The 72,089-nt window shown below is 34.1% G+C and overlaps 2 protein-coding genes and 1 long non-coding RNA gene across 3 annotated transcripts; 1 reads left to right on the top strand and 2 right to left on the bottom strand.

Moving 5' to 3' along the window:
* Positions 1 to 16,045: 16,045 nt before the first annotated feature.
* Positions 16,046 to 40,253, bottom strand: LOC112049815 (zinc finger protein ZFP2). The gene is made up of 15 exons (XM_024087856.2): positions 39,901 to 40,253; positions 37,777 to 37,944; positions 36,255 to 36,366; positions 36,030 to 36,110; positions 35,541 to 35,686; positions 34,851 to 34,983; positions 34,278 to 34,384; positions 34,077 to 34,169; positions 32,649 to 32,765; positions 29,771 to 30,000; positions 24,508 to 24,609; positions 23,595 to 23,752; positions 22,852 to 22,935; positions 20,913 to 21,091; positions 16,046 to 18,710 (listed from the first exon to the last, which is right to left on the bottom strand). The coding sequence occupies exons 1-15, from the start codon at positions 40,051 to 40,053 to the stop codon at positions 18,615 to 18,617; spliced, it is 1,959 nt and encodes a 652-aa protein (XP_023943624.2). The 5' UTR covers positions 40,054 to 40,253; the 3' UTR covers positions 16,046 to 18,614.
* Positions 40,254 to 41,856: 1,603 nt separating this feature from the next.
* On the top strand, positions 41,857 to 44,394 carry LOC112049823 (uncharacterized). The gene is made up of 3 exons (XR_002887111.2): positions 41,857 to 42,012; positions 42,656 to 42,781; positions 43,889 to 44,394. It is a non-coding gene; the product is annotated as an uncharacterized LOC112049823 (long non-coding RNA).
* A 17,140-nt stretch (positions 44,395 to 61,534) lies between these two features.
* LOC128199758 (uncharacterized) lies at positions 61,535 to 63,856 on the bottom strand. The gene is made up of 2 exons (XM_052890915.1): positions 63,337 to 63,856; positions 61,535 to 62,272 (listed from the first exon to the last, which is right to left on the bottom strand). The coding sequence occupies exons 1-2, from the start codon at positions 63,509 to 63,511 to the stop codon at positions 61,629 to 61,631; spliced, it is 819 nt and encodes a 272-aa protein (XP_052746875.1). The 5' UTR covers positions 63,512 to 63,856; the 3' UTR covers positions 61,535 to 61,628.
* Positions 63,857 to 72,089: the final 8,233 nt, after the last annotated feature.

Below are 72,089 nucleotides of genomic sequence, written 5' to 3'. Positions count from 1 at the left end.
AAGCCACTATGGCATAAAAAGTGTTGCACTTGATCTCATCGCCTCTTATCTTAGTGATAGAACACAAAAGGTATGCATAAATGATTCAAAGTCTCGCGGTTTTTCTAACACAATGGGCGTCCCACAGGGTTCAATTCTGGGTCCTTTTCTATTCCTAGTGTACATAAACGATTTACCACACCATGTTAGCGGCATCTGTGAGATAGTACTGTTTGCTGACGACACATCCCTAATTTTTAAGAGTGACAGAATTAAAGATAATTCCGACGATGTAAACCGTGCCATATCGCATGTGTCGCATTGGTTCACTGTTAACAATTTACTTTTAAATGCAAAGAAAACTAAATGTATTGAGTTTTCATTACCAAATGTTATAAAATTAGATAAGTCTATAATGATCAATGGTGAAACACTAGAAATAGAGAATTCCACAGTTTTCCTGGGAGTGACCTTGGATTCTAAACTTCAGTGGGGTGCTCATATAGAAAAACTGTCAGGTAAACTCAGCTCAGCTGCTTTTGCAGTGAGAAAAATAAGACAGTTTACTGATGTTGATACAGCTAGACTTGTTTATTTTGCGTACTTTCACAGCGTAATGTCTTACGGTATTTTGTTGTGGGGCAAGGCTGCTGATATACATTCTATATTTGTACTTCAAAAAAGAGCAATTCGAGCAATATATCAACTAAAATCACGCGAGTCCCTTCGTCAAAAGTTTAAAGAAATAGGCATTTTAACAGTAGCCTGTCAGTATATATATAACAGTATAGTTTATGTGAGACAAAATATTAATTTGTACAAACGAAAAGGAGATCTAAACCCACGTCTTACTAGACACGGGCATAAGTTAGTTATTTCTGCATATCGTCTCCAAAGAGTTAAAAAATCTTTTGTGGGTTTGGGTGTACTCTTCTATAACAAGATCCCCAAGACTGTGATGGACTTGCCAATGCACAACTTTAAGCAATGTGTTAAAAAACATTTACTTAGTCGAGGTTACTACACTATTGATGAGTTCCTTAACGACAAAGGTGCTTGGAGGCCATTGGATCAGCTTCCACCTTCACACAGGAAATAAAACTATAAGAAATTGTAATTTAATTGTTATCAAATGTAAATTGTAATACTGTATGACTTTTTCAAAAGAGCAACTGTTGAGTTTCTTGCCGGTATCTTCTCAGCAGAACCTGCCTTCCGAACCGGTGGTAGAATCTTTACAAATAGTCAACTGACGTGTCAAAAGTGCTTGTAAACTGAGCCTACTTGAAATAAATGAATTTTGAATTTTGAATTTTGAATTTGAATTTGGAGGCAACAGGCGACCCTCGGGCGGGCAGCTTTCTCGCGCAAAGAATTTCAATCGCAATTCAACGCGGGAATGCTGCCTGCGTGATGGGCATCCAACCAAGGGCGGCAAGTTTTGATAAGTATTTTTAAGTATTAGTTTTAATTTTATAGTTTTAGTCAATTTATGCTTATTTTAATAGTTACATATTAATAAAATGTAACTTCTAATATACTACGCTGTTCAAAAAGTAAGGTGAATTTATATTTTTATGAAAAAATATTTTATTTATTAATCAAAATTTATATTGTCCCCTTCAAAGTAATCCCCCAAAAGATATAATGCACTTCTGCCAACGTTTTTTACAATCTTCAAAGCACTTCTGAAATGCACTTTTTGGCCTTGCCTTGAAGTCCTCTGGCGATGCAGTTTTTTTTGGATCTTGGCTCCCCTGGTTGCGTCGATTGGGATGATTGGGCTGTTTTTTGCCGTCATAGTCTAAAGTAATTATGACCCTTTTGAACAAAGGAAGATCATCACCGATGTCATTTAAGAGCTCCTGAGCGATGTTCATGCGACGGTTCTTCAGATCAAAATTCAGAAGTTTCGGAACAAATTTGGTGACTCACGTCTCATGCCCAAAACATCCGAAAAAATTGCATGATACGAACGCATTGACATGTCAAAATCCTCAGCAACTTCCATTAAGATAATTCGACGATTTTAAAAAAAAATTCTTAAACACTTCGACAATATCTTTTATTGTTGATGTGCTAGGTGCGTCCAGAGAGAGGTTCGTCTTTGGCATCTTCTCGGCCATCTTGGATACAATATTTAACATTTGTTTTACTCAAAGCAGACTTACCATACGCCATTGTCAACATTTTGAGTTTTAGAGTACTTGATTCCATTTTTCACACAAAATTTTATTGAAATTCTTTGCTCCACTTTTTTATAATAATAAAAAATCGCCGAGCACTACAGAATACCACTCTTACTTTACCTCTTACTTTTTTATCTGTCAAAAACAACTAAGAATGCTATAAATTCGAAACTCTGAACATAAGTTCGGGAGATGTGTAGCAACACAACAACAACAAAAAATCGAATGTATGTTGCTCATGAAAATTGAAAAGTCACCTTACTTTATGTATTATGTTGTAATAAATAAATAAAATAAATAATATATTCAATCTAAACAAAGTAAAATATGAAAATTCTCCATAATTTTCTCCTTTTTTTCAGTGTTCCGGAGTCGCATGCGAATCTACGGTAGTAAAAAATAAATAGGGTATTCGAATATTTTTTTCTAGTATAAGTAGAAAAAAAAATTATCAGTACTCTAGGGTTAAAACAACATTTTCTATTGGAGTACCAATCTAATGCAACTTTGTTTATTTCAGTGTACTGGTCATCGATGTCACAAAGACAACATGTTTATGAATCACACATAAAAACATATATATATTTAATAAAATTATTATGAGTTATTAATTTCTATTTGTTACCTCTACAACATCATAATGAGATGAGACCGAGATGAGCTACATCAATTCAGCTACATAATTAAGATATTTATTTGCCGTTATGGTAGCGTTTTGTCAAGTAACTGATTATGTTAGTCTATGGAATAGATTTCCGTCAAATCCTACCAGTTATGAATCGAGGAACACGTGCTGACGAAATAAATGCTTCCCTAAAAAAAATTCCAACCTTTGGCCACATGTCAATAAATTAGAGCTTAAAACTAATATGAGGGTTTCATCATCTTCACGTGAGAACAGACATCCAGAGATGCTACTAAAGTTAGCAATGGAGAATTAACGCAAAATGACGGAAGGACTAACCTAGAAAACCTTTGTATTTTGTTAGACAACATCCAAGAGTTAGTCAACAATGCCTATCCTGACATTTATAACATATTATAATATATATATTAAAGAAAGAGTAATTCTGTCACCAACTAACGAACAAATAGATAAGGTAAATAACTTGACTGAACTCCCTCCTCAAAAAATGGCGTTGAAAGTAGGTTGTCCTGTTATTGTATTAAGAAACCTGAATCCGCCTAAACTTTGCAATGGCATGCATTTGCTGGTAAATTCACTGAAAACTTTCATAATAGAGTGCACAATACTCACTGGATGTGGTACCGGAGAAGATGTATTGATTCCCCGAATCCCACTGATACCATCGGATTTACACTTCCAATTTAAAACTTTATAGTTTCCGGTAAAGACATCTTTTGAATTGAGATTTTAAACATTTCATATTTTCTTGTGAATGAGGTATTCAATTGAAATTCATAATAAAAATACTCAGGTCTATAATATATTTACGCTGTAATAAACTTCTATGTCAACGCAATTATTCGACACGGAAAATAAAAGATTACAAAATATCGGAGACTCTTTTGCTAGGAGAGACTCTATTAAAAGAATTCCATCTGTAAAACAGCAGATACTTCCAGAGCATGAGAAAAATCAAGCCAAAGACGATGACAAAGACCAAGGTATACATACTGTTGAAAAACCATTCTTATGTACTGTATGTGAATGTACTAATTGTGAGACTCCGCCTTGAGATGATCGTCCAATGAAAAGGAAAAAACTGTCAAAACCCATAGCTCAGCAAGTGGGAGTAATCAAACCTTCAATAGAACTAGTTTATCTAAACTCAAGAACTTAATAACTTTACAAGAAGCAACAAAAATGTTCGTAAGAAGTTAAAAAGTTTTCAATGGAGATAACTAGCTTAGTTAAGCGAGCACTTACGAGACAAAAATATGATACCCATAAAAAGTCCAGAACTACAAATACAGGAATACCAAGAGACGCAAGATACTAGATAATGCAAAACTGTAAAATCAACTAAAAGAACTTAGAACAATGTATTTATTTAGAGCGTAATTGGTTAATTGTTAGGTCCAATCACACTAAATTACACGAAATATCAGAACCAGATGTTTTATCTAGTACAATGTATGTCCAAAATGTAATTTATGAATCGACAGAAGACATTTATTTACTATATTAATCATTAATAAGTAAATTCTTAAATCAAAATTCTAAAGCACAATCTAGTACAGAAAAAAGTATTGTATTAGATCAACGGCAAGTTTCGTGGGTAAAACTACCAAAAATTACAATTCCCACATTTTCTGGGAAATATTCTTAATGGATCACATTAAGGGATTTATTTTTGTCCCTGGTACACAAAAACGAGAATTTAGATAGTGTAGAAAAGCTACACTATTTAAAGCCTCACATAACGGACGAGGCGGAACAACTGATTTGGCACACACCGAACAAAGATATATAATAATATAAAGACACGCTACGGCTTAGTTCATAGCAGAGTATACAGTGTGTACCAAAAACCCTGTTGTTCCTTGCAGGTGTGTATTTATAATCGTATAGCCCTACCAATTACAAAATCTTATTAAGAAAACATCAATAGGTAAGCAGTTTTTGTTTATTCTCAATACGCCTAATAAAATGGACTCATCAAAAAATGTTTTTAGCTTCTGAATAGATTTACTGCGGAATTACACAAATAATATCGCCGCCTTTGTCGGCGTCCGCGCACGACGTTTTGCATTCGCCGCCTACCGTCTTTCGACGCCACGGAGCGCCCCGCCGCCCGCCCCGCTGATCAGACGATCTAGGATCTAGTCGCTCGCGCACTTTTCTGCTAAAAGGACGTACGTATTGGATCGCGAAATACCTATGTAATATGTCTTACTCGAATTCAGAATATTTTAATATGTTGATGTGTCTCGGGAAATGTATCTGCAATTATGCAGAGGTGCGCCGGCTTTATGAGGAGCTCTATGAGAGACCGGGAAACTCAGCATTGTCGTCGACAATGGCATTCCAACGCTCGCACATCCGTATGTACAATACTGGAAGTGTACACGGCCGGAACCAACATCGTGTTGATGCAAGAAGACCCAGAATTCACGATGGAAATTGAGGAGCAAATCCTGGACATATTTGGGGAAGATCCAACGCGAAGCACACGCTCAGTAGGAAGAGATCTAGGCATAAACCATATGCGTGTTTGGAGAGTCCTCAAGGATGAAGGCCAACATCCATTTCATTATCAGCGAGTTCAATCTCTTCTCATCGCGGACTACGAGCCTAAAGCAGCGTTCTCGATAAGGTCGCAGAGGATACTGAGTTTTTTGGATCACGTACTGTTCACTGATGAATGATCATTTGCTAGTGAGCTGTGGGAATATTTAAACATGGTGGAACACGGGGAACGGTGGATTGGTAGAAGTGGGCCAGTCAATTGGCCTGCCCATCAGTGGCCTCACACCATTGGACTTTTTTCTCTAGGGTGCTGTAAAACAATCCGTTTATTAAAAACGTGCGATACCGAGACTGAAATGCGTTTGAGAATAGACGATCGGGATGTGCATGTGTTAATAAATAAGTGGCTAAGTACCTACTTATAGACCATCTTCTTAACTATGAAAGTGTAAACACAACATTATTAAAATAACAAACAGCTGAATGATTCTGACACGTGTTAAGTAAGTTGACCTTTGAGTAGTTATCTATTTTTCGGACTATTATAATTTTTTTTAATTGATAATTTTTCCATATAGGATGTTTTCCTATGTTTGAATGTCGATTCTGAAAACGCTCCTCAAAGGAACAACAGGGTTTTTGGTACACACTGTATAAGGCAAACCATTGTGTTGCCGAATTATTGGTGTTCTCCATTGTTGGTGTCCCTACATTATTAGCGTTGTAAAATAGACACTTTCTATAAATAAACCCAACCCAACTAGATCAAGCCTCGGAGTTTCATTTGTTGTGACCCACGGTCCCAGTTCTTTAGTGCATGGTGGGTTTGGGTGTTCTGGCTTCTTACATTTTTACCTCGTTGTTAGTGAACGTATGGAACTTTTCAACATTTTTCAAGCAGCGACGCATAAAAATAAATAAAAAGAACTTTTAACAATAGTAATTTTACAATTCAATTTCATTGTTCTATTCTACGATTTAAGATTGCAAAACTTTTAATAAGCAAAAAAATCTGAATAATGCTTAATAAGAAAAAAGAAAAACAACAAGTGTAACATCGAAGTCATATAAGCCCGCCAAACACAGAGTGCCTACGTCACAGCAGCCAGCCTATAACAGAAAGCTAACGTCACATTAACTAGCCTGTAACAGCAAGCCGACGTCACATTAACTAGCCTGTAACAGCAAGCCCACGTCACATTAGCTAGCCTGTTACAGAAAGTAAAAAGTTCGTCGCCTGTAAAAGAGCAAGTCGAATCAGCTAGCCCCAATCAAAGCGTCCCGCCACTGAATGCCTTGCAGTGGTGGAGTGTTAGAGGATGAGGTTAATCTTGTACTGGCTGGAGAATAGCGAGTAGCTTCCAAATCGGAATGTGTTTCGAATTTATAATTATTCTCTTGTGTTTCAAGTTGACTTGCTTTTCTTTTATAAAAAATGTAACAGAATGTTTTAATAATAAAATATATCCCCTGCCATTGTTGCTGGACATGACAAAGGCTTTTGATTTCCGTGTCCCACAGTTTATTATTGGAAAAGTTATACAGGTACGGCATACGAGGAAAACCTCTTGACTGGGTTGAAAGTTATCTAAAAAACCGGGAACAATGTGTAGAGATTACTAAGACAGTTGGGAACAAAAGATGACAATTTTCATCTAAATATAGATATAATGCTTATGGAGTTTTCTAAGGCAGTATTTTGGGACCTTTATTATTTACAATTTATATTAATGACTTGCCAGATGCAATATCTCATGACTGTATTCAATTTGCTGACGATACTACATTGATCATTAAATGTAAAAACAAGCATGACATTGAAAAATACACTAACATTTCATTGCCTAAAGTAATAGACTGGCTAAATGACAGCAACTTCCAAATCAACTTAAATAAAACTAATTACATACATTTTCAAACATATAACAATACTGCTACTGACCTTAATATCAAATATAATGACATTATTATTAATAATATAGAATCAACAAAATTTCTAGGTATCAATATTGACAAATTCTGTAACTGGAAAGCTCACATCCATGGGGTATGTTGTAAACTAGAGAAGTTTGTTTATGTTCTGAAATGTGTCGAACAAACAACTACCCACGAAGCTGCATTGATGGCCTACCATGGATATGTGTCTTCACTGCTAAGATATGTCTGATACTTTGGGGAAACTCGGTAGACTGTGGTAGAGCATTTAGAGTACAAAAGAAATGTATCAGGGCACTCCTTGGTGTGGATATGCTCCACAGCTACAGACCCCTGTTCACATCTTTAAAAGTATTGCCACTTCCTACCTTATATATTTGGGTGTCCGAGCTACGCTTGACCCACTTTTTGAGATTACCCCTTGGATTTCAACGTGACAACACTGTATCCCTCCCCATACATCCCCTCTCTCCCTACTCCGAGCGCCCCACCTAAGCGCGCGGTGTTGTATGCTGCGCCGGGCGATAGTGTCGCTCTTCAGTACGTCTTGGATTTTAGTCAAGTGAACACTGCGAAAAAAAAAAAAAAAAAAGAAGAATCTACTTAAATTAATTTAGATGAAAAGTAAGTATTTTATTATTTTACTTAATTGCCCGCTCCTCGGACGGCAAAGGAAACAACAATGTTTAATATTAATATCTAGGAAAGCCCTAGATTATGGAAACTACGCAGCCGACAGTCGCCTGTATGCCCAGACGACTTGTCGGCTGCACAGGCTACATGTCGGCTGTACAGCCGGTACGTCGGCTGCGCAGGCGACAACCATCGTGGTCAGTCGACCACAGCAACTTTGTCTTTTAATCCATTAGCTCTCGTGCTGCGTGCCTTACACCAGCAGTAATTACATTGCTTTGCATTGTAATCAATCAAAACTAAGCCGTCGTAATAACGTCTTTCAGATGGCGCAATCTACTATGGGTTCACTGACAGATTGGATTCCGCCAGAAGAAGATGAAAAATTCTTCCGAAATGTCATCCTAGCACTGGATGAAGTTGTACCCAGAGGATTGGAGAGCTTGGGTAATTAACACCACCACCTATGAAGACCTATTTGGGGCTGCAATAAGTGCCGAATTAGAGGCCAGGTTGCGATTTGCCATTTCAACTGTGAAACTGGCAAAAGCTCACTCCGACACTCTTAGTGAACGTCGTTTTAAGCAAATCAAACGGACACTAATTAAATGGCCACTCGGTCGTGCATTGATATATGCGCCATTACATGTAATGGCTAAAATTCACCCTGTTCGAGCATTTAATAAATTTTCTGACCTCGTACTGTCCATTAAAAAAGAACTAATTTCACGGGACGAAGCCTCGAAGCTCTTAAAGTTGGAAACGGCAGACGTTGAAAAGGTTTCCGTCTCTGGTAGCATGGCCACTTCTAAAAGTAGTACCGCTTCCAAGAGATGCCATAGCCCCGATAATGATAATACTTCTGCGAAAGAACCAAGGATGTCTGATGTTATAGCACAACAAAACAGAATGTTTGAGCAATTATGCCAAATGATGCAGATGACTAATAACAATGTAAACCTATTGGTTAACAATCAAAGAAATCAAGGTTCCTCATCACATCATTCCTGTGATTCCCTATCTATGATATCAGACTCCAACGGAAAAAAAGACACACGGGTTCCTCCACCTCTTATAGACGCGTCACCAGTGGAACAAATACAAATTGTAGACGTTGAGGACCAAATGGAGGAACAATATGAAGACTTTGCTCCAGGGACTAAAGAAACGGAAGCAAAGGTTACAAAAGCTGATGATATTTTTGTCAAACAAGGTGTCAGTTGCCAGAAATTCAATTCAGATGGCTGGCAAAATATACGATATGCTGAAGTACAAAAAATATTTCAGGCAAGTCCAGCCTTCACGTCACTCAAAATAAATAGTAATTTAGCCACAATTACACCACCCTGGCAGCTGGTTACTATTCTTGAAAAAATGGACCTTTGTCTCGGAGCTATCACACACGGACTGTTACAACAACGTAAGACGTTCCAATGCATCTATGAAAGTGCGACTCCTCAGGTGAAATCATACATAAGTAAAAACTTTTTGAATGCAGATTCATCATTTAGAAAAATATCCGATTCACTATTACAGTACAGTTGTGATAAACGCGCAGAAGTCATCCAACAGCGGAGAGGATTGTATAAACCTCATAACAAAACTTTATATGAACTCCTTCACGCGATACCACCGTCTGAACATCACTTGTTTGCAGAACCCCAATTATCAGATTTTATAAAAGAACAAGGAGGTGCAGCAAAGTTATTTCCAGGAAAATTTTGCAAGCTCCACCACCACTCGCTTGGCTCCACAGCAAATACCACCAGAGCAACCACGACGCGCGTTCCAATGCGACGCGCGCCCATTACAAACAACTCTGAAAGACCTCGTTACGGCAACAGCTACAGCCACAAAAATTCAGCCAATCAGAGACCAGAAAAAACACGATTTACAACGAAACGTGGGCCCGCCAAACAAAATGAAAATAATAAAAGATACTGAATTTCGAGCAGGACAGGTGAGTTCAAAACTCCACCTCTGGAAAACACTAGGGGCACCTAAAAACATACTTTCTACTATATCAGGGTATAGAATACCCTTTACCACTCGTCCCCCATCTTATAGATTCGATAAGAATATATGTTTACGTTATCAGACAATGCCATCGAAAGAAATGTCTCTGGAAATTAAAAATCTTTTAAAGTCGGGTGCTGCTCAAAAATGCAAAAGTATGACAGGCTTTTTATCGCCAATGTTTTTACGTCCAAAAGCAGACGGGACTTTCAGACCAATTTTTGACTTAAGGAACTTAAATATTTATCTGAAATCACCTAGGTTTCGCTTACCTAGTCATTTTAAAATACCTCTCTGCTTAAACGAATTGGATTACATGTCTAAAATCGACTTGTCGCAAGCATACTTTCATATTCCTGTAACAACAGCACATCGACGATTTCTTGCTTTTTACTATAAAAATATTGTTTATCAGATGACCTGTCTACCTTTTGGGTTATCTACCGCCCCATGCACATTTACAAATATATCTAACTGGTTGGCTAATCGTTTCAGGGAGGAGGGCATACGAATAATTGTGTACCTAGACGACTTCTTGATAATGAATACCAATCCTCAGATTCTCGAAAAACATACACAGTATGTAGTAGAAACAAGGTTGGGATGGTGTATCAATATGGAAAAATCGATTCTAAAACCAACACAAATGATAGAATATCTTGGCGTAATTCGGAATACAAAATCAAATCTCAAATACCTTCCAATTCTGAAAATCAGATAATAATAAAAAATAATAAAAAATATATTGAAACGCAACTGGTGGACATGGCAGACGGCCAAAGTTGTTCTAGGACACACCAACTTCGCCGCATTTGTTGTTCCTCTGGGAAGACTAAATTCAAGGTCAATACAAATAGAAGCAAATTTACTTCCCGAAAACAACAAAAACAAAAGATACCCCCTTCCACATGTCGTAGCACGGGATCTACAAAGCCAACGTTTGAAAGAGGGAACAAAAAATCTAGACCAGATAAAACAATAATAAACGAAAATCTGGTAGGCAAAATCAAAGATTGGAGAGTCTTAGAGGATGAAACCATGAGCGGCCATAAATACATTGTCTTTAGTGTAGGGGATCAAATTGTAAAGACTGAACCACAATCATTTGGTTGGAATCTAAATCGAATAGATAAGGATAAGTTTGTAGAGGCATTAAAGAAGGAAACCCAGATAGAAACACCACTTGAGCTAGTTAATTGTACTACTAAAGTTTGCAACAATTCAATGCCCAAAAGAAAAGCTAGCCGCAGAAAACCGGCGTACTGGTGGAACAGCGATATTGCCAAAGCAAGACAAATATGTTTAAAAATCAGAAGAGCTTACACTAGAGAAAATTCCAAGATAAAGAAAAAGAAAACAGCAGAGGACAGGTTGAATCAGGAAAAAAAATGCGAAGATGCAAGAAACAACTACAAGACAGCAAAACTCTAACTGCAATATCTTATATCTGAGTCAAAAGGTCAACATTGGCAGAAGGTAAGGGATGACGTTGATAAAGATATCTGGGGACTAGGCTATAAAATAGTGACGAATAAGATCCGAAGACCATCCCCTGCTCCTTTAAGTTTGAATAAAATACGTGACATCGCGACATCTCTATTTCCTGCACATAGTGACTTTGTTAGAGCTATTAGCAATTCGGATCAGGTACCAAGTATTACGGACGAAGAACTGAAGGGGGCGTGTGACCGGATTAAATTGCGCAAAGCACCGGGACCAGATCTCATACCACCTGAGATCGTCAAACTAGTCGCCACTGTTATTCCAGATAAAATTAAAACCATTATGAGCAATATTCTCCAGAACTAAATAATAATAACTTTTGTAATTTGAAAGCACATTATGGAATTGTCATTCCTACCAGCATCTATACACCTCCGACTATTGCCTTAACTTTGTCACTATAGAGAAAACATAAAAAGTGTTTGTGGTAGACCCTCCAGTATGTGTACCAATGATATAAAACATTTTGCAGGGTGCCACTGGAATCTGGCGGTTCGGTGTTTGAAAATCTATATTAACCAAGTCTAGTGGACGTAAATCGGCTGATTGATGATGTCCACTGAAATCTTTCACATTAAAAAATATAGACAAATAAACAGCAACGCAGTGATTAGTAAACAGTTTCATTTTATAATTCATCATTTTTATTATTTTTAAAGCTTCCAATATATTTGTTTTTCTTCAAATTAGTACGATGTTCAAAAACTTTGATTTCCCAGTTTGATGTTTTGGACTATTCTCTTTCCCCTCTAGCAGAAGTGGAGACCCTGATTTGAGTGCAGCTATTGAGCGATTACTGTGGAGCTATTGAGGGTTTTTTCATTAGTCAAGATCGATTAATCTTCTCCCAATTTCCATTTAGAGCTGAGGTGACTGAGTTTCAGTGACGCGGTCAACTCTAGCCAGGTGAGACTCAGTTGGGAAGCCCAGCGTGAGCGACCAGCGAGAATCTCTGATATTGTGCTTCATTCTTTGTTTTTTTTTTGTTACTGTCAATGGACTAGGTGGTTAGGTAACTTGTAAGTAGAGCATAAAGAGTAGTCTCAATCTTATTTTTTAAGAGTTAAAGCTAGACAACCAGCACAATCAAAATAACAAAGCTTGAATAGTGTACTACCTTCGCTAGAAATTGTGACATACGAGTAACAATTAAGAGTAAAATTAAAATCATTTATTTCATTGTAACCTTTGTCTAAACAAAAATGTTTTTTTTTTCATTTCAAGAATCAACAGCACAACTTTAGTTGAATAATAACAATCCTAAACCTCTAGTGTAATAGATTTTTTAAAAGAGAAGTTGTGGGAAAAATCAAGTAAACAAGGACTGAGCAGAATCAAAACTGCTAAAAAGTTCTTGAGTTTTTTAAACTTTTAAAGACCAATAAGGTTTGATGAAAAACCTATTATTTAATAATACATAAGCCGTTCTTGCAAATTGATACAGTATGTATGGTACATCGATGAGGTCAGTAGAAAACAAAGGTACTAACACTTTAGTGAGCCAGACCAGAGTTGTTTATTGCAAAAAAAAAATAACGTTCACTGTTCTTCAACTTATTGTAAGTCGTACTTATCATGGGTACGACTTTTAATTTAGTGTAACTGGATAAACAAATAAATAAATAACTTTTGTAATTTTGAAGAGACCACACACTATGGAATTGTCATTCCTACCAGGATCTACACACCTTCGACTCTTGCCTAAACTTTTTCTAGCCAATGCCCGAAGTATTAGTATGAAGGGAAATTTAGATGTAGGTACTCGTACAAATGTGTGTTGCTATCATTTAAATGCGTAGTTCACGTTATTACATTAATCTCTAAACATATCTGAAAAGCCCAAAAAAATCTTAATCATATCAAATTTCAAATTTTCATAATATAAGGCAGATCCCCGTGGCGTTGTGTGTCCATGATGGTTTAACCTTTAAAAACAACTACAACAAGAATCAATATATAGAATTCAAGACTTTTTGTTTTGAATTCTATTTATTCACAATTACATATTTTAACCTGATTTTGTATTGAACTCTTTCAACACACTTGTATAGAAATCTATACTAAACAGCATATTGTCTAAGCTGGGTCTAGATAGATCTAATATAGACCTAATAATAATAAGTAATCTCCACAATGTTTACATTTCTGCGTATTTGATTTAATATAATTTAATTCATCTCAGTTTTCTAATTTGAAATCTCAGTTATCTAGAGATCATTAGTCGGAGTTTGTTTACTCATTTTAGAAATTTTACTAGAGCACTTTAATGTTTGCCCTCGAAGGTTTATTAAAATTTATTATCTAATCAAGGTAAAAAACCTTGATTAAATTCAATTTCAAACCAGTATTGGTTTGAATATTGTTCGAGCCTAAATACGCGGCAACCTAACGATACGAGCCGACCCGAGCGCGAGATTTCACGAACCATACCGAAGGAAGACGAAGGCGAATACGAAGCGTCGGCGGCCATTACACACAAAAACTTCGTCATCTATATACGTCTTTTATTGTACATATTGATTAAAAGTCATTCACCTAATCATCTGTTAAACTTAATAAAATCAAATCACAAACGAACGAGCACTATTGTTTTAATTAAACAAAGTGGTGACCCCGACGTGATCAACGTTAATATTTTCTCACTTGTCAACAATGTGAAGGTGGCGAGGTCTAGACAGTAGTGGAGTTAGGTAACCAAGGGCTAGTCACCATAAAATTTGTTAGTAAATAAATGACGGAAAAATAAGTAAAACACTATGGTCAGGCGCGCACTAGCATATTTGCCGCAACGAATAAATCTGCGTTATTTAGCCGTTCGGCAAAAACATTAAAATCAGTAAACGAACTGCTGCTGCGTTAACGTTTTAGTTCAGAAAAGATTTTTTTCTACCCATATTTCGTCATTTGGATATGTTCATTGACACACGGGCAAACCGTGCTACAATGATTTTTTTTAAATTTTAAATAGTTCGATGTCAGTCAGGCTACAAAAATTCAGGCTTACTTAAGAGACAAATCTAGGACACACTGAGGCAAAACAAGGAGGCAATTATATATTATTTACCAAGTTTTGTTAATTCTTTTATTTATTTTTTCGTAGAAAAAGTATTGTATGCCACAGCACGTAATTACCGACTGTATCACTCGTGCAATAAGACCAAGCCGAATTCGTCTCATTGCACGAGACTTTTGCTACAATGGCCCCCATTTCATGACAGTGGCATAAATAACTATTGTACAAGCAGTTTTATTCCCGCTTTTCATTTTACGACTACTGCAAAAATAAATAAAATTGATGAAAAAACCGGTCACGTGCAATTTAGGGTTCCGTAGATTAAATTAGCACTTTTAAACCATAATAATGCACAAATGGATTCCATAATTGAAAAATGATTCCGTCACCTACAAGACCTTTAACGATTCCAACAACAACTACGATACGAACAACAACAACGACGATACGAACAACAACAACAATACAGTTTTGTTTACTTTTTCTCGGCTATCACATATAGACGAGAAAAAGTCATCCTCATTTTACAAATAGAAGAGTTACCTGATATTTATTTTCCAAAATTTTTACCACTTTACGAGTAATTGCCAAAAGCAGCTTTTTAGTTTCAAGAGTCAACAATATTACTAACAAGTTTATGTATTTGTTGAATATTCGTGCTCCTTTTTATAAATTGGTCGACCATAATGATTTTAATTACAATCGCTACTTAGCTGTATTTTCCTTTTAATGTTATTATTTATAATTTAAACTATCGTGAGTGTTATTCATATTAATTGATTATGAAACACGGCTAAAACTCACGAGGTCGGAGTATATAGTTATAGTTATAGTTATATCAGTTTGATGGTTTTTTTTCACGAACCCATAAACAGCCATTTATCTGGCGGACACTAGCAAAAATAGAACACCTCAATGTTTTTTAAAAAAAATATTAACAGAATTTGTTTAAGACCTATCCATTTTTAAATAAACGAGTAAAAACACATTTTTCGGCGTTCTTATACAAAATAACGCGCTAACAAAATTAGCAAACCTTAGCAACAAATGGATTTTCGAATCAAAAAATAGTATGAACGTAATCACAATATTGGGTAAAGATCTATCCAAGGTCACTCACTCACTATGAAATAAACGAGTAGTAACACATTTTTCGATATTTTGTTTTACGACTTTGTCGGCATTATTAATGGAGTTAACAAATTAATTTTCTAGTACTAATAGTCTGAGATAAAACGCAGACAAACGGACATGGCAAAACTATAAAACGACGACGATGTTGAGTACGGAACCCTAAAAAGCGGAAAAATAACGCGTAGTGCGTTACAAAAATTACTAACAAAATTGTCTGTCATTTTTTGTGGAGGGCGAGGTAAACTCACAATCAAGTTTGCAATCAAGTCTGCAGCGCGCGTAGGGATCTAAAAACAATGATGAAACCATACGCATTACCGATGTCGATGTTTTTTCACTACATCAATCCCTAAGTGAGCTGGAGACTTGACAGCATGACTTGACTGTGTGTGGCTGGCGTTAAGTGCGCGCAGAACAATTTAAAACATTTGCCGTAGCGCCTTTTGCGGCACAAAATGGTAGTACGCGCCTGTATCAGATAAAAAAAGGTAATTAAGAGTATCTTTTTATTCACGACGACAATAATAATTTTACTTAATAATATACAATACAACACAATTATCGGTTTTTTTTTTAATAAATACCATTTTACAGTTGCTGTCCATTATTTACAAGTGCTCTTTTTCTGGTAATTAACATTTTTATCATATACGGAAGAATATTAAAGAAAATCAAGTTATATACAATTTACTAATATACTATGCACAAAAATTAAGGGAGCAGAAAAAAAATCCAAATTTTTGGGGGATTTTCAACAGGCTGTAACTTATACAAAAATGGTCGTACAGCAAAAAAATAAAAAGCAAATTGTAGCTCTAAGTGTTTAGTTTTTGGATCTGAGTTTGAAAATTTTTTTTTGAAAATATTTTTCGAGTAATCATAAGAAAACCACCGAAAAAAAAATTTTAGAATTTTTTTTGGTTTTTTTTTTAATCTACGGACGTGGAAAAAATTTTTTCAACTCAACCTCCATATGGACCGGATAGCTTGTTTATTCAGATTTAATTTCGTTTTTTTTAAATCTCGATACGAGCATTTCTCGCTGAGATATCGATGTTTGAATGGAAAAAGATCATTTTGTCTTTGATTACCAATATCTCAGCAACCAATGATTGCACAGAAATTTTGAGGTTGGTTTCAAAAACTTGAATAAATTCTCTACAAGGATTGGCAATTGAATTTTGTAAAAAAAAATTTTTTTCAATCATTACATGAATTTGAAAAAGCATCCAAAAAAGGGCTTTTTGTCGTTTTTTGGAAAATCAAGCGCCCAATCAAAAATATTGCGGAAACCACTGACGTTAAGTGTGCCTTTTACTGTTCAATATACCCACAAAAACCCTACAAAGTTTCAATTAAATCCAGCCAACCGTTTTTTTTTCCCACTTGATCGAATTTTTGAAAAAATTAAAGGAGCAAGAATTTCGCTCTGAAAATGTCATAATTTACGCTTTTGTGCTTGCGCACGTGTATGTGTGTGTTCCACAGTATTTTGTGACTCCAAACTCACTCTCCGAAGATGTATGTGTGTGTGTGTGTGTGTGTGTGGAAGTGACGAACCACAGGGTCTCAATCTCTGATAAAACCAAGCAAGCACAAAAGCGTAAATTATGACATTTTCAGAGCGAAATTCTTGCTCCTTTAATTTTTTCAAAAATTCGATCAAGTGGGAAAAAAAAACGGTTGGCTGGATTTAATTGAAACTTTGTAGGGTTTTTGTGAGTATATTGAACAGTAAAAGGCACACTTAACGTCAGTGGTTTCCGCAATATTTTTGATTGGGCGCTTGATTTTCCAAAAAACGACAAAAAGCCCTTTTTTGGATGCTTTTTCAAATTCATGTAATGATTGAAAAAAAATTTTTTTTTCAAAATTCAATTGCCATTCCTTGTAGAGGGTTTATTCAAATTTTTAAAACCAACCTCAAAATTTCTGTGCGATCATTGGTTGCTGAGATATTGGTAATCAAAGACAAAATGATCTTTTTCCATTCAAACATCGATATCTCAGCGAGAAATGCTCGTATCGAGATTTAAAAAAAACGAAATTAAATCTGAATAAACAAGCTATCCGGTCCATATGGAGGTTGAGTCGAAAAAATTTTTTCCACGTCCGTAGATTAAAAAAAAAACCAAAAAAATTTCGAAAATTTTTTTTTTCGGTGGTTTTCTTATGATTACTCGAAAAATATTTTCAAAAAAAAATTTTCAAACTCAAATCCAAAAACTAAACACTTAGAGCTACAATTTGCTTTTTATTTTTTTGCTGTACGACCATTTTTGTATAAGTTACAGCCTGTTGAAAATCCCCCAAAAATTTGGATTTTTTTTCTGCTCCCTTAATTTTTGTGCATAGTATATTTAAAATAGCAGCACGGTTTTCTGCTAATATCTAAATGCGTTGAGATTTGTTATAACAAAAAGATTTAAAAGGAAGATCTCTCTATAAGGTCCAAATGCTAGAAATCGCGAGAAATTCCGAATGCGTGCCAACATCGAGCAGTTGATCAATATAAGGAAATCGTTTATATTTTTCCGTATCAAAATAAGTTTAGTATTTGTGATGTATGCCCAGGGGCGTGCATAGGCTTTTCGTGCCGGGTCAGCACTAATATCTTTACCTCATAGAAAAATTATCAATTTGGAACAGTTGTAATACTTTTTCTTATATTGTATAAAACGCTAAAACGTCACGCCTGTGGGCACCTCAATATTTGTTATGTCAGCCAGTAGCCTCCTGATGGAAGGCTATAATAACACTATAATAAAGCCAAGCTCGTGGAATGTTTGTCGACAGACAAATTAATACTGAGGGTATATATCGTTAGTTATTTTACACCAACAACAACAATAATTTAATTAACTTGTTGCTAAATTAATGACAATAAAGAGTAATAAGCTTAGCACAATAAGATATAGTTAATTTCTCTTCAATAACATTTAATTAAAAAAACAATACATGACACGCATTTTAATACCCTCGTTTTAAATATGTTTGATCGAGTTTCGCTTTAATATACATTGTGTGGTACAGAGGGCCATATTATTTAAAAATTAAACTATTTTTGAATGTTATATAGAAGAGGCGCGGCCTGCGGTACTGCTGCCGGCGGGTAGTGTCCATGAGTCCGTCTGTGCGCGTGTAACGCAGTGCCCTGGGACAAAATCAAACATAAATAAATATATACAATTCAACAATACACACATCACTACCTAGCCCCAAATTAAGCGTACTTAGAATCTGTGTTATGGGTACTAAGATAGCATTTATTTATTTACTAGGACTTGCGTGGAATTTGTGTTAATCCAGGCTATAATATATCTTAATATTAAATTTCAGTATTGGGCCAGAGCTGCGTGGTGGCTTATGGCCTAACCCCTCTCAATATGAGAGGAGAGTCGAGGTCAGCATAGCCGAATGTGGGTTCATCAATGATGACGTTAGATATCGGGCATCTCGTCTTCGCCGGCGAAAACGCTGTGTAGCTTATGTTTGTGTTGCATTGTCGGTCGTCATGCCATCGTCTGGATCGTAAAGGACGTTTTTGGGACGCCTCTGCTTGAAGTTAGCCTTAAGGGAGTGTAGTTGCAGGCCTTAACCACTAGTTGGTTGAGATGGATGGCAGCTTTGTCGAAATAGTTTCGAGAGAGCTGTTTCATGTAACTAGCTATTGAAGGTAAATCTCTATCTCTTAGACCATTAAAAAGAAAGGACCTGCCTCGTAAACCGTTACTCCTCTGTCAAAGATCAAGAATCAATGATCTAACGCGTTTATAAAAAGTGTTGCTATAGTAGTAGATTCATTATTGTAATCGTTTTCGTCGTGTAAAGAGCTCCCTAAAACTGCCGGTTTGTGTAGTTGAATGGCATAAAAAACGGCCAAAAACTTGTAGTTTAGTAAAAGATGGAGTAACGTTTCATTTGTAAGTATTTCTACCATAATTTGTAATAAAAACGATTTCTAAAAAGAATCGATTCTTTTGACGGAATAGCAAAAAATCCATAAGTAATTCTATATATACAGGAAGAAATTTTTTTTAGTACAGATATTTTTATATTTTGTACATAAACAAAATTTAATGAACACGTATTTTTTTTTTTTTTTTAACTCAAAAATAACAAAGTTATCGTTAGCTAAAGTTATTTACGTTTAAACAGAATTTGAGGGTCACCCTATCGCTGTACTAGGTAATAGGCAACTACAAAATCAGCTGGTAGGTAGGTTAGCGAGCGCCCGCGCCGAGGGCCGTTGACCTTTGTTTATTTTATTTTTGTTCGATACCAATTATTTTTTATAATAATTAAAGGTCGTCACTTTTGAGCTGAGTACCGATATTCCCTTCATACTTTATTGGGCTTAGGACCATCAATAATGCCTGAAGTGCATGCGTAATAATAATAATAAAAACTATGAACTTTCGATTGAAATAATTAAATACAAATGATGATTATTATTACGCAAACTTTTGCATTATCAGCTTATTTACATTAATCAGTGATATCTACTTACTAAGTTTGTTTTTGTTAATTTGAAAATTTTAATCACTGTATTTTAACAATTGTTCGAAATGAAGTCCATTCCTTTCAAGGCACAACCGAGCACGTTTTAATAAAAATGTCATTTAGTTTATTTAAAACACTTGTTCCTCACATTAGACACTGCGGGGTTCAGGATTCCTTGGGCTCGTAGCCTAGGAACACCTACTCGTTCGTACATTGTGCAATCTGCACGAAGGCGTTCATTGCTGAGCAAATACACTCCCCCCATGTGACATGCACATGCGATTTATTAATTAGGTAACTTAAATGCGCACGCGACGGCAGATTGTCTGTCACTGGTCGCCCATCGGCAATTCGGTAGGCGTCCTCAGGGATTTTTCGATCCCCTCACCTCTGCCACCCCCGTCAGTCGAAGCCGAAGCGATATGCCTACGGCCGGTATTTCTTTGTCGGCGTCTTACAAAGTGCCGCCGGCAGTTGCGCAGTTTGTTTGGTAATGTGTCCATTATTTTGTTATTTCTGAGACATAAATTGAAAAAAATAAATTACATAAAATGTATCGAACTGTTTGTAGATTTATGTTCTATTAATGATACTGAACCACGAAAAAAAATATCGGTACTAAAGTCCGAATCACCCTGTATATATATATATTCTGTGGATGTGTTGGTTAGTCTGTGTAAAAATTGTGTGTGCATTGCGAGTCAATTATAGTTGTGTGTAGTGTATGAACGCAGAATATACTTAATGGTGTTAAATGTTTTCGATGTGTGAGTTTGGGTACGAAACAGGTCCATTCTTTTTAATGGTCTAAGGTAAATCTAAGTCTCTATGGATTAAAGGGGATGAGCCTCACCTGTATGAAGCGATCGCCGCACAGTTCGCACACGTAGGGCTTGTCTCCCGTGTGTCGCCGCACGTGTACCGTGAGGTCGTTGCTCTGCGTGAAAGCCTTCTCGCAGTATGTGCACTTGTACGGCTTCACGCCCGTGTGAATGCGCATGTGACGCGTCAGTTTGTAGCTCCTCGAAAACGCTGCACGAAATTTCAAATTATCGAAATTTATATTATAGATGCACAACGGAACGAGCTATGTTAGGAGTATCTCTGCGTGATCGAATCAGAAATGAGGAGATCCGCAGAAGAACCAGTCACCGACATAGCTCAACGAGTTGCGAAGCTGAAGTGGCAATGGGCGAGGCACATAGTTCGAAGAGCCGATGGACGGGGTCCCAAAGTGCTGGAATGGCGACCCCGCACTAGTAAGCGCAGTGTTGCCCGACCCCCCCACCAGGTGGACTGACGATATCAAGCGAGTCGCAGGGATTCGCTGGATGCAGACGGCTCAGTATCGTGATGTTTGGAAGTCCCTACAAAAGGCTTATGTCCTGCAGTGGACGTCCATCGGCTGATATGATGATTATGATGATGATGCACAATGTCATAATATGTTATACTAACGGACGCCCGCGACTTCGTACGCGTGGAATTTAGTTTTTCACAAATCCCTCGGGATGGATTTTTTCCGGGATAAAAAGAAGTATAAAAAGAAGAAGATGTGTTAATCCAAGCTATAATATATCTTAATATTCAATTTTAGCTAATTCGGTTCAGTAGTTGAGCCGTGAAAGAGTAACAAACATTCATATCATCAAAATCATCAGTTTTCGCAAATCTCGGGATACCATGGATTTTTTCGGGATAAAAAATATGTGTTAATCCGTACCTATGTGTTAATCCAGAGTAAAATCTATTTCCAATCCAAATTTTAGCTAAATCGCTTCAGTAGTAGCGGCGTTATAGAGTAACAAACATCCAAACATACGTCCAAACATCCATACAAACTTTCGCGTTTATAATATTAGTAGGAAGTAGGATAGATTTTTCTTTTGCTGTATGTATGTACTTGTGTGTTATAATTACATTAAGGGAATATGCAATTTCGAAAAGGGCACATGTCTGAAAATTTAAAATGTCCAACTGGCCTAATCCTTATTTTGGTCTTATCAATTTATTAAAATAAACATCAAATCTATTGACATAATGTCCTTTATCTACTGTGTAATATCCACCAGTCAGCACCGGATGACATTTTTAAATCTCAATTTCGTATATGTCAACTAGCATACGTCAAAGATTTTGAATTAAAAAAAACTAATTATTTTTCAAATCAGTGTATAATTTCTAAAAGTATTGTGTTACATTTTGGTGTTAATTAGCCTTCAAAACTTATTAAAATTATTTATTTTAAAATCAAACTAAATATATTATTAGATATTTTATATTTGTCAGATGATTGTACAGAATATCCAATTTATTCCCTTTTCAAAATTGTATATTCAAATCACAGAATTAAGATGATGCACAATAAGTCTTTACAAGCAGCGTGGTGAAGCCGGTGAAACTTGTGAAAAACAACAAACGTCACGCGTCTCCTTGGCATCCGCATGTACAAACTTTTTTCATAATTTGTATTTCAAAATTTAACACTAACAACAATTACATAAATTAATATAATAATCACTAATTACCTATAAATAATACTCCTATTTCTTTAGTTTTTGTGAACAGTTTTTAAAATATTCAAAAATATAAGACGCCATTTTTCTTGAATAATACTGAAAGTTACTGATGCGACGTTTCGTGTCTTACTAACTCGAGAATGTACGACGGGGCTACGACACCGTCGCGTCCGGCAGCTCCATCTGCCTATTATTGATTAATCTGTGGGATGACGTATGTTCTACTCATCTACTGTATTACTATTCTATTTAAACACAATAGTAGGTACTTACCTTTACCACACTCGCGACACTCCCAGGGCTTCTCACCAGTATGCGAGCGCCGATGGCACTGCAAATCCGATGAACGGCAAAACCCTGTCAAAAATATAGTAGGTATAGTAAAAATATATTAAGTGTCCTTCGTCTCCATCACCAGATCCCTAATGATAGTCATAACCCATATTGATGTAAAGTTTTCATAAATAAGTTAATCATCCCCAAAGGTAACTGCTGGAAATCTTTGAGGAGTCTGTGATTCGGCTCCATCACCAAATCGAGTCCAAACCCTAATTTACCAACGACGAAGTTATTCGGGAACATACAAAAAAAATTAATCGCTTATTTAACAACGATCGTTATATAAAGAAATAATACCTAAATGTGAAGACCATATAATATATAAATAAATATATAATATAGATTAAACTCAAAATTATGCATGTGTACGCTCAGTAGAGTAACTAAATTCGGATCAATTTTTGCGATGATTTTGTAGGCACATAATATATCTAAATAGTAGAAAATCTTTAGTACAATCTTACAATTACATATTCACCGATGGACCGATTAGAGAAATTCTTTCACCAATGCAAAGCTACATAATCAAGGAGTAACATAGGCAAATTTTATCCCCTTAGGGACTTCCAAACCACACGATCCTGAGCCTGCATCCAGCGAATCCCTGCTACTGATGTCGTCAGTCCACCTGGTTGGGGGGTCGAAGTAACGAATAAATAAAGTGATGATAAACATACCTTTCCCACAAAAATCACACTTGTAGGGTTTTTCACCGGTGTGTCGTCGCATATGCACGATGTAGTTAGATGAGTTCGTGAAGCTCCTTCCGCAGTACAGACACAGTGACGCTGTACCTTCCGTGTACCTCTTGCCTTCGTGGATACGCAGGTGTGCCCTATAAAAGCACCAATCATCATTGCCAGCCTCAGACTCAATTAGATAAGGGCCTGCTAGACGTAACTTTCCTGTCAAAGTATATGATCAACGATCTAATGCGATTATAAAAAATTGATGTTTCATAGTTGAAATCGTGTTCGTCGGTTAAAGAGCTCCGTAAAAATAGCTTTTTGAGTTGAATGGTGTAAAAAACGGTCAACAACTTCTAGTTTAGTATAAGATATATACCTAATCTACGCTCATTTCCCTCAAAAAATTACGTACAATTTTGATCGTGTGAATTTTGGTACGACACTAGTTCTTAAGTAATTAGTCTTACTATTCTAAAACAGGGCCTGGCCTCCCTCCTTATAGGAGAGGGGTATGTAGATTACGCCCACCATGCCGCATCAATTGAAGGATGGTGGGCATCAAATGATACGGCATGGTGTGATAATGTTTCTTTGACAACCATTATTAGATGTAAATGACAATAAATAGCTTAACGGGCTATTCGAAGCATGAGGGTGTTACACCAACAACTTCCCAACTCTGGGCTTTAACTGAAAAAATAATATGTAATGTAATGGATCGACCCATTTTGACTTATCCCCTCTAAACTATTGAGGGGTTATATCAGATGCTTGGATTATCATCAGTAAAACTATTTTTAAAATATTTGTATAGGTAACCTAAATAAATCTTAAATGTAAAGATAGGAACTTATTTACTTTATAACTTGAGAATTATTTCAATTCAAAATCCAAAACTAACCTGAGATTTTCACGTCTGGTGAACTTTTTCTTGCAGATGTCACATTCAAAGGTTTTTTCTCCAGTGTTATGTGATCGCATATGTCTCTCGAGTAAGTCTTTTCTGAAAGTAATTCAAAAATATTTCTTTCTAACAGATCAAAGATAACTTAACGTGTTTATCGAAACGGCGAGGTGTCGTCGTGGTAATTAATATTACAGTTTTAAGAGTTTAGATCAGGGGGTTTAGCTACCGCCGTATCTGCTGTATCAATGATACGAGGCCCTCGCACTACAGGGCCCCTTACGTGTGAAAGCAAAAATTTGTAAAAAGTATTCTACAATATTAGTTAATCTGGTGATTGAGGTGCGTGCCATCCACGCGCAGTGTAGGGTTCCGTAGATGAAGTTAGCACTTTAATCCCTTATGATATGCAAAAAATACCGATAACGATAACCCACATAGCCGATAAAAAATTGATCCTCACTTTGCATGTAAGGAAGGAACCGCAATTTTTGTTTTTATCACTTTATAGACGTAAATAATATACATACCCTTACCAAATCTCATCTTTCTAGCTTTAACAGACTCTGAATTATCGTACTGACAACTATCTTTTTAATTAACAACGGATTTAATAGGTATGCAATTTTCGATTTTCAATTACATTTTTTAAGTTGATCGACTACCAATTACTCTTTAAATAGCAACTGCTAATTAGCCGTTATAGTTTTCCATGTAATTTACTTATATATCCTACTTTTGTGAATATTTTCACATATCCATAAGCGAACGTTTAGCCAATAGAGGGTGGGGACACATTACTGTACCAAAAATTAGCTCTTAAAAGCTTAAAGTTTACAAACAGATCCCTAAACCGTAATATGTTGGTAGAAGACCCCTTACAACATTTAAAGACCTATCTAACGATACCCCACACTAACTAAAAAAAATTATCCTCACTTTATATGTAGGGGAGGTAGGTACTCTAAAAAAATGTTTTTCAAGATTTTATTTTACGACTTTGTTCACATTTTAATGTACATATTCATGATAATTTACAGCTTTCTAGTAGTAATAGTATCTGCACTAAACCGCGGACGGACGGACGGACGGACGGACGGACATGACGAAACTAAAGTTTGTGTGTTTGCCCCGCAAAAGGCATGCTACCTATACAAATTGCTATGTAATACCTTATAAATATTTTAGATTAAGTTATTGCAACGCTGAAATTCTGGCTGTGTCAGGATTGGTCAAAATGATCTAAAACCTGGTATTAAAACAACACATACTGGGATAAAGATAAAAATATAATAATATGACAATACACTCTAACTCGTACAATATACGTACTTAGCATTAAGGATGATGACAGTTTTTTAAATTGTGTATAAATTAAGAGTATGTTAATAGTAAAGCAGTTTTGTAAAAGTAACAGGGTATCTGCGATCATTACTTTCGGAGCTACAGGGATTTAAAGGGTCAGATTTTAGGCGCGGCCCTGTAAAACGCCCCATACAAAATGGTGGATTTAATAACGTCGTAGGTAGCAGGTAACATTGACCTTATTTACCCGAATGTATCATAAAAATCAATATATTCAAACCTAGCCATCATCCCCACTTTTTCTGAAAATAAAAAACATACCAATCCAATTGAGAACCTCCTCCCTTTTCGTCGGTTGAAAGCACGAATTACTTTAGCACTTTTCATTGTTCTTGTTAATTATATCTTTACACAGTCCTAATTAAAGAAAATCGTATTTTAACTTCATATTTTAAAGATGGCTACCGGTCTACCGCAAAATTAAAGCCAGCCAGCGTGCAGAGTGGCGCACGCAACGGCATCGCCACGCAAAAGGCCGCAGTGTTACCAACTCCCAAAAATATTTATCCCTAAAGTTTGTGTCTCTAAAATCGCCTTAATTATTGAGTTGTCCCGCTAAAAAATATAAATTCATAATGATTTAGAAATAATATGCTGTAATATGTTAAAAGTCTTTATTTAATTTATAAAATATTACGTCTTCATCAGAAGATTCGGATTCAATCATATAATCAATTCAAATCATATATGTTGACATTGAATAAATTTAACATTTTTTTTTTTACTGTATACAAATTTAAGAAATATTAATATTTTCAAATTAAAAATACAAATTAAGGAGTCAAAAAAATCCCTGAAAATACCCCTAACAATTTCAGACACCTAAATAAATCCCATTTCACTTATTCAAACCCTAAATCTGGGGGGAAAATCTCTAAGTTGGGAACCCTGAACGGCCCACGCCGAAAGCGCACCGCGCATGACGCCGACGGTGGCGCCAGACGGGCGGCGCGGCGGCGCAAAAGAAAGCGTACCTACACCTACTATGTAATGTAGTACTACATACTTCCCGCCTAAATTCGTATTAGCTTCATGTTGCCGTCGTATGCGTCTAGTCCAGCCATCATGATAACCTACTCGAATCATTTGACTTCCGGATGTTATAGTTTTTAATTAATTCACCATAATTATTAATCCATACATTGTACATATTCATAATAAATTATTTACATAAATATAAATTATCTTTAACTGAATGTATCTGACATTCGAAATTGGCTATTTTACTTTATCGATTGTTACGTCACGACATGTTTTACATTGTATTTTTAAACGACTTTAAAAAAGGTTCTCAATTCGAATGTATGTTTTTTTTGTAAGTATATATATACTCGATTACTCGAAGACTACTGGACCGATTTGAATATTTTTTTTTTTTTGTTTGCAAGGGTATACTCTCGAGGTAGTTCCATTTTTTAATGTCAGTGTCTGATGGGATCCTGGAGAAATCGAGGGGAACTTTCAAAATCATAAGGGCGACTAAAGCGTTTATTAATATTTTCATTAAGCACTTTAAATCACTACAATTTTATGAAGTTCTGGAGTCGATCTAATGATGAAGCAGAAACACAGACGATAGAACTCCCCAACGGTTTACAGTAGCCACATTGTGATTGGGTTTTATTAGTTATATTGATGAGGACTTTCCACCTAGATGGGTTGTGATTGTTTAGGGGTTTGATGATGTAGGATAGGTTTTTTTTTTAATTATATATCCTACTCTCGTGAATTTTTTCACGTATCCATAAACAACCGCCCAGTAGAGGATGGGGACACTTGACTCTTAGCTTAATATTTTACAAATGGATCTCTAAATCGTAAATGACAATTTCCTACAATTAATGTACTTACAATTTTTACCGTAGAATGAATAGTTTCAGCGTAATAATTTGTGTTGATCACAAATTGTTACATGATAAGCGTTTTCTCTGAACAACTCATTTACACATTACATAAAATACTACTAGCCTCCATATCTGGTTTTAGACGCCACTGGATCTAGCCCCGTGAGCGGCAAAAATACGAGTTGCATAATGAAAATTCGATTAGCGATTGATTAGATCAAAATCTATAAATTTGTCAATATTCAAAATTCCCCGAAAATATTACAGGTAATAGGTACATAGCCCCGATTGTCTCGAGTAATTTGTTTTTCATAATTTCTGTTCTGAGTTATAAAATCAACAAATTCATATAAATATTTCAGACAATAAAAACGGCAAAATACCCAATATCAAGCTTAACGGGAGAGCTGAGACGGAGGAAAAATAAAAACCATCTGGTAATTAAAACCATGCAGTCATATGTATACTTACAGTACGGTACGGTACCTGTGTATATCAATACACAGGGTGTCCCGTAATTAATAGTAATTAATAATACACCACGTAATTAGGCCTATGTCCTGCAATGGACGTCCATTGCGAATGATGATGATGATGATGAATTCTTACCAGGTTGAAATTTGCTAGATGAATTCTTAAAGTTTAAGTTAGTTTTAAGTTATGATTTACCAAGTCGAGCTTACTAAACATTTGATGATTTTCTCAAAGATAAAGATACATGGATTGTAGGCCGCTGGATCAGTTTCCACCTTCACACAGGAAGTAAAAATAAAAATGTAAATTATAATATGTATGATTTAACTGTAGGGTTTCTTGCCGGCTCTTCTCAGTAGAACCTACCTTCCACACAGGTGCTAGCCTGCTAGGATCTTTACAAATAGTCAAACTTGACAATTTAGAAGTGCTTGTAAAGTGATATTACTATAAAAATACTTGATTTTTAATTAAAATTAAAAAATAATTAAAAAATTACTTGTAAGACGTAACGCTGATATTTTTATTTATTTATAATATGAATAGAAGCTATAGCCGTGTTAGCCGTTATATCCATAGACGTAATAGCCCAGTGGATATGACCTCTGCCTCCGATTCCGCAGGATGCAGGTTCAATCCAGTCCGGGCCATGCACCTCCAACTTTTCAGTTGGAGGTGCATGGCCCATTTTTAGTACATTTTAAGAAATTAAGTATCACGTGTCTTAAACGGTGAAGGAAAAACAGCGTGAGGAAACCTGCATACTAGAGAATTTGGTTATAAAATGCGTGTGTGAAGTCTGCCAATCCGCATTGGGCCAGCGTGGTCGAATATGTGGCCTAAAGCCTCTCATTTTTAGAGGAGAGTCAAACTCACCTATGCAAGAACTCAGAATGATGAATGATGAATAGAAACTGGTTTTACTTAGAGGATGTTCGTTGAGAAAAGTAAATAATGCCGGTTCCAGACGTGTGTAATGCGCAATGTAAGATTACATGTAATTTAGAGTTAACAGTGTGGACGACACACGAACTCAAAGCATATTGACTACGTAAATCTATTTCAAGACCGGTTTCCAATAGTTGTGAGCACTGCGAACGCGTTTGTGTTCGCGCAAAAAACCGTCAGCCGATAGATAAGCCCGAACGTTACATGTACCCGCAGACCAATTATTGTATAGGACCTGCCTCGCCTATTTTGTCAAAGTATATGATCAACGATCTAATGCGATTATAAAAACTGTATATCGATGTTAAATAGTTGTAATCCTGTTCGTCGGTTAAAGAGCTCCGTAAAAATACCTTTTTGTGTAATCGAATTGAGTAAAAAACGGACAAAAACTTCTAGTTTAGTATAAGATATATACAAAATTTAAGCTCGTTTTTCTCAGAAAATGACAGACAATTTTGTTCGTGACTATGAGTGCGATACAGGTCCGTCTAAAATTGGTCTGAGCGAGTACCTAATGGTCATAGTGCCGTCCACACGTAGAATTCGCATTACATTCGCTACACACGTCTAGATCCGGCTTAAATCATTGATGATGATTGAATTGATAGAAACCAAGATCAACTGACCTGGTGAAGGGTCTGGAGCAAGTCTCGCACGTGTAGTTCTGGTTGCCGCGGTCCCGCTCGCGGTCCATGAACTGCAGCGACACGCTCTGGCCCGTGTGCTCGCGCAGTATGTGCTTGTTGAGGGTCACCTCGTGAGTGAACCGCAGCTCGCACGACGGACACGCGAACTGGCGCTCGACGCGCTCGCAAACGGCGCGGTGGCGTGACGCATTTTTCAACGTTGCAAAGACCTGATCAAACAATCAATCAATCAATTTATTTATTTATTTGCAGATACATGTATTACAACAACAATACACACTCTTGTTACAGAGCAACAGGCAATGGACATGTCCCAAATTGGGCCTTTATTATTTATAAGCAGGTCGATAGTATTTTTTACGGATAGAAGATACAAATTGTTGTTGAGAAAATAATTTTCGGATTTTTAGGAATCCATTAGCAGAGATGTACAAAATGGTTTTAAAAAGGCATTTAAATACAAAATGCAAAATACTTTTGAGATTTACTATTTCAAATGCAAAATACCAAATAGGGTTGCGTTTGGTATTTTAAATGCTAAATGCAAAATAGGTATTTTCAAAATACTTTTTCAAAATAAAATACCTTTTGACCAAATCACAGATAATTTGTATTTATCATGAGAAATATTGTCACTCGTCAAGACTAAAGGCGCGCACTTTGACCAACGAAGAAAAATATAAAAAACCAGCCAAGCGCGTGTCGGGCAACGCGCAGAGTAGAGTTCCGTAGATTAAATGAGCAGTTTAATTCCTTATATAATGCACAAAAATACCGATAACGGTGCCCCACCATGTGATAGAAGATGAAAAATTCATCCTCACTTGGCATGTAGGAAAGAACCCCAAAAACAACATTTTTTCGAATTTTCTTTTTACTATATAGTCGTAATTAATATAACCAAATTTCAGCTTTCTAGTTTTAACAGACTCTGAGATATCTTATTTTATTTACAGCTTTACCTTTTTATTTAACTCATAATTTATTTTTAATTAATAATTTTAACCTAAAAAAATTAATATTCAAGATTTTATTATATGACTTTGTTTACATTTAATATACACACTCATGCTAATTTACAGATTTCTAGTAATTATAGTCACTGCGCTAAACCGCGGACGGACGGACGGGCAGACAGACGGATATAGCGAAACTATAAGGGTTCCTTGTGGACTACGGAACCCTAAAAAGAACGCACATGGCTAGCAGGCGCCTCTATTGGTCAAATTCGGCAATACAAGCGTCATTCGTTCATTTCGTTTTCTTTGACTGTTAATGTTGGCTAAACTTAATCACAAAGTATTTTGCATTTTGAAATGAATATTAAAAATACAAAATACATCTCGAAAGGTATTTCAAATAAAATACAAAATGCTTTTTACTAAAAAGCATTTAAATGCAAAATACAAAATAGGTATTTTTCATTTTGTATTTGCATTTTAAATAGAAGTATTTCAAATAAATCACATCTCTGTCCATTAGGCATTATTAAGATAAATATTTTTTTTTGTTTCGCTACCTTGTCTACAACTAAAACATGGAAAATACAGTAAAAGTGTTCAAAACAGCCAATAAAAATACCTGGAATTGAATTCATAACCGGTGTAAGCTGTCAATGTCAATGGCTTGTAAATACTCATTCTGTATCATTCGCTATTCTGTGTCTAAATCATGGTTTAACCATCATCAAAACAAGACAAGTAGTTTGGTATTACACAAACGATTTTTTTTAGTAGCGCCCCCTAGTTAGTTGCAGTGCCGTGCACAAGGCTCTTAACTAGGGTAGGCACTGTACGTGCGAATTATACTAAATCGAAAATTCCTTGCCTAATATAGGTTCGTGAAGAATTCTGAGGGTACGCAGTACATTTTTGCATCTATGAAGTGCACGCCACTGGTTGTTGTAACACCTATATAAGAACATGCACCGTTCAAACCAAAACTGCATCAAAATTACACAATTGCTTTCAAAGATAAATGGGAACATTGGTTTGCACAAACATACGGAAATACATTTGAATTTCAACAATACCCTTATTTGCTCTAGGTAATTTGTCTTACTAAAGCAGGTAAGCGTTCGCCATTAGGTATATAAGTTAACGCGTAGCTACAATGATAATTTTGTTAATTTAGATCCTATTGACGTCCGCCCTAGTAAATTAAAAAAACAATAGGGATGATGACAGTTTTTTAAATTGTATATAAATTAAGAGTATATCTACTAATAGTAAAGCAATTTTGTAAAAGTAATAGGGTATCTGCGATCGTTACTTTCGGAGCTATAGGGGTTTAAAGGGTCAGATTTACGGCGCTGCCGCGGATCCCTGTAAAACGCTCTATACAAAATGGCACGATTTAGTGACGTCGTTGGCTCGCTGATCGTTAGGTTTGTATGGGCGTTCAAACAAAATTACTAATATCTTTGTTATTTGTGCGTTTATGTTTATAGTTCATTTATTGAAAAATGTCACATTTAATGTATGGAAGCTAAAACTGTATGAATTTTCATCTTATTACGATAAAAAAAAATTAATAGATTTTGAAATTTTATAATCTTATTTATTTTGCAAATATCCAGACAATCTTTGCTTTTTATGTATAAATTAGTTAACATTGACTCTATTTACCTGAATGTATCATAAAATTCAATATATTCAAACCTAGTCATCATCCCCATTGTTACATAATGTAAAATGCATAAAATAGTTAAGTAAATAAAATGAAATAGGTAAGTCATACTTTTGATTGTACACTTGATATATATATAATTTAATGGTAATTTGTGGTTAACGGTGTTGGATACGAAGAACTAAATTTAGCTTAATATTCTTGTAAAAAGAAAAAAAACAAAACTGACCTTATCACAAATATGGCACCGAACAGAAAGCTCGGGATGCTCCATATCACGATGCTGATTGAACTCCTCTTCAGAACCAAAAACGCCACCACACGAGTCGCATGCGGAAACAAGAGACTGAAAATAATCATTATCATTATCATCATCATCATCATCATCATCATCATCATCATCATCATCATCATCATCATCATCATCATCATCATCATCATCATCATCAGAATCACTACACTTCTCCAATGCGGGTTGGCGATCTTATGTTTAAAATTCATTAACGACCATCAGCTTAGCGTGCTGAGGAAGTGTCTCACAACCAATTTCCCACACAGGGCTGAGAATTTTAATAACTTTCTTAGAAGGAAAACATCTCACTGCCTGACACAAAATTCGAAAAACCATATACGCTAATCACGAATTGCACTTATACTCGTATTGTGTATATATTTATACCATTGACCTCTTATAAAAAAAGGACGCACAATCATGAAGAAAATTTCACTTAAATACTGCCCAATTTTGCTTTGACAGTTTTAGAATGATTGGTAAAGAAAATTATACCTAAAGGCCTTTATAGTAGAGGAGCCGAAGAGGGGATTTTTGCAGTTACTCGAGCGCGGCAGATAAACATAACATAATAATACCTTACACTTTGTCGAGTACCTCCACCGAGTATGAGCCCTTAACATTGGTGGGTACGTTTAGGGCAACCAAAAACAAAACTAACTTCATAAATACTCAACCAGCACGTCAGATTAAGATAAGGTAGGTGAGTTGATAGCTAAAAACTGCACATTTCGAAAATCTGACGATTTGAGCGTAACGTAATGGAATGGGAGGGTTTCAAAGTTACAAAATTAAACCCTTATATTTTAGTGCTCGAGGTACGAGTGCGATTAATTTTTTACTTATTTTTAAGGAAATAATCTCCTAATTAATCGCTAAAATTTTCTTACAATTTCAGTAAGCCAAAGTAATAAAAATTGTTTTTAAAGTCTGTAGTTTTTTTTTCCACCGCTAAAAGCGGAAAAAGTAAATAACCATTTATTCTTCCTATAATTTAATCTACCAAATGTAATCGGTCTCAATGACGCTCGAGTAACTGCAAATTTAGCATCCCGGGCTCCCCTACTATTAAATATAGTCCAACTAGCGGACGCCCATGTGGAATTTAGTTTTTCACAAATCCCACAGGAACCATGGATTTTTCTATGAAAAGTAATAAATAAGAATTACGAGCAAATTCAACCTTAAGCATTGAGTTTAAGGTTGAATTTGCAAATGCGACTACTCGGATTGAGTGCCAAGAAGTTGTGTTTGGCACTCATTGAGTAGGGATGTTTTTTGGTCGCTGATTGTGCATGGACTTTTTAATGGAGATCGATGATTTATACATAATAGAAGTGCTCTTGTCTTGTATAGTGGACGTACCTTACTGACGTTTTTCTTCAATAATTCTTGCAATCGTAATTCTGTATACAACTCATGTTTTCTGACTTCCGTTTGATGAACTGTTGGTCCATCCTGGCAAATAAATAAAATTATTCATATATCTACATTATCTTAGCACCATATTCAGTTGTTCATATGGATCCAGAAAGTCATAAATTCAATTTTTTGAAAATTATTCACCTTTTCATTAGCCAAATCTTTGAGTTGTTGCAGACATTTGTGGTGTTCAAAATCTTTTTTCTTCAAATATATCTTCTTGCATAGCATACAACTAAATATCCTTTCATCTGAAATAAAACAATTTAAATAAACATTACGTAGGTTGGGCATTCGGGAATCTTCGCGACAATTTTTTTATATTTTACCGACATAGATCAACGAGTCAAGAAGCTGAAGTGGCAATGGTCGGGGACATTATTCGAAAAACCGATGGATGTTGGGGTCCCAACAAGTTGTGATCGTGATGTTTGTCCTGACAAAAGGCCAATGTCCTGCAGTGGACGTCCATGGGCTGATATGATGATGATGATGACATAAACATTAATCACCATACAAAGACGCAGGTATTCTTTCTTATGGGACAAGATTTCTAACAAAACTTTCAACTTAGACCATCATCATCAACATAAAACCAATACACTTATATTGATCAACTAAGACCCTCTGTTTCTAGACTATCCTAGCATAATATGTCCTTTTTTTTTAAGATATAACTAGTACTCTTTTTATATAATATAAATGTTTAAGAAATACCTTTATGTTCTGGCATATGTGAAACTAAGTCATCTTTAGTTTTAAATGTCTTCTTGCAAAATATACATTTATGTTGTGACTCATTGACCTGCTTCAAATTCAATCCATTCTCTGACAATTTATGTAAGATTGTCTGAAAAAAAATGAAATTACAACTTTATTGTATTTAAAACTAATAAAATTAATTTTAAAGATTTTTTATATTGTGACAATATTTATTTAACCTAAACTCATGATTGTTATTTTACATCCAAGTATTTTTGTATTTAAAAGTTATAATTTACAAGTAAACAAGGTATATAATAACTAGTAAGAGAAATTGTATAAAGGACCATGATAGCCCAGTGGATATGAACTCTGCCTCCGATTCTGGAGGGTGTGGGTTTGAATCCAGTCCGGGACATGCACCTCCAACTTTTCAGTTGTGTGCATTTTAAGAAATTAAATATCACGTGTCTCAAACGGTGAAGGAAAAACATCGTGAGGAAACCTGCATACCAGAGAATTTTCTTAATTCTCTGAGTGTGTGTAGTCTGCCAATCCGCATTGGGCCAGCGTGGTGGACTATTGGCCTAACCCCTCTCATTCTGAGAAAAGACTCGAGAACAGCAGTGAGCCAAATATGGGTTGATAATGATGATGATGATGATGATGATGATGATGATGATGAAAATAAATTAATAAACATACGCTAGTGAGCTTCTTTTTACGGCCACGTTTCGCCGGCCCCATGAGATCAGAGTGTCGCTCCCATGCATGCTGCGTCAACACATCAACGTCTGGGAAATTTTGACAGCATACTGGGCAGTATGAAACATTTTTCTCACTTTCTACTCCTGCAAAAAGATGAAACATGCAGTTCCACATAATACAAAGAAATACAGCACTGAAAATGGTAAATTTTTTCTTTCACTCAATCGCACTGCATTTGCCAGAGTGAAGAAGTTGGTGGTGTTACACCACAGAGCAGTTTGTTTGATAGTCAAGGCACAGCCCAAACCACTGGACCGATCAGGCTGAAAGGGGAATGCCCATCCCCGGCCTAGGCCTGCCCTAACTGCCTGGCAGTTTACTTATGTTGAGATGCCTAGCCCTGTAGTCACCAGTCAAAATAATGAGGAGACTTAATATTTTTATAATTACACTGATTTTAGGAATAGGTCACAGTTAAAAACTTACCTAAAAATACCTCTGCTTTTAGGTTATGCTTTGAATTATCAATTTCACCTTTAACTTCAGATTCATTTTTAATCACAGTATCTGCAAACATAATAACGAAATTTTGTTTTTTTCTGTCAATTACAAAGACTAAATATGAAAATAAGCTTTCGATAAACTTGAGATAAGTGTCACTTATCCGAACATGCTAAAAAAGTAAACCTTTAGTGGAAGTAAAGTGCATACTTATTTCAAAAGAAGCATCAACACGCTCAAAAGGTAGTGAAATGTCCAAATCCATATCATCTTCATCATTGTCCACATTAAACTGCTCAACTTTCACATTATTTTGATCTATCTGTAAGCATAACAGTGCAAAACAAAATAAATTGAAAAGAATATCTTAGCATTCCATGGATTCACCGTACAGGTGAATCATCATGTGGTAGAGAGAAAAACTCTGAGCAAAGTCCAGGACTTGTGATTACTAGATGTAGGGTTAAGAAATTCCTTGATGATTGATCAACACTCCCCTTCTCTTCTCGTGTTGCCTAGACAAATTTGGTAAGATACTATTAGAGCAGCTTTGGATACTTGTTCTAATATAGAACTAGAATGGACATATTTTTTTATGTTGATTCCAGTTTTTTTTAAATAATCATTATTTTTCTCAACTTCAGTTGTAATGACAGCAATACATCTGAGCATTCTTTGGATTCCTGATATTCATTCATGGTTTTTAAACAGGTTATCATTGACCTCCTATTATAAAAAGACGCACAATCATGTTGAAAATTTCACTTAAAAACTGACCAATTTTGTTTTGACAGTTTTAGAATGACTGGTAAAGAAAATTATACCTAAAGGCCTCTAAATATAGTCCACAGTTCAATAAAATCCCAATTTCAGAGCAAATTCAACCTTAAGGATCAAGTTTGAATTTGCAAATGCGACTACTTGAATTGAGTGCCAAGAAGTTGTGTTTGGCACACATTGAGTGGGGAAGTTTTTTGGTCGCTGATTGTGCATCCCTTTTTAATAGGAGATTGATGCAGGTAATAGAAAAATTTTGCTTGTATGCCTCGCACAACTACCACATATAAATAACCACTTAAGTATTATATATATTATTAGTTTAATTTATTATAAATGCCTTGTTGGTTAGTGTTAGTTAGCCTGTGTGCTTTAAAGGGTGTATGTAATGTTGCATTAAAATACATAATCTTATTTAACTTCTCATGAGTGTAGATATCACTATAAAAATAATATTTTTACTTTGTAATTGGAATTTCTAAAGGTTATAAGTAACCCTTATAGGATCCATCAACTTCCAGGAATGAACCTCCAAAGCGCTGGTATAATCCTTCAATAAGGCTTTTAGAGCTCACAAGGAAAAATCTATGTTATAGTGTATATGTATGTATGTATTCAGTGCAGACCCTGCCAAGAGGCAGTGGAAACAACTCTACACATTATATGCAATTGCCCAGTTCTAATACATGAACATAACCTCTATACACATTTCATTGTAAAGCCTGAGGAGGTAAAACACATCCTAGCCAAGAAACTACAGCTGTACTTTCTGCAATCAGTATTGGAAGGAAAATCTAGTCACAATACCAGACAAGGAACTGTTGAAGACTTGCATAAAAGCTACATCATTAAGAACTACTGTTTAAGCAAACCTTTCAGCTTTCAGGCAGATTTACAGTTTCCAATCTATTTGAAAACCTGTATACAGTCTATGTTCAACTATGATTGCCCTTACCTCAATAGTAAAAAATTCCTCATTAACAAGCTCTTGAGCTCCACTATTTAAAATCCCAATTAACTTGTCTTCAGATTGTCGTGCATGAAGTTTGAAGTCATATGCCTTTAATGCTTTCTCTTTACAATCATGACATATGGTTGTAGGCAGACCGTCACCTTGCTTCATCTACAAAAAAAATTGTTGTACACAATAACTGCTTGTCCCTTGTTGGTCTAGAACAAGCCACAGCAGCTCTAGCTAACCACCAGTGGATAGTGTTTTTAGATCCTGATATCTATACTAATATTATAAAACTGAAGAGTTTGTTTGTTTGCTTGAACGCACTAATCTCAGGAACAACTGGACTGATTTGAAAATTCTTTTAGTGTTTGATAGCTCATTTGACGATGAAGGCTATAGGCTATATTATATTTTCAAAAAAATTAGGGATCCTTCCTGAAACTCCAATAATGTAACCTAAGGTGTACAAAAGTTACCAAAAATATAGTTTACATAGCACACGCAATGTAAACAATATTTTAATTAATGTTAGAATACAATAATATACTACAACTTTGCAGAACACATCATTTACTACAAAAGTGTCGCGACAGCATATGCCTAATTATTAAAATAAATGTTATAGCCATGACACAATAAGTGTTCTTTTATTTTAATAGGTCAAATAATGGACCTACAATACTTAGGGTAAGGGTAGGGTAAGGGTAGGGTAGTGGTAGAGTAAAAGTTGGATAGGGGTAGGGTAGAGATAGGGTAGGGGTAGGGTACGGGTAAAGTAGAAGTAGGGTAAGGATAGGGTAGGTTTAGGGTGGGAGTAGAATAAGATAGGGGTAGGGAATGATCATCTATACATATAATAAAAGAGCCATTCCATTATCGCAGGTGCAACATTTAGACACATAAACAACTTCTTATAAAAAGTAATAATTAATTATTCACTATTAAAGCCATCGCAGGTGCAACATCAAATAATCGCATACATTTCTTAAAATTACAAACACTATCAAACAAGTACAGTAAATGCTCCTTATTCACGCTTCCTTTATTTACTATTTTTTTTACTATTACTAAATATTTCGTTATTCGCGTATCTGACTGACGAAACTGACGTAAAATCTGCAAATTTAAACTTTAACTTACAAATACCTATTGCTGAAGTTGCGAATGGATGGCTAAGAATACCACTGCTTAAAATCACTATGAAGCTTTTAAAAAATTTCAAAATTCTTCACACCATTGTCTAAGACTGAAGATAGTAGTTCATCAATAACTTCAATTAATTGTTTTTTCTTTATATATTTGCTATTTATTTTGTCACCCAAGAACGTAACTTATAATCCCATATAAAATACCATTCCATATTCACGGTTTCTGTATTCACAACACATTTTGAAAACGTATCCCCCACGAATAATGAGCTTTTACTGTATAGAAATAAGCATGACAATAGACAGAATACTTTCTCAGACAAGCTCTGGTGCAAAGAGCTCTACTACTACTAACAATCAAGGTGCTTCTAAGATCAAGTAGTATCTTTTTTAACTCTCAATTATTAAATTATTTTTTTAATTTTATATTGTACTAGAAAACATCAGCGGTTTAAATAAAAACGTAGCATATGTTACACACTTGTAGCAGATAAAGATAATAAGTAATACTTCTTCCCTTCTTGACAGTCGGGTAAAAATATAGCATAAGTTACCAACTGATAATTTAACTGCGCAAATAGCTCTGCTACTACTAACAATCAAGGTGCTTCTAAGATCAAGTAGTATCTTTTTTAACTCTCAATTATTAAATTATTTTTTTAATTTTATATTGTACTAGAAAACATCCACGGTTTCTCTAACAAAAACGTAGCATATGTTACACACTTCTTGCAGATAAAGACAATAAGTAATTCTTCTTCCTTTCTTGGCAGTCAGGTAAAAATATAGCATAAGTTACCAACAGATTTTTTAAATATCCGTAAAGAATGTTTAAAATAGCTCACGTTTTCAAGCATAAATCACTAAATTTAAACGTATAGCGTCAATAGCTAACAAACTCAATTTCGCAGTAAAATATTAATGATAGTATGGATGGTTGAAATTCGCATTTTTCCTTAATGTCTGTGATTACCTTTATTCCGGTGATAGTAGCGATTATACAATCGAGTCTAGTATTTCTTGAATATATATCGAATACTGATAACAACTCAATTTCCTTCGCTAAGCATGTACGACACAAGCCAGTAACAGCTTCAGATGTTTTGATATCATTTTTTAAGGACATTGTTTGAAATCTTTTGGAATAGATTTTAAACTATAACTAATATTAATAAGAAATACATTAATTAAATTAATAAATTTATATTGTAAAAAATAAAATACGAATCTGTAATACTAATTACTGAATTAAAATATAATTATTAGGTACGATGTAGGTACGTTTGTAATTGTTAGATCAATTTTCACCACAAACGTCAAATGAATTTTCACATCACAGACCACAGTCCCTGATGACAGGTAACAGGTTATTAAAAACCAAAGAAAGAGTATTTAAACGCATAGATAAAGTCCTTTATCTTTGATTTCCTTAGACCATTAATAACTGGACGTGGTTCGCACCCAAATTCACCAACAAAAAAGTCTGTCATTTTTTTAGGGGGATGAGGTAAACTCACACATCGAAAACGTTTAACACCATTAAGTATATTCTGTGTCCATACACTACACACAACTATAAATTTGACTCGCAATACACACACGCGTAATTTTTACACACACTAACAAACACATTGCCACAGTAAAAATATATACAAGCAGTATTGTAACTCGGCCGTATTTTTTAAATAAATACCTACAGCCGCGCGGTACGTAAACATGCGACAGCGCTGTCCGCCTCTAACTTAAGTAATGTAGATTTTTTTTTTAATTCATCTTAAAATTTGTTACACTTAGATACATAGACAACATACACAACATTCTCTTCTCTCTCTCAAAGGTTAAACACGTCTGAGTGTTTAACCTTTGAGAGAGAGAAGAGAATGTTTTAGGTTTTAACAATTTGAAAATTTTCCCGTTTTCACTATATTTCTTTGAACGAATGGTATTTTTTTCTTTTCTTATTGAATCTATGCTTTTAGTTTTAGTTGGCTTGTTTAATTTGTCGGCCGATTTTAGAACAGGTATAGCTTTTGACTATTTAGACTATGGTCGAAGGGTATAGCGATGTATGACAGCCCGCACATCTATCCAACTTAAATCGTCCAATTAAATCACGCACAATTAAAAATTGTCAATGAGCGGTCACCCAGACTATGGACCTGTTTCGCACCCAAATTTACCAACAAAAAAGTCTGGCGTTTTTTGAGGGGGACTTGGGGGCGAGGAGGGAGGGGCGCGGTACGCGGTACGCTCACACATCAAAAAATATTTGACACCACTAAATGTATTCTGTGACCAATAAACTACATACAACTTTAAATTTGAGCGTACAAACATATCGCTTAGACTATCCACAGGTTAAATATATATATATGAATATTTAATTACTTGATCGATTTTTTGCTGTTCCGTCAATAGAATCGATTCTTCTTAGAAATTGTTTATAATACAAATTTAATAAAATTAAGGTAGAAATACATATAAGTGAAACGTTACTATATCTTTTACTAAACTACAAGTTTTTGGCCGTTTTTTTATGCCATTCAACTACAGAAACCGGCATTTTTAGGGAGCTCTATACACGACGACAACGCTTACAACAATGAAACATCGATTCTATAGCAACAGTTTTTATAAACGCATTAGATCATTGATTTTTGATCTTTGACAGAAGGGTAACAGTTAGCGAGGCAGGTCTTGATAATAATGGTCAAAGCTTTTAAATGTTCTAAATTGTTAAAAAAAACTTAATGATAAAAAATCAATAAAAACGTTGTTCTTTTTTGTCTGTGGTATCTATGGTTGTTCTACTATTTTTTTCCTTGAAATGTTGGCATCACTGATTTTAGATAATTTTGCATCTTCATTTGTCGTCTGTGATTTTGCATCACAGGAAAATGGAAATTTTTTTTGTCAATCGCCATTTTTAATTTTTAAGATTGCAGTAATAGAAAAAATTAATTCTGATTCTGCTAAGTTGCTAATTGATTGTAATGATTATGATGTGACGATTCAGAAGAAAAACGATGTAGTACGAATAAAACCGTGAATATTTCCTCCAATTGAAGAAGATGTTTCATCGTTCGTAAGTAGCCGAGTCCGAAATGTTTAATTTTGTTTCATTCATTGTACAACTTCGAATATTTTCACTAATTATGGCAACGTGTGCCGTTTAGGTTGGATAGCAGATCCCTTAGCTCATTTAATAGAAATATGTTTAAAATGGTTACATGACAAAATAATCGATTGTTTAAAAATTACATGGAAACCATGCGGCATGCTCATTTTCGAAAAAGATCTGCACCGACTGTTTCGTCGATCAATATCAACAAGTCGTCGATATCAATGTGGATAGCCAATGTGGATTGGCAGACTTGATACATGCAGAGTATAAGGAAAATTCTCTGTTATGTAGGTTTCCTCACAATGTTTTCTTTCACAATTTGACACACCGAATATTTAATTTCTTAAAATGCACACAACTGAAAAGTTGGAGGTGCACCGGACCAGAATCAAACCCACTCCCTCCGGAATCGGAGGCAGAGGTCATATCAACTGGGCTATCACGGCTCCAACAACTAAAATATTTAAGTCAATCTAACAGTTCAAGATTTAAAGAATAGTAAATAAACTGTATTTAAGTAGATACAAATATATTAATATCATTAAAATGTTACCTTAATCTACACCTACGTAAAAATAATCAAGCAATATTATTTGTCCTCCAGAGCTGTGGCCGCATATTCACGAGGAATGACTATCACCTGAAGCAGAAACTTACTGGAGAGAAGCAGTATGAGTGCCCACTCTGCAGCTTCTTGGGCACACAGGTCATCTCTTACTGTACACATTAGGTAATGCATATTTATATTTTTAGGGTTCTGTAACCAAATAGAAAGATGAAACTGTATTGCTGAAACTGGTGTCCACCAGGCTGTCTATCACTGGGCTGTATTTAACTGTGGTAGTTATAATAGTAATAATATTAAATTGTCTTCATTCGGATCAACTTAACCTAATAACATTATCTTAAAACAAAGATTAAATAAAAAACCTTTTAATTTTTTAATTTAAAAAGTTAAATTCTTACAACCTGACCATCTTTAAGATGAGAATGGCATCTTCTAGACAAGCATGTTCCACCTTACGCCACATCTACACCATCAGGTGAGATTGCGGTCGAGCATGAGCTTATTCTCAAATACCCTACACTATGGGATAGAAAGGAAAAAAAATCATCCTCACATTACATCCCAAGTGTGAACACTTGAAGAGTTCCATACCATCTATTAAAACTGCAAAGAAAATCATTATTTTTGTATGGCCCGTAAACTATTAATATTACTGTTTTAAGTATTACTAAAACATGTTTTTTTTAATGTCTATCGCATAGTGTGGAGTATTGCTAATTTATTACATATTATTTTTGTGCATAGAGAGTGGATTGAAGTGTTGAAAGTGCTAATTTAATCTACAGAACCCTTCCATGCACTTGGTCCAACAAGCACTAGGTCAGTTTTTTGAGAATTCAATTAACTCCTATAGCATTAGCTAGTTATTTATTTATAGGTTCTAGTTAACCCCACAGCAAAATCTTTCTCATAAAATATCAAAGTAAAAGGAAAAAGTCTTGCTACATTACTTGACTCATTTTTGGGAGACATGCCATTTAATTTTTTTTTATTAATTTTCATTATTTGAGGCTACTTTTGGTCCTATTGTTAGCCTGTGTGGGTGTGTGGCTTAGGATGATGAGGTCCTGGTTTTTCAATCCTGTGCAGGGCTATGAACGATTGATAATTTTTTCCAAAGTTCTCAGCTGGAGTGAGCTTTAGAGAGCACATTAAAATGTTGGCCTCAGCAATTATTATCATTAATATCTGATAAAAATTCTTACTGAATCATAGATCAATTATAGATACACACATAGATAGTAATTTTAATGTTGGTTTTTATTTCAGTGCAAAGTCTGCAACAAGAAATTGGGGTATAAAGTCAGTTTGTAGGAGCACATGTCTACTCTTCCAGATTGCTGAATTGTGAAAGAAAGTAGATTCTACCAGATTGATAAACTATGAAAAAGCACTAACCACCCTAAGAAGATTACACCAGAATAAGTGGTTGCTCTAAAAGACCAGTTTATAAATAATAAAATTAATTTAATTATATTTAAATAACAGCATGCACAGTGTTGCCACTGTGTTAGTTCTAATTCACTCTCTTATGATATAGATATTATAGTCTATGAACATGTACAACTAATTATTGTAACATCACACAAGGTGAGTCATTATTTAATGTACTCTATGCTGCATTGGTATATTGATTTGTCCCCAAGTGATAGGTAAAGGACTGTGACAAACTGCCATAAGATAACAAGTTAATTATATGAAATACTGTCAATCTCTATTTTTTCATGTTTCTTATTATTTAAAATGCATATTTACAGATGTTTTTTTTTTTTTTTTTTAAATAAATATGTTAAAGAAATGAAAACTGGATTATTTCATATTTTTGTTTTTACTGTTTTTAATAATGAAGCTTATTTTTGTTTGGTGTAAAATAATCATTAGTGTTATGGTGAATTTGTTCCTCCAAGTGACAACAGGAGACTACTTTCAAGGCATACAATTTTCCTTTACCTAGTTTGTTCTTTTCAAAAGAAAAAGCTTTTGGTAGGCTATCCATTTTTGTTTTGAGTGACCTACTTATTAAAATCTTTAATTTGTAAATTAAATATTGTCCATTTATTTCAAGTAGTATATAACATAATTTAATGTTTTGTTGTATTTTCTCTCAAAAAATATGTCATTATTTTTTTGGGTATTTGAAGCTTGCTACGACTATCATTGAATATTTAGCTATCATTCACTTGTCAGTGAATATGACAAGTGACGTGAAAGTGAAGTGAAGTTCAAATTACAAAAAAAAATATAAAGTTAAGGATGTAAATAAAGAATATTCTTTCTCTATTTAGAATTCTATTTTTGCCATTATCATAAATCAAGACCATATTTTTCTGTGATGCAGCCTCAAAGCGTCGCTGATAGTTTTCCAAATTAAGAAAATAAAAATATGAAAAAGGATGAAGAAAATATATTTCATATTTTTATTTTGCCATTATAGTAAATCAAGCCTACACTTTTCTGTGTGGTGTAAATTAATTGGTTTTAGTGATTTGTTAGTTACTGCTTTTGTATACCCTGGTATTTCACTCATGTAGCCTCAAAGCGTCGTTGATAGTTTTCCAAATTACAAAAATAAAAATATGGAAAAGGATGAAGAATATAATATATTTCATATTTTTATTTTTGCCACTATCATAAACAAGCCCATACTTATTTGTGGGGTTAAACAAATTAGTTTTGGTGAATTGTTAGGCACTGTTTTTGTGTCCCCTGGTATGTCACTCATGCAGCCTCAAAGCGTCGCCGATAATTTTCCAAAATTAAGAAAATAAAAATATGAAAAAGGATGCAGAAAATATATTTCATATTTTTATTTTTGCCATTATCGTAAAGAAGCCCATACTTTTTTGTGGGGTTAAACAAATTAGTTTCGGTGATTTGTTAGACACTGCTTTTGTGTCCCCTGGTATGTCACTCATGCAGCCTCAAAGCATCGCCGATAATTTTCCAAAATTAAGAAAATAAAAATATGAAAAAGGATGAATAAATATATTTCATATTTTTATTTTGCCATTATAGTAAATGAAGCCTACACTTTTCTGTGTGGTGTAAATTAATTGGTTTTGGTGATTTGTTAGTTACTGCTTTTGTATCCCCTGGTATTTCACTCATGTAGCCTCAAAGCGTCGTTGATAGTTTTCCAAATTACAAAAATATAAATATGGAAAAGGATGAAGAATATAATATATTTCATATTTTTATTTTTGCCACTATCGTAAACAAGCCCATACTTTTTTGTGGGGTTAAACAAATTAGTTACGGTGATTTGTTAGACACTGCTTTTGTGTCCCCTGGTATGTCACTCATGCAGCCTCAAAGCGTCGCCGATAGTTTTCCAAATTACAAAAATAAAAATATGAAAAAGGATGAAGAAAATATATTTCATATTTTTATTTTGCCATTATAGTCAATCAAGCCTACACTTTTCTGTGTGGTGTAAATTAATTAGTTTTGGTGATTTGTTAGTTACTGCTTTTGTATCCCCTGGTATTTCACTCATGTAGCCTCAAAGCGTCGTTGATAGTTTTCCAAATTACAAAAATATAAATATGGAAAAGGATGAAGAATATAATATATTTCATATTTTTATTTTTGCCACTATCGTAAACAAGCCCATACTTTTTTGTGGGATTAAACAAATTAGTTTCGGTGATTTGTTAGACACTGTTTTTGTGTCCCCTGGTATGTTACTCATGCAGCCTCAAAGCGTCGCCGATAGTTTTCCAAATTAAGAAAATAAAATATGAAAAAAAAATTACGAAAATATATTTCATATTTTTATTTTGCCATTATAGTCAATCAAGCCTACACTTTTCTGTGTGGTGTAAATTAATTGGTTTTGGTGACTTGTTAGTTACTGCTTTTGTATCCCCTGGTATGTCACTCATGTAGCCTCAAAGCGTCGTTGATAGTTTTCCAAATTACAAAAATAAAAATATGGAAAAGGATGAAGAATATAATATATTTCATATTTTTATTTTTGCCACTATCGTAAACAAGCCCATACTTTTTTGTGGGGTTAAACAAATTAGTTTCGGTGATTTGTTAGACACTGCTTTTGTGTTCCCTGGTATGTCACTCATGCAGCCTCAAAGCGTCGCCGATAGTTTTCCAAATTAAGAAAATAAAAATATGAAAAACGATGAAGAAAATATATTTCATATTTTTATTTTGCCATTATAGTAAATCAAGCCTACACTTTTCTGTGTGGTGTAAATTAATTGGCTTTAGTGATTTGTTAGTTACTGCTTTTGTATCCCCTGGTATTTCACTCATGTAGCCTCAAAGCGTCGTTAATAGTTTTCCAAATTACAAAAATATAAATATGGAAAAGGATGAAGAAAATATATTTCTTATTTTTATTTTTGCCACTATCGTAAACAAGCCCATACTTTTTGTGGGGTTAAACAAATTAGTTTCGGTGATTTGTTAGACACTGCTTTTGTGTCCCCTGGTAGGTCACTCATGCAGCCTCAAAGCGTCGCCGATAATTTTCCAAAATTAAGAAAATAAAAATATGAAAAAGGATGAATAAATATATTTCATATTTTTATTTTGCCATTATAGTAAATCAAGCCTACACTTTTCTGTGTGGTGTAAATTAATTGGTTTTGGTGATTTGTTAGTTACTGCTTTTGTGTCCCCTGATATTTCACTCATGTAGCCTCAAAGCGTCGTTGATAGTTTTCCAAATTACAAAAATATAAATATGGAAAAGGATGAAGAAAATATATTTCATATTTTTATTTTTGCCACTATCGTAAACAAGCCCATACTTTTTTGTGGGATTAAACAAATTAGTTTCGGTGATTTGTTAGATACTGTTTTTGTGTCCCCTGGTATGTCACTCATGCAGCCTCAAAGCGTCGCCGATAGTTTTCCAAATTACAAAAATAAAAATATGAAAAATAATGACGAAAATATATTTCATATATTTATTTTGCCATTATAGTCAATCAAGCCTACACTTTTCTGTGTGGTGTAAATTAATTGGTTTTGGTGACTTGTTAGTTACTGCTTTTGTATCCCCTGGTATGTCACTCATGTAGCCTCAAAGCGTCGTTGATAGTTTTCCAAATTACAAAAATAAAAATATGGATAAGGATGAAGAATATAATATATTTCATATTTTTATTTTTGCCACTATCGTAAACAAGCCCATACTTTTTTGTGGGGTTAAACAAATTAGTTTCGGTGATTTGTTAGACACTGCTTTTGTGTCTCCTGGTATGTCACTCATGCAGCCTCAAAGTGTCGCCGATAGTTTTCCAAATTAAGAAAATAAAAATATGAAAAAGGATGAAGAAAATATATTTCATATTTTTATTTTGCCATTATAGTCAATCAAGCCTACACTTTTCTGTGTGGTGTAAATTAATTGGTTTTGGTGACTTGTTAGTTACTGCTTTTGTATCCCCTGGTATTTCACTCATGTAGCCTCAAAGCGTCGTTGATAGTTTTCCAAATTACAAAAATATAAATATGGAAAAGGATGAAGAAAATATATTTCTTATTTTTATTTTTGCCACTATCTTAAACAAGCCCATACTTTTTGTGGGGTTAAACAAATTAGTTTCGGTGATTTGTTAGACACTGCTTTTGTGTCCCCTGGTATGTCACTCATGCAGCCTCAAAGCGTCGCCGATAATTTTCCAAAATTAAGAAAATAAAAATATGAAAAAGGATTAATAAATATATTTCATATTTTTTTTTGCCATTATAGTAAATCAAGCCTACACTTTTCTGTGTGGTGTAAATTAATTGGTTTTGGTGATTTGTTAGTTACTGCTTTTGTATCCCCTGGTATTTCACTCATGTAGCCTCAAAGCGTCGTTGATAGTTTTCCAAATTACAAAAATATAAATATGGAAAAGGATAAAGAAAATATATTTCATATTTTTATTTTTATTTTTGCCACTATCGTAAACAAGCCCATACTTTTCTGTGGGATTAAACAAATTAGTTTCGGTGATTTGTTAGACACTGTTTTTGTGTCCCCTGGTATGTCACTCATGCAGCCTCAAAGTGTCGCCGATAGTTTTCCAAATTAAGAAAATAAAAATATGAAAAAGGATGAAGAAAATATATTTCATATTTTTATTTTGCCATTATAGTCAATCAAGCCTACACTTTTCTGTGTGGTGTAAATTAATTGGTTTTGGTGACTTGTTAGTTACTGCTTTTGTATCCCCTGGTATTTCACTCATGTAGCCTCAAAGCGTCGTTGATAGTTTTCCAAATTACAAAAATATAAATATGGAAAAGGATGAAGAAAATATATTTCTTATTTTTATTTTTGCCACTATCTTAAACAAGCCCATACTTTTTGTGGGGTTAAACAAATTAGTTTCGGTGATTTGTTAGACACTGCTTTTGTGTCCCCTGGTATGTCACTCATGCAGCCTCAAAGCGTCGCCGATAATTTTCCAAAATTAAGAAAATAAAAATATGAAAAAGGATTAATAAATATATTTCATATTTTTTTTTGCCATTATAGTAAATCAAGCCTACACTTTTCTGTGTGGTGTAAATTAATTGGTTTTGGTGATTTGTTAGTTACTGCTTTTGTATCCCCTGGTATTTCACTCATGTAGCCTCAAAGCGTCGTTGATAGTTTTCCAAATTACAAAAATATAAATATGGAAAAGGATGAAGAAAATATATTTCATATTTTTATTTTTATTTTTGCCACTATCGTAAACAAGCCCATACTTTTCTGTGGGATTAAACAAATTAGTTTCGGTGATTTGTTAGACACTGTTTTTGTGTCCCCTGGTATGTCACTCATGCAGCCTCAAAGCGTCGCTGATAGTTTTCCAAATTACAAAAATAAAAATATGAAAAAGGATGAAGAAAATATATTTCATATTTTTATTTTGCCATTATAGTAAATCAAGCCTACACTTTTCTCTGTGGTGTAAATTAATTGGTTTTGGTGACTTGTTAGTTACTGCTTTTGTATCCCCTGGTATTTCACTCATGTAGCCTCAAAGCGTCGCTGATAGATTTCCAAATTACAAAAATAAAAACATGAAAAAAGATGCAGAAAATATATTTCATATTTTTATTTTTGCCATCATCATAAATCAAGCCTACACTCTTGTGTGTTGTAAATTATTTAGTTTTGGTAACTCGGTAGACACTGTTTTTGTGTTCCCTGGTATGTCACTCATGTAGCCTCAAAGCATCGCTAATAGTTTTCCAAATTACAAAAATAAAAATATGGATAAGGATGAAGAATATAATATATTTCATATTTTTATTTTTGCCACTATCGTAAACAAGCCCATACTTTTTTGTGGGGTTAAACAAATTAGTTTCGGTGATTTGTTAGACACTGCTTTTGTGTCTCCTGGTATGTCACTCATGCAGCCTCAAAGTGTCGCCGATAGTTTTCCAAATTAAGAAAATAAAAATATGAAAAAGGATGAAGAAAATATATTTCATATTTTTATTTTGCCATTATAGTCAATCAAGCCTACACTTTTCTGTGTGGTGTAAATTAATTGGTTTTGGTGACTTGTTAGTTACTGCTTTTGTATCCCCTGGTATTTCACTCATGTAGCCTCAAAGCGTCGTTGATAGTTTTCCAAATTACAAAAATATAAATATGGAAAAGGATGAAGAAAATATATTTCTTATTTTTATTTTTGCCACTATCTTAAACAAGCCCATACTTTTTGTGGGGTTAAACAAATTAGTTTCGGTGATTTGTTAGACACTGCTTTTGTGTCCCCTGGTATGTCACTCATGCAGCCTCAAAGCGTCGCCGATAATTTTCCAAAATTAAGAAAATAAAAATATGAAAAAGGATTAATAAATATATTTCATATTTTTTTTTGCCATTATAGTAAATCAAGCCTACACTTTTCTGTGTGGTGTAAATTAATTGGTTTTGGTGATTTGTTAGTTACTGCTTTTGTATCCCCTGGTATTTCACTCATGTAGCCTCAAAGCGTCGTTGATAGTTTTCCAAATTACAAAAATATAAATATGGAAAAGGATGAAGAAAATATATTTCATATTTTTATTTTTATTTTTGCCACTATCGTAAACAAGCCCATACTTTTCTGTGGGATTAAACAAATTAGTTTCGGTGATTTGTTAGACACTGTTTTTGTGTCCCCTGGTATGTCACTCATGCAGCCTCAAAGCGTCGCTGATAGTTTTCCAAATTACAAAAATAAAAATATGAAAAAGGATGAAGAAAATATATTTCATATTTTTATTTTGCCATTATAGTAAATCAAGCCTACACTTTTCTGTGTGGTGTAAATTAATTGGTTTTGGTGACTTGTTAGTTACTGCTTTTGTATCCCCTGGTATTTCACTCATGTAGCCTCAAAGCGTCGCTGATAGATTTCCAAATTACAAAAATAAAAACATGAAAAAAGATGCAGAAAATATATTTCATATTTTTATTTTTGCCATCATCATAAATCAAGCCTACACTCTTGTGTGTTGTAAATTATTTAGTTTTGGTAACTCGGTAGACACTGTTTTTGTGTTCCCTGGTATGTCACTCATGTAGCCTCAAAGCATCGCTAATAGTTTTCCAAATTACAAATATAAAAATATGGAAAAGGATTAAGAATATAATATATTTCATATTTTTATTTTTGCCACTATCATAAACAAGCCCATACTTATTTGTGGGGTTAAACAAATTAGTTTCGGTGATTTGATAGACACTGTTTTTGTGTCCCCTGGTATGTCACTCATGCAGCCTCAAAGCGTCGCCGATAGTTTTCCAAATTAAGAAAATAAAAATATGAAAAACGATGAAGAAAATATATTTCATATTTTTATTTTGCCATTATAGTAAATCAAGCCTACACTTTTCTGTGTGGTGTAAATTAATTGGCTTTAGTGATTTGTTAGTTACTGCTTTTGTATCCCCTGGTATTTCACTCATGTAGCCTCAAAGCGTCGTTGATAGTTTTCCAAATTACAAAAATATAAATATGGAAAAGGATGAAGAATATATATTTCTTATTTTTATTTTTGCCATCATCATAAATCAAGCCTACACTCTTGTGTGTTGTAAATTATTTAGTTTTGGTAACTCGGTAGACACTGTTTTTGTGTTCCCTGGTATGTCACTCATGTAGCCTCAAAGCATCGCTAATAGTTTTCCAAATTAAAAATATAAAAATATGGAAAAGGATGAAGAATATAATATATTTCATATTTTTATTTTTGCCACTATCATAAACAAGCCCATACTTATTTGTGGGGTTAAACAAATTAGTTTCGGTGATTTGTTAGACACTGTTTTTGTGTCTCCTGGTATGTCACTCATGCAGCCTCAAAGCGTCGCCGATAGTTTTCCAAATTAAGAAAATAAAAATATGAAAAACGATGAAGAAAATATATTTCATATTTTTATTTTGCCATTATAGTAAATCAAGCCTACACTTTTCTGTGTGGTGTAAATTAATTGGCTTTAGTGATTTGTTAGTTACTGCTTTTGTATCCCCTGGTATTTCACTCATGTAGCCTCAAAGCGTTGTTGATAGTTTTCCAAATTACAAAAATAAAAATATGGAAAAGGATGAAGAATATAATATATTTCATATTTTTATTTTTGCCATTATCGTAAACAAGCCCATACTTTTTTGTGGGGTTAAACAAATTAGTTTCGGTGATTTGTTAGACACTGCTTTTGTGTCCCCTGGTATGTCACTCATGCAGCCTCAAAGCGTCGCCGATAATTTTCCAAAATTAAGAAAATAAAAATATGAAAAAGGATTAATAAATATATTTCATATTTTTTTTTGCCATTATAGTAAATCAAGCCTACACTTTTCTGTGTGGTGTAAATTAATTGGTTTTGGTGATTTGTTAGTTACTGCTTTTGTATCCCCTGGTATTTCACTCATGTAGCCTCAAAGCGTCGTTGATAGTTTTCCAAATTACAAAAATATAAATATGGAAAAGGATGAAGAAAATATATTTCATATTTTTATTTTTATTTTTGCCACTATCGTAAACAAGCCCATACTTTTCTGTGGGATTAAACAAATTAGTTTCGGTGATTTGTTAGACACTGTTTTTGTGTCCCCTGGTATGTCACTCATGCAGCCTCAAAGCGTCGCTGATAGTTTTCCAAATTACAAAAATAAAAATATGAAAAAGGATGAAGAAAATATATTTCATATTTTTATTTTGCCATTATAGTAAATCAAGCCTACACTTTTCTGTGTGGTGTAAATTAATTGGTTTTGGTGACTTGTTAGTTACTGCTTTTGTATCCCCTGGTATTTCACTCATGTAGCCTCAAAGCGTCGCTGATAGATTTCCAAATTACAAAAATAAAAACATGAAAAAAGATGCAGAAAATATATTTCATATTTTTATTTTTGCCATCATCATAAATCAAGCCTACACTCTTGTGTGTTGTAAATTATTTAGTTTTGGTAACTCGGTAGACACTGTTTTTGTGTTCCCTGGTATGTCACTCATGTAGCCTCAAAGCATCGCTAATAGTTTTCCAAATTACAAATATAAAAATATGGAAAAGGATTAAGAATATAATATATTTCATATTTTTATTTTTGCCACTATCATAAACAAGCCCATACTTATTTGTGGGGTTAAACAAATTATTTTCGGTGATTTGATAGACACTGTTTTTGTGTCCCCTGGTATGTCACTCATGCAGCCTTAAAGCGTCGCCGATAGTTTTCCAAATTAAGAAAATAAAAATATGAAAAACGATGAAGAAAATATATTTCATATTTTTATTTTGCCATTATAGTAAATCAAGCCTACACTTTTCTGTGTGGTGTAAATTAATTGGCTTTAGTGATTTGTTAGTTACTGCTTTTGTATCCCCTGGTATTTCACTCATGTAGCCTCAAAGCGTCGTTGATAGTTTTCCAAATTACAAAAATATAAATATGGAAAAGGATGAAGAATATATATTTCTTATTTTTATTTTTGCCATCATCATAAATCAAGCCTACACTCTTGTGTGTTGTAAATTATTTAGTTTTGGTAACTCGGTAGACACTGTTTTTGTGTTCCCTGGTATGTCACTCATGTAGCCTCAAAGCATCGCTAATAGTTTTCCAAATTAAAAATATAAAAATATGGAAAAGGATGAAGAATATAATATATTTCATATTTTTATTTTTGCCACTATCATAAACAAGCCCATACTTATTTGTGGGGTTAAACAAATTAGTTTCGGTGATTTGTTAGACACTGTTTTTGTGTCTCCTGGTATGTCACTCATGCAGCCTCAAAGCGTCGCCGATAGTTTTCCAAATTAAGAAAATAAAAATATGAAAAACGATGAAGAAAATATATTTCATATTTTTATTTTGCCATTATAGTAAATCAAGCCTACACTTTTCTGTGTGGTGTAAATTAATTGGCTTTAGTGATTTGTTAGTTACTGCTTTTGTATCCCCTGGTATTTCACTCATGTAGCCTCAAAGCGTTGTTGATAGTTTTCCAAATTACAAAAATAAAAATATGGAAAAGGATGAAGAATATAATATATTTCATATTTTTATTTTTGCCATTATCGTAAACAAGCCCATACTTTTTTGTGGGGTTAAACAAATTAGTTTCGGTGATTTGTTAGACACTGCTTTTGTGTCCCCTGGTATGTCACTCATGCAGCCTCAAAGCGTCGCCGATAGTTTTCCAAATTACAAAAACAAAAATATGGAAAAGGATGAAGAAAATATATTTCATATTTTTATTTTGCCATTATAGTAAATCAAGCCTACACTTTTCTGTGTGGTGTAAATTAATTGGCTTTAGTGATTTGTTAGTTACTGCTTTTGTATCCCCTGGTATTTCACTCATGTAGCCTCAAAGCGTCGTTGATAGTTTTCCAAATTACAAAAATATAAATATGGAAAAGGATGAAGAAAATATATTTCTTATTTTTATTTTTGCCACTATCGTAAACAAGCCCATACTTTTTGTGGGGTTAAACAAATTAGTTTCGGTGATTTGTTAGACACTGCTTTTGTGTCCCCTGGTATGTCACTCATGCAGCCTCAAAGCGTCGCCGATAATTTTCCAAAATTAAGAAAATAAAAATATGAAAAAGGATGAATAAATATATTTCATATTTTTTTTTGCCATTATAGTAAATCAAGCCTACACTTTTCTGTGTGGTGTAAATTAATTGGTTTTGGTGATTTGTTAGTTACTGCTTTTGTATCCCCTGGTATTTCACTCATGTAGCCTCAAAGCGTCGTTGATAGTTTTCCAAATTACAAAAATATAAATATGGAAAAGGATGAAGAAAATATATTTCATATTTTTATTTTTATTTTTGCCACTATCGTAAACAAGCCCATACTTTTCTGTGGGATTAAACAAATTAGTTTCGGTGATTTGTTAGACACTGTTTTTGTGTCCCCTGATATGTCACTCATGCAGCCTCAAAGCGTCGCTGATAGTTTTCCAAATTACAAAAATAAAAATATGAAAAACGATGAAGAAAATATATTTCATAGTTTTATTTTGCCATTATAGTAAATCAAGCCTACACTTTTCTGTGTGGTGTAAATTAATTGGTTTTAGTGATTTGTTAGTTACTGATTTTGTATCCCCTGGTATTTCACTCATGTAGCCTCAAAGCGTCGCTGATAGATTTCCAAATTACAAAAATAAAAACATGAAAAAGGATGCAGAAAATATATTTCATATTTTTATTTTTGCCATCATCATAAATCAAGCCTACACTCTTGTGTGTTGTAAATTATTTAGTTTTGGTAACTCGGTAGACACTGTTTTTGTGTTCCCTGGTATGTCACTCATGTAGCCTCAAAGCATCGCTAATAGTTTTCCAAATTACAAATATAAAAATATGAAAAATAATGACGAAAATATATTTCATATTTTTATTTTGCCATTATAGTCATTCAAGCCGACACTTTTCTGTGTGGTGTAAATTAATTGGTTTTGGTGACTTGTTAGTTACTGCTTTTGTATCCCCTGGTATTTCACTCATGTAGCCTCAAAGCGTCGTTGATAGTTTTCCAAATTACAGAAATAAAAATATGGAAAAGGATGAAGAAAATATATATCATATTTTTTTTTGCCATTATAGTAAATCAAGCCTACACTTTTCTGTGTGGTGTAAATTAATTGGTTTTGGTGATTTGTTAGTTACTGCTTTTGTATCCCCTGGTATTTCACTCATGTAGCCTCAAAGCGTCGTTGATAGTTTTCCAAATTACAAAAATATAAATATGGAAAAGGATGAAGAAAATATATTTCATATTTTTATTTTTATTTTTGCCACTATCGTAAACAAGCCCATACTTTTCTGTGGGATTAAACAAATTAGTTTCGGTGATTTGTTAGACACTGTTTTTGTGTCCCCTGGTATATCACCCATGCAGCCTCAAAGCGTCGCTGATAGTTTTCCAAATTACAAAAATAAAAATATGAAAAACGATGAAGAAAATATATTTCATAGTTTTATTTTGCCATTATAGTAAATCAAGCCTACACTTTTCTGTGTGGTGTAAATTAATTGGTTTTAGTGATTTGTTAGTTACTGATTTTGTATCCCCTGGTATTTCACTCATGTAGCCTCAAAGCGTCGCTGATAGATTTCCAAATTACAAAAATAAAAACATGAAAAAGGATGCAGAAAATATATTTCATATTTTTATTTTTGCCATCATCATAAATCAAGCCTACACTCTTGTGTGTTGTAAATTATTTAGTTTTGGTAACTCGGTAGACACTGTTTTTGTGTTCCCTGGTATGTCACTCATGTAGCCTCAAAGCATCGCTAATAGTTTTCCAAATTACAAATATAAAAATATGAAAAATAATGACGAAAATATATTTCATATTTTTATTTTGCCATTATAGTCATTCAAGCCTACACTTTTCTGTGTGGTGTAAATTAATTGGTTTTGGTGACTTGTTAGTTACTGCTTTTGTATCCCCTGGTATTTCACTCATGTAGCCTCAAAGCGTCGTTGATAGTTTTCCAAATTACAGAAATAAAAATATGGAAAAGGATGAAGAATATAATATATTTCATATTTTTATTTTTGCCACTATCATAAACAAGCCCATACTTATTTGTGGGGTTAAACAAATTAGTTTCGGTGATTTGTTAGACACTGTTTTTGTGTCCCCTGGTATGTCACTCATGCAACCTCAAAGCGTCGCCGATAGTTTTCCAAATTAAGAAAATAAAAATATGAAAAACGATGAAGAAAATATATTTCATATTTTTATTTTGCCATTATAGTAAATCAAGCCTACACTTTTCTGTGTGGTGTAAATTAATTGGCTTTAGTGATTTGTTAGTTACTGCTTTTGTATCCCCTGGTATTTCACTCATGTAGCCTCAAAGCGTCGCTGATAGATTTCCAAATTACAAAAATAAAAACATGAAAAAGGATGCAGAAAATATATTTCATATTTTTATTTTTGCCATCATCATAAATCAAGCCTACACTCTTGTGTGTTGTAAATTATTTAGTTTTGGTAACTCGGTAGACACTGTTTTTGTGTTCCCTGGTATGTCACTCATGTAGCCTCAAAGCATCGCTAATAGTTTTCCAAATTACAAATATAAAAATATGAAAAATAATGACGAAAATATATTTCATATTTTAATTTTGCCATTATAGTCATTCAAGCCTACACTTTTCTGTGTGGTGTAAATTAATTGGTTTTGGTGACTTGTTAGTTACTGCTTTTGTATCCCCTGGTATTTCACTCATGTAGCCTCAAAGCGTCGTTGATAGTTTTCCAAATTACAAAAATTAAAATATGGAAAAGGATGAAGAATATAATATATTTCATATTTTTATTTTTGCCACTATCATAAACAAGCCCATACTTATTTGTGGGGTTAAACAAATTAGTTTCGGTGATTTGTTAGACACTGTTTTTGTGTCCCCTGGTATGTCACTCATGCAACCTCAAAGCGTCGCCGATAGTTTTCCAAATTAAGAAAATAAAAATATGAAAAACGATGAAGAAAATATATTTCATATTTTTATTTTGCCATTATAGTAAATCAAGCCTACACTTTTCTGTGTGGTGTAAATTAATTGGCTTTAGTGATTTGTTAGTTACTGCTTTTGTATCCCCTGGTATTTCACTCATGTAGCCTCAAAGCGTTGTTGATAGTTTTCCAAATTACAAAAATAAAAATATGGAAAAGGATGAAGAAAATATATTTCATATTTTTATTTTTGCCATTATCGTAAACAAGCCCATACTTTTTTGTGGGGTTAAACAAATTAGTTTTGGTGAATTGTTAGGCACTGTTTTTGTGTCCCCTGGTATGTCACTCATGCAGCCTCAAAGCGTCGCTGATAGTTTTCCAAATTACAAAAATAAAAATATGAAAAAGGATGAAGAAAATATATTTCATATTTTTATTTTGCCATTATAGTAAATCAAGCCTACACTTTTCTGTGTGGTGTAAATTAATTGGTTTTGGTGACTTGTTAGTTACTGCTTTTGTATCCCCTGGTATTTCACTCATGTAGCCTCAAAGCGTCGCTGATAGATTTCCAAATTACAAAAATAAAAACATGAAAAAAGATGCAGAAAATATATTTCATATTTTTATTTTTGCCATCATCATAAATCAAGCCTACACTCTTGTGTGTTGTAAATTATTTAGTTTTGGTAACTCGGTAGACACTGTTTTTGTGTTCCCTGGTATGTCACTCATGTAGCCTCAAAGCATCGCTAATAGTTTTCCAAATTACAAAAATAAAAACATGAAAAAAGATGCAGAAAATATATTTCATTTTTTTATTTTTGCCATCATCATAAATCAAGCCTACACTCTTGTGTGTTGTAAATTATTTAGTTTTGGTAACTCGGTAGACACTGTTTTTGTGTCCCCTGGTATGTCACTCATGCAGCCTCAAAGCGTCGCCGATAGTTTTCCAAATTAAAAAAAAAATATGTAAAAGGATGAAGAAAATATATTTCATATTTTTATTTTGCCATTATAGTAAATCAAGCCTACACTTTTCTGTGTGGTGTAAATTAATTGGTTTCGGTGACTTGTTAGTTACTGCTTTTGTGTCCCCTGGTATTTCACTCATGTAGCCTCAAAGCGTCGTTGATAGTTTTCCAAATTACAAAAATATAAATATGGAAAAGGATGAAGAAAATATATTTCATATTTTTATTTTTGCCACTATCGTAAACAAGCCCATACTTTTTTGTGGGATTAAACAAATTAGTTTCGGTGATTTGTTAGACACTGTTTTTGTGTCCCCTGGTATGTCACTCATGCAGCCTCAAAGCGTCGCCGATAGTTTTCCAAATTACAAAAATAAAAATATGGAAAAGGATGAAGAAAATATATTTCATATTTTTATTTTTGCCACTGTCGTAAACAAGCCCATACTTTTTTGTGGGATTAAACAAATTAGTTTCGGTGATTTGTTAGACATTGTTTTTGTGTCCCCTGGTATGTCACTCATGCAGCCTCAAAGCGTCGCCGATAGTTTTCCAAATTAAGAAAATAAAAATATGAAGAAAATATATTTCATATTTTTATTTTTGCCATAATCGTAAACAAGCCCATACTTTTTTGTGGGGTTAAACAAATTAGTTTCGGTGATTTGTTAGACACTGCTTTTGTGTCCCCTGGTATGTCACTCATGCAGCCTCAAAGCGTCGCCGATAATTTTCCAAAATTAAGAAAATAAAAATATGAAAAAGGATGAATAAATATATTTCATATTTTTATTTTGGCATTATAGTAAATCAAGCCTACACTTTTCTGTGTGGTGTAAATTAATTGGTTTTGGTGATTTGTTAGTTACTGCTTTTGTATCCCCTGGTATTTCACTCATGTAGCCTCAAAGCGTCGTTGATAGTTTTCCAAATTACAAAAATATAAATATGGAAAAGGATGAAGAAAATATATTTCATATTTTTATTTTTGCTACTATCGTAAACAAGCCCATACTTTTTTATGGGATTAAACAAATTAGTTTCGGTGATTTGTTAGACACTGCTTTTGTGTCCCCTGGTATGTCACTCATGCAGCCTCAAAGCGTCGCTGATAGTATTCCAAATTAATAAAATAAAAATATGAAAAAGGATGAAGAAAATATATTTCATATTTTTATTTTGCCATTATAGTCAATCAAGCCTACACTTTTCTGTGTGGTGTAAATTAATTGGTTTTGGTGACTTGTTAGTTACTGCTTTTGTGTCCCCTGGTATGTCACTCATGCAGCCTCAAAGCGTCGCTGATAGTTTTCCAAATTACAAAAATAAAAATATGAAAAAGGATGAAGAAAATATATTTCATATTTTTATTTTGCCATTATAGTAAATCAAGCCTACACTTTTCTGTGTGGTGTAAATTAATTGGTTTTGGTGACTTGTTAGTTACTGCTTTTGTATCCCCTGGTATTTTACTCATGTAGCCTCAAAGCGTCGCTGATAGATTTCCAAATTACAAAAATAAAAACATGAAAAAGGATGCAGAAAATATATTTCATATTTTTATTTTTGCCATCATCATAAATCAAGCCTACACTCTTGTGTGTTGTAAATTATTTAGTTTTGGTAACTCGGTAGACACTGTTTTTGTGTTCTCTGGTATGTCACTCATGTAGCCTCAAAGCATCGCTAATAGTTTTCCAAATTACAAATATAAAAATATGGAAAAGGATGAAGAATAAATAAAAATGAAAATTATTTATTAATCACACAGTAACAAATTTCTAATACAATAAAAGAGTAGATTCCTGGCTCCCAAACTAGCTGTAACTGTATCTTGGGAGCCAGTGGATTCCCATTATTGTTACTTTTTGATAATCTGTGACTTAATTAAGATAATCTGTAGTAGGAAAAAACAAGAAAGGTGTATTCGTAAATATATATTTCACATTTTTATTTTTGCCATAATCGTAAAGAAGCCCATACTTTTTTGTGGGGTTAAACAAATTAGTTTCGGTGATTTGTTAGACACTGCTTTTGTGTCCCCTGGTATGTCACTCATGCAGCCTCAAAGCGTCGCCGATAGTTTTCCAAATTACAAAAATATAAATATGGAAAAGGATGAAGAAAATATATTTCATATTTTTATTTTGCCATTATAGTAAATCAAGCCTACACTTTTCTGTATGGTGTAAATTTATTGGTTTTGGTGACTTGTTAGTTACTGCTTTTGTGTCCCCTGGTATTTCACTCATGTAGCCTCAAAGCGTCGTTGATAGTTTTCCAAATTACAAAAATATAAATATGGAAAAGGATGAAGAAAATATATTTCATATTTTTATTTTTGCCACTATCGTAAACAAGCCCATACTTTTTTGTGCGATTAAACAAATTAGTTTCGGTGATTTGTTAGGCTGTGTCCCCAGTAAGCAAACTGTCAGCGGCCGACTGAGTGAGCCGCAAATTTGCAGCGAACTGAAATTTGAGTTAGCTGCAGACTCAAATCAATTTTCGTGCGTCGCAAGCAAACTTGAGAGAGTTAGCCGCTTATTTAGCCGACCGACTTAATTATCACTTTACTTTTGTTGTACGAAGGGAGTGGTTGTGTTGGTCACGATGGATATTTTTGAAGTAATTGGTATCTTAGAAGCGCTGAAAGAGGATAAAAGGAAGCACTGGGTTCACCCATTATACAAGAAAAGGTTGAGCATTGGACAATTTCACACTCTTTATCCAGAACTAAGGAAACATCCAGAAAAATTTTACGACTATTTCAATATGACTTCTCATACATTTGATGAATTGCTTTAATCTATAACCCAGTACATAGCTAAAAATAATATCACAAGAGATACATTATGTCCCGAAGAACGGCTTACTATAACTTTGAGGTAAGTAAATAATTAACGCTTTAGGATTTTAAAAAAATATGTTATTTTTATTGTAATACAAAGTCACTTTCGCATTTATAGTTTTTATTGTATCACTTTCGCATTTATAGTTTTTAATTTAACAATCACTTTTCAAAGTTACTGTATTATTTAAATTGAATTAAGAACATATATGGTAACATTAAGTTGGTAACCTGTCATTCCTCATCTTCAGTGTGGTTTGAATCGCCTCGCAATATTGCTTCTATGTCTTCTATTTCCGCTGAAGAACCTGTAGAGCTATGTGATGGACTGTTTCGAGGGTAGTTTTGCACATTTGGTGTACTGCTGCTTCCACTCGCATAGCCATACTGATGTGGGTACTGGTAGGCATTCGTCCATCCAGTTAGCATCATACCACCGTCATAATTATTATGTACACTATATTTTATATTTTTAATAATTTTCATCACTTCGAACCGAAATTCAAAATTCTGTGTTGGGGACATTGTCTTCATTTCCGGTAAAATATTTAGTAGAAAGTTCATATCTGGATCGTTTTCTCTTTTTTTTTCCATCGAGTTAATTAGGGCTTCTTGAAACACAGTCATCTTTTTTGGTCTTCTTGAAACACAGTGATCATTTTCATCTAAAATAGCGCTACTGTCGCTAGACGTCTCGGCGCTAATATTGCCAGATGTCTGGTTGCTAGCTCTAGAAACATTTAAAAACTGTAACATGTCCAAGTATGGTGTCTTGCGTTTTTTTGTTGCGCCACTTCCGCTTTTGACTGAGGAATCCTTATTTTTTTCTCTGGTGTGATAGTCGCGCAAACCCTTCCATTTTTTTTGTAGGTCTTTTACTGAAACAGAAATAATCGGTAGTTCAATATTCTTTCCAGATTCTTGTCAAGTGGACTAAGTTACAGAAAAATTGCACAAGAGTTTCTTGTTGGAAAATCGACGGTATCGAAAATAATAAGTGAAACTGCATGCATTATATGGGATATTTTACAGCCACAGGAAATGCCGGAACCTTCTGAAGAATTGTGGCTACAAATAGCAAAACGATATTATAAAAAAACCAACTATCCTAATTGTATAGGATCTATCGATGGCAAGCATATCCGTATTAGAAAACCACCAAAAAGTGGGTCTAACTATTTTAATTATAAGAAGTTCTTCTCAATTGTTCTGTTAGCCGTAGCAGATGCAAACTGTTCTTTTATAGCTATTGATGTAGGTGCTTGCGGACGAAATGCTGACAGTAATATATTTAAAGAAAGTGGTTTTGGCAAAAAATTGGCGTGTGGGTCTCTGAAGATTCCTAACTCAACTAAATTGCCTAATTCAAATGGATTGCCCCAACCTTTCGTGTTTCTTGGAGATGAGGCATTTGGATTACAAAAGCATATCTTGAGGCCTTTTCCTAATAAAAGTTTAAATAAGGAAGAGCGAATTTACAATTATCGTCATAGTCGAGCTAGGAGATGCGTGGAATGTGCATTCGGCATCCTAACAAGCAAATGGAGAGTTCTGCATACACCGATCGCTACTAATGTGAATACAACCATCGCTATCGTAAAAGCCGTTTGTATTTTACATAATTTTGTCATAGCAAGAGAACAAGCACAATATGCACATATTTCGCGACGTACCTCAACAACTCTTACAAGTTCAAGGAGCCAAATTATTACTGTATCAAATTCTGGAAAAACAACAAGAGAAAACTTTAAAAACTATTTTCTTAACGAAGGAAAGCTATCCTGGCAAGAGAAATATTTGTAAGTTGTAGCTACAGGAAGAAATAGTGTAACGGAGTGTGTAAAGCCGTAAATACTATGTAAATTATGATACTTTGTTTTATGTAGTGAGTGATACAAGTATATTGTTGAATAAATAATAAATTCATTAGAATGGAACTTACTTCTTTTTTGTTTAGTGTTTTCTTCTAAGTTTTGCCAATCATCGTATATAATTTCAGCGACTTCATTCCAATTGCTCTGCTTTAATACTCTGTTGCTGTATTCTTCACTCGACATGTTCCATATGCATGGTCTATTCTGTATTTCACTAATGAACCTTTCCGTATCAAAGGACATCTTGGATTTTCAGTGATGTGTGTGTGCGTTGAGATTAGTTAGGTGCGATGCAAAAAAACACGTCCTAACACGATGATAGCTTTTTTCCAACTATCCGAATAATCAGTTTGCGGCAAACTGAGTCACTACGCCCGGCGAACAACCAATCGCCGCCGCCGACTGGAACCGGTTTTGGTGGGAGTCGGCCGCTCACTAAGATAGTCGGCGCGCGTAACGCTGCAAACTGCGTACAGTGAGCGCAAAACTAGCAAACTGTGAACACGCCATTTGAAATATATGGAAGGGCGTACTAAACCGATACGCCGCTAACTCAGTTGGCCGCTGACAGTTTGCTTACTGGGGACACAGCCTAAGACATTGTTTTTGTGTCCCCTGGTATGTCACTCATGCAGCCTCAAAGCGTCGCCGATAGTTTACCAAAATACAAAAATAAAAATATGAAAAATAATGAATAAATATATATATTTCATATTTTTATTTTGCCATTATAGTCAATCAAGCCTACACTTTTCTGTGTGGTGTAAATTAATTGGTTTTGGTGACTTGTTAGACACTGCTTTTGTGTCCCCTGGTAAGTCACTCATGCAGCCTCAAAGCGTCGCCGATAGTTTTCCAAATTAAGAAAATAAAAATATGAAGAAAATATATTTCATATTTTTATTTTTGCCATAATCGTAAACAAGCCCATACTTTTTTGTGGGGTTAAACAAATTAGTTTCGGTGATTTGTTAGACACTGCTTTTGTGTCCCCTGGTATGTCACTCATGCAGCCTCAAAGCCTCGCCGATAATTTTCCAAAATTAAGAAAATAAAAATATGAAAAAGGATGAATAAATATATTTCATATTTTCATTTTGGCATTATAGTAAATCAAGCCTACACTTTTCTGTGTGGTGTAAATTAATTGGTTTTGGTAAATTAATTGGTTTTGGTGATTTGTTAGTTACTGCTTTTGTATCCCCTGGTATTTCACTCATGTAGCCTCAAAGCGTCGTTGATAATTTTCCAAATTACAAAAATAAAAATATGGAAAAGGATGAAGAAAATATATTTCATATTTTTATTTTGCCATTATAGTCAATCAAGCCTACACTTTTCTGTGTGGTGTAAAATAATTGCTTTTGGTGATTTGTTAGTTACTGCTTTTGTATCCCCTGGTATTTCACTCATGTACCCTCAAAGCGTCGTTGATAGTTTTCCAAATTACAAAAATATAAATATGGAAAAGGATGAAGAAAATATATTTCATATTTTTATTTTGCTATTATAGTCAATCAAGCCTACACTTTTCTGTGTGGTGTAAAATAATTGCTTTTGGTGATTTGTTAGTTACTGCTTTTGTATCCCCTGGTATTTCACTCATGTAGCCTCAAAGCGTCGTTGATAGTTTTCCAAATTACAAAAATATAAATATGGAAAAGGATGAAGAAAATATATTTCATATTTTTATTTTTTTCACTATAGTAAATCAAGCCTACACTTTTCTGTGTGGTGTAAATTAATTGGTTTTGGTGATTTGTTAGACACTGTTTTTGTGTCCCCTGGTATGTCACTCTTGCAGCCTCAAAGCGTCGCTGATAGTATTCCAAATTAAGAAAATAATAATATGAAAAAGGATGAAGAAAATATATTTCATATTTTTATTTTGCCATTATAGTCAATCAAGCCTTCACTTTTCTGTGTGGTGTAAATTAATTGGTTTTGGTGACTTGTTAGTTACTGCTTTTGTGTCCCTGGTATGTCACTTATGCAGCCTTAAAGCGTCGCCGATAGTTTCCAAATTACAAAAATAAAAATATGAAAAAGGATGACGAAAATATTTTTCATATTTTTATTTTGCCATTATAGTCAATCAAGCCTACACTTTTCTGTGTGGTGTAAAATAATTGCTTTTGGTGATTTGTTAGTTACTGCTTTTGTATCCCCTGGTATTTCACTCATGTAGCCTCAAAGCGTCGTTGATAGTTTTCCAAATTACAAAAATATAAATATGGAAAAGGATGAAGAAAATATATTTCATATTTTTATTTTTTTCACTATAGTAAATCAAGCCTACACTTTTCTGTGTGGTGTAAATTAATTGGTTTTGGTGATCTGTTAGACACTGCTTTTGTGTCCCCTGGTATGTCACTCATGCAGCCTCAAAACGTCGCTGATAGTATTCCAAATTAAGAAAATAATAATATGAAAAAGGATGAAGAAAATATATTTCATGTTTTTATTTTGCCATTATAGTCAATCAAGCCTACACTTTTCTGTGTGGTGTAAAATAATTGCTTTTGGTGATTTGTTAGTTAATGCTTTTGTATCCCCTGGTATTTCGCTCATGTAGCCTCAAAGCGTCGTTGATAGTTTTCCAAATTACAAAAATATAAATATGGAAAAGGATGAAGAAAATATATTTCATATTTTTATTTTTGCCACTATCGTAAACAAGCCCATACTTTTTTGTGGGATTAAACAAATTAGTTTCGGTGATTTGTTAGACACTGTTTTTGTGTCCCCTGGTATGTCACTCATGCAGCCTCAAAGTGTCGCCGATAGTTTTCCAAATTAAGAAAATAAAAATATGAAAAAGGATGAAGAAAATATATATCATATTTTTATTTTGCCATTATAGTCAATCAAGCCTTCACTTTTCTGTGTGGTGTAAAATAATTGCTTTTGGTGATTTGATAGTTACTGCTTTTGTATCCCCTGGTATTTCACTCATGTAGCCTCAAAGCGTCGCCGATAGTTTTCCAAATTACAAAAATAAAAATATGAAAAAGTATGACGAAAATATATTTCATATTTTTATTTTGCCATTATAGTCAATCAAGCCTACACTTTTCTGTGTGGTGTAAATTAATTGGTTTTGGTGACTTGTTAGTTACTGCTTTTGTGTCCCCTGGTATGTCACTCATGCAGCCTCAAAGCGTCGCTGATAGTTTTCCAAATTACAAAAATAAAAATATGAAAAAGGATGACGAAAATATATTTCATATTTTTATTTTGCCATTATAGTCAATCAAGCCTACACTTTTCTGTGTGGTGTAAAATAATTGCTTTTGGTGATTTGTTAGTTACTGCTTTTGTATCCCCTGGTATTTCACTCATGTAGCCTCAAAGCGTCGTTGATAGTTTTCCAAATTACAAAAATATAAATATGGAAAAGGATGAAGAAAATATATTTCATATTTTTATTTTTTTCACTATAGTAAATCAAGCCTACACTTTTCTGTGTGGTGTAAATTAATTGGTTTTGGTGATCTGTTAGACACTGCTTTTGTGTCCCCTGGTATGTCACTCATGCAGCCTCAAAACGTCGCTGATAGTATTCCAAATTAAGAAAATAATAATATGAAAAAGGATGAAGAAAATATATTTCATATTTTTATTTTGCCATTATAGTCAATCAAGCCTACACTTTTCTGTGTGGTGTAAAATAATTGCTTTTGGTGATTTGTTAGTTACTGCTTTTGTATCCCCTGGTATTTCGCTCATGTAGCCTCAAAGCGTCGTTGATAGTTTTCCAAATTACAAAAATATAAATATGGAAAAGGATGAAGAAAATATATTTCATATTTTTATTTTTGCCACTATCGTAAACAAGCCCATACTTTTTTGTGGGATTAAACAAATTAGTTTCGGTGATTTGTTAGACACTGTTTTTGTGTCCCCTGGTATGTCACTCATGCAGCCTCAAAGTGTCGCCGATAGTTTTCCAAATTAAGAAAATAAAAATATGAAAAAGGATGAAGAAAATATATATCATATTTTTATTTTGCCATTATAGTAAATCAAGCCTACACTTTTCTGTGTGGTGTAAATTAATTTGTTTTAGTGATTTGTTAGTTACTGCTTTTGTATCCCCTGGTATTTCACTCATGTAGCCTCAAAGCGTCATTGATAGTTTTCCAAATTACAAATATAAAAATATGGAAAAGCATGAAGAATATAATATATTTCATATTTTTATTTTTGCTACTATTGTAAACAAGCCCATACTCTTTTGTAGGGTCAAACAAATTAGTTTCGGTGATTTGTTAGACACTGCTTTTGTGTCCCCTGGTATGTCACTCATGCAGCCTCAAAGCGTCGCCGATAGTTTTCCAAATTAAGAAAATAAAAATATGAAAAAGGATGAAGAAAATATATTTCATATTTTTATTTTGCCATTATAGTCAATCAAGCCTACACTTTTCTGTGTGGTGTAAATTAATTGGTTTTGGTGACTTGTTAGTTACTGCTTTTGTATCCCTGGTATTTCACTCATGTAGCCTTAAAGCGCCGTTGATAGTTTTCCAAATTACAAATATAAAAATATGGAAAAGCATGAAAAATATGATATATTTATTATTTGTATTTTTACTACTATTGTAAACAAGCCCATACATTTTTCTGTGTGGTGTAAATTTCGACCGCGCAGGCCCACAGGGTTGGAGGCCGCAGGCCCACAGGGTTGGAGGCCGCAGGCCCACGCGTCACAAAAGAAAAAAAATGTGTCGGAACTTATGTTTAAATCCAGCTCCAGAGGTCCTGGGTTCCAGTCCACCTGGTCACTGTATGCTATTACTTACTAATCTAACCTAAATTATCTAATTGAGACTGTGAGGCTATTTGGATGAAATAATAACGACTCACACAGAAAGTCCAGAAATTCTTTATTTGTCAGTTATTTCTTATTATATAACCAGAAACTATGATAAATTATATACGCTTAGTGCGAGTGATTTTTTTTCTCGTCCCACGGAGGAAGAAGATGTGGGTTACTTGGACCGGACTCAAAGGCTCTAATGTCCCGGTATCTCAGTCGTTGAATTGAGAACCCGTGGGTCCAAATCATACTACCGGTCACCAACCAACCAAACGGAAAGGGGAATGTCCACCAGCCCATACAACGTCGGCCCAAGAAACCCAGTTACGCCCCCCCATAAAAGTATATGGAGATGATAATATGATGTATAAATAAGGATTTGGTTAAATATTTTTTTTAATAAAAGTTTGCTAGATATAGAAAAAATATTTTATTTTATCACTCTCACTGCTCAAAAAGTACACCGGAGATGAAGTAACGTTAAAGCTGTAGTTAAATAGATTTATTGTTTTATGTAACCAACAAGCTTAACAAATAAATCAATAAATGAAACAACCAACCAACCAGGCAGTGGCGTGCATATGATTGTCGATCAGGGTATGCACTAGTAATAAAATTAAGCAAAGTGGAAAAATCTGTATTTACTAATGAAGACAACTCTTAGGATATGCAGTACTTTAATGCATGTATGAAGTGCACGCCACTACTTGGAGGCCATTGGATCAGCTTCTACTAGAAGAAATTATTGTAATGATGTTAACAATTGTAAATTATAATATTGTATGACTTTTCTAAAAAAGAGTGACTGTTGAGTTTCTTGCTGACTCTCCTCAGCAGAACTTGTCTTCCTATCTGGTGATGAGGTCTGTCTGTCTGTCTGGAGATGGACAAATAGTCAACCTTATTATTTCAAAAGTGCTTGTTTGCAAAACCAAGGCTTAGTTTACAAGCACTTTAAATAAATGAATTTTGTCCCGGCTGTTGTTTGTGTTTTATAATTTAATTTAAATGTTTCTGTTAAGCCAAGACATAGATCAACTGTATGGTGTGTGTTAAATATTTTCTTAATCTAAATGAAAACAACAGTGATTTGGGAGTGTTTGTCGCTATTACATAATTATTTTCCGTTCTTCAGTTGAGCAAGATGCTGCTTTATCAGTAGTTTGCCAGCAATTTTGACAAACTTGGGATGACGCTGGATAACTGAAATAATAATAAAATATAAAAATCCAGCAAATAATTTAATCAGAGTTTTAAAATTGGTTTACTTAGTGGATTTAATAATGTTATTGGTGTTATTCCACAATTTATTCATCGTCGTCATCAACCCATATTCGGCTCACTACTGAGCTCGAGTCTCCTCTCAGAATGAGAGGGGTTAGGCCAATAGTCCACCACGCTGGCCCAATGCGGATTGGCAGACTTCACACACGCAGAGAATTAAGATTATTCTGCTGCTGTGTACTTGTTTACGAGTAATGTATTCGTATTTTCGTGACATTTTATTGACAATTAATGCCAACTATAATAATTTTAATATTGTTATTAACATTGATTAATGCAGTGTAAATGTCCTCTTGTGTTTACTTTTGAGAGATGGGATAAAGTTGCCTTTGGTCCGATTCAGGGTCAAAGTTATTCGAATTTAGAAGTTATCTTCGTACTGGAGCTGTGAGGAGAAGAAGTTTTATTTATATTCTAGCAGTGGTTTGAAAAAATATAATTCGGTATTATTTCAAATTCAAAGTAAATTTATTCAATGACATTAGCTAATTAATAAAATGAGAATGACATTGACAATTATTGACATCAACCAAGACATCAACTGTCCAAAAGTAAAATCGATGTTGCCATACGAAACACGAAAAATCGAATAACTTCTTATCGATTTCTAATTGAATAATTTTATTACTAGAATAGCACGTCATTCTTTTCACCATCTTTTACACAACGAAATGGTTTTTATTGGTTTTCAATAATAAATAAAGTGGTTCAAGAAGAAGGTTTATACAAGTAGTTTGTCATGATATTGCGTTTTCATCCGGACAAACTTGTGGACGCCTGCAATTTTGTGTCAATGTATTATGTAAACATAATATATTATCTACAATATGTAAACTATTTATACATACATAGAAATATATATTCATATTATATATTATACTAGCTGACGCTGCGCGGTTTCACCCGCGTGGTTCCCGTTCCCGTAGGAATGCGGAGATAATATATAGCCTATAGCCTTCCTCGATAAACGGGCTATCTAACACTGACAGAATTTTTCAAATCGGACCAGTAGTTCCTGAGATTAGCGCGTTCAATCAAAGACAAACAAACAAACTCTCCAGCTTTATAATATTAGTATAGATAATATTTAAATGGTGCAGTTGGTAATGTTATGCTCGATTATTATCATTATCCATTTAAAAATAGATTAAACTAAAAAAATCAGTTGAGCTTTTAGTGGTTGGTTATTGCGAAAAATATAATAGTACTTTGAAATCAAGAAACGTTTTATAATGTCGACTATGCAATGGTTTTTAAAGAGTGAGGCAGATATTATAATCAAAAACATTATAGTCTATTACAATCTGTATTGTTTTTCCAGGTCATTTAGTTGTATTCAACAAAATCACTTAGGTAAAGATCGATTATTATTATTCGGTTAAATATCGATTAAAGCAAATAACTCACTTAGTTGGCAACACTGTTCATGTTCGTGTCTTCAAAAATCTCATAAAACAACTATAATATTGTCAATTATCGTTGTGAAACTTATTTTTTGGGGAAAGTTATAGGAAACCGCTATGGATAAAGTAATTTATTCATTATTAAACAAAAATTATCAAGTATTTTTTTAGTTTTATGTAAAGTGGGGGGCGGGGACGAAAGGTCTGGGCCGGGAATGAACATCCCCCTTTGTTTATTTTCCCACAATCCCACCTCCGTAAGAGGAAGCATAACTAAACTTTTAATTAAGCTTGTACTACTTTAGACTATTATTTTTTCTTTGTTTTCCTCAAACAGCATAATATTTGTATTGAACAAAATTAAACAAAATATCATAATACACCAAAATACAAAATACCACCATAAATAGTTAAGCACTAAACTTTAAATTATATCCGAACACGGTAGGACTGACCTTGTCTGGGTCTTTACCCGGTTATATGTCCTGCCGGACTCCCTTGACCTGGTACGGCTACTCCGTCGGCTTCAGCTTGCGACGTTCCCGGATGTTGTAACCGGCAAATGACAATCTTCTTAAAGCCTTCCACGAATCCCGCGACGTATTCGTACAACCTCTTCGAAACTCGTAGAAACTCATAAATCACCCTTTTAAATTCTCAAAGGTTCTCCGAAAGTCATTCTTATATCTTTGTTTTTTCCCACTGAAACGAAAAAATGACACGTCATTGTTAAGTTCTACCGGCGTGGTCAATGACCCCGCACAATGTCCCGTAAATTGAAAAATATTTTTTACCTGATAATATCAGTTCTCTCAAGCCCACCCCCCAAACATGAAATTTAGTCGCTATACAGATTCATTGCCAACGGAAACTGGAACAAAGATATATACATTCTTTAACTGCGGCCATTTAGTAATACCTGAATGTGCAAAAAAATATGTACTCACGGAAGACTCCTGTGATTTTCCCAAGACAACTTATATTTTCAATGAGCTGAACATAATATTTTAGTTGATTTAAGGTTTTTTGTCTCAGCAGACCTGCTACATTAAGAAAATATAAATATGGAAAAGGATGAAGAAAATATATTTCATATTTTTATTTTTGCCACTATCGTAAACAAGCCCATACTTTTTTGTGGGGTTAAACAAATTAGTTTCGGTGATTTGTTAGACACTGCTTTTGTATCCCCTGGTATTTCACTCATGTAGCCTCAAAGCGTCGTTGATAGTTTTCCAAATTATAAAAATATAAATATGTAAAAGGATGAAGAAAATATATTTCATATTTTTATTTTTGCCACTATCGTAAA

The sequence above is a fragment of the Bicyclus anynana genome, chromosome Z, assembly GCF_947172395.1.
Source record: "Bicyclus anynana chromosome Z, ilBicAnyn1.1, whole genome shotgun sequence".
NCBI lineage: Eukaryota > Metazoa > Arthropoda > Insecta > Lepidoptera > Nymphalidae > Bicyclus > Bicyclus anynana.
Note: the sequence above shows the minus strand (reverse complement) of the source record. Positions and strands in the feature narration are given on the sequence as shown.

Excerpts from the sequence above, each read along its gene's own strand:
- LOC112049815 (XM_024087856.2), bottom strand. The coding sequence starts at position 40,053 with ATGTCCTTAAAAAATGATATCAAAACATCTGAAGCTGTTACTGGCTTG. Across the intron at positions 37,945-39,900 it reads CTACTATCACCGGAATAAAG|ATGAAGCAAGGTGACGGTCT; the intron begins GTAATCACAGAC and ends TTTTTTTTGTAG. Across the intron at positions 34,170-34,277 it reads AAGATTTGGCTAATGAAAAG|GATGGACCAACAGTTCATCA; the intron begins GTGAATAATTTT and ends TTTATTTGCCAG.
- LOC128199758 (XM_052890915.1), bottom strand. The coding sequence starts at position 63,511 with ATGTCCTTTGATACGGAAAGGTTCATTAGTGAAATACAGAATAGACCA. Across the intron at positions 62,273-63,336 it reads AAACACTAAACAAAAAAGAA|TAAAAGACCTACAAAAAAAA; the intron begins GTAAGTTCCATT and ends TTTCTGTTTCAG.